The sequence below is a fragment of the Myotis daubentonii genome, chromosome 15 (genome assembly GCF_963259705.1).
Source record: "Myotis daubentonii chromosome 15, mMyoDau2.1, whole genome shotgun sequence".
Lineage (NCBI taxonomy): Eukaryota > Metazoa > Chordata > Mammalia > Chiroptera > Vespertilionidae > Myotis > Myotis daubentonii.
In genome coordinates, this window is record NC_081854.1 from 14,583,891 (window position 1) to 14,655,979 (window position 72,089).

General features: G+C 43.7%; 1 protein-coding gene across 1 annotated transcript; it reads left to right on the top strand.

The window, feature by feature from the left end:
- Nucleotides 1–13,211: 13,211 nt before the first annotated feature.
- Nucleotides 13,212–49,689, top strand: LOC132217309 (pregnancy-specific glycoprotein 22-like). The gene is made up of 7 exons (XM_059667396.1): nt 13,212–13,275; nt 14,155–14,508; nt 15,728–15,973; nt 34,158–34,331; nt 36,768–36,839; nt 47,808–48,161; nt 49,412–49,689. Exons 1-7 carry the CDS (start codon nt 13,212–13,214, stop codon nt 49,687–49,689), a joined length of 1,542 nt encoding a protein of 513 aa, XP_059523379.1.
- Nucleotides 49,690–72,089: the final 22,400 nt, after the last annotated feature.

A 72,089-nucleotide genomic window follows, 5' to 3' on the forward strand; every position in this document is an offset into this window, starting at 1 on the left:
TCCTAGAGTGCATAAACCAGATGGAGGAAAAAATCAACAACATATGCAAGAAGCAAGAAGAAACAGATGAAAAAATCAACAACTTAAGTAAGACCCAAGAAGAAATGAAGAGCGATATAGCTGCAATAAAAAACACCATTGAAAGTATCAACAGTAGAGTAGGAGTAGCGGAGGACCGAATTAGTGAATTTTCAAATGCTTTTAATCTCCTTTGCCCTAAAGCCCTCCTTATGGTTCTTCTCAACCTGGAATCTACTTTTTTGGTAAACACATAGCTTTTCTCCTCATTAAGGAAACACCAGTAACCCCATGTACCTAGATGAAGGGACATATGAATCAACCTTATGAAAAAGGAGACATTCTGCATCATTATTAAGAACTTATTAACCAGCTTATAGGGATAGATACATTAGTGACATTTATTTACAGGAGTGCTCTCAGCGCATGAAGACTTCAAAGACCATGACTTCTTTTGTCAACTGGAAAAGATATCAATGAAAGACTCCCCAACATTGTTTGAATGGACTTTATCAGGTGCCCAACCACAAATGGACATCTGCCCTGTCTCTGACACTTGCCTCCACCTATATTGAACAAAGACTTTTGAGAATGAGAGTTCACTGACAACAGAGATCGACAACTATCCCAAGACACCAACAAGGCCTATATAACTACAAATTGATTATCTTTACTTGTCTGTGAATACTAGTGATAATAATAGTTACACTTGTTCTTTGGACTTTTCTCAAACATTGTCTATATAGCCCGATTTATAATAATGACTAAAGGTGTATATGATAACTTTTGTATTATTAATAATACTTTTTTATGTTTTCTCTTTTTGAGACAGGATAGTACGAAACTAGGAAAATTCCTTGGCAAGTGGAATTAGGCAACTGAGACAGACTGCTGAACAAAAAGGCCAAACAATTTACAGCTAGATGCAGAAGGCCATCAGGGTGGAGAGCTCCGGGTGCCTAGTAATGGGCAAAACTGCCCCCTGGGAGGCCTACCCTTCCATGTTATATTGCTGATAATGAGGTTTAGACTGCCTTCCTTGGCACTGACCTGTTATTAGAGAACATGACCCTTAAAAGGGACACCTGGGAAAGCTGATCAAAATGCTGTTGAGATCTTCCCCTGAGACCTCCACTAAATCCGCACCTTTGGAAAGTAAATAAAATCGCTCAAGACAAAAAAGCCAGTGTGTGCCCTCCTCGTGGCACCCCCACCCCCCAAATCTCCTAGTTGAGTGAATTTTCTTTCTTTTAATCTCTATGAGGTCCCCATGAATCTTGCAACCAGGGGAGCAATGGGCAGTAGCAACTTGTCCGGGACTAATTCCATTGAAGTGTCCCCTAAACTCTTTTACCTGTGAGCTGACAGCAGCCCCACCTAGACTCACTTCATTCCCATGTTGCTAGAGAGCCCAAACAGTCCTGCCTATTCTCCCTCCTACTGTCTCTACCCTAAGCCTTTCCTTGTTTCTCTGTTCCAAGCTTTAAAAAACATACTTTCAAAATCACCTGAACTCATGTCGTAAAATCTTTCTTGCACCAAATCAAGAACCCACACACTGCAGGCCGGCCTTAAGCAAAATAGTTCAGGACGTGACTCCATTTCTGGTAACATTTTGAAATTTAGAAGGGATGCTATTGCAAAGGAAAGGAGTGGGTTGTGTGTGTGTGTGTTTTTTTTTTAAGAGAATTTAAAATTAAGTAGTTTTTCCTAATCAGTAGGTTTTTTGAATAAATGTTTTTATTGATTTCAGAGAGAGGAAGGGAGAGGGAGATAGAGAGAGAAGCATCAATGATGAAAGAGAATCATATATAGATTGGCTGCCTTGTGCAAGTCCCCTGCGGGGGAAGGAGCTCACTAAATAAGCATGTGACCTGACTGGAAATTGAACTGTGACCTCCTGGTTCATGGGTTGGTGCTCAACAACTCATCCACAATGGCTGGGCAAGTTGGTTATTTTTTTTTTTAAGATTAAAAGCACTTTTTTTATTGCTTAAAGTATTACAAAGGGTATTACATATGTGTCTTTTTTTTCCCTCCACCCTTGACTATCCCCTGGCCTCCCCCACCCCCCAGCATCCCATGTCCATTGGTTATGCATATACGCATGCATACAATTCCTTTGGTTGATCTCTTATACCCCTCCCTCCTGCCCCCCCAACTTTCCCCGGCCTTCCCACTTGATTTTGACAATCTCTTTGAGGCAGCTCTGTATCTATTACTGTTCAAAAGTTTATAATGGTCTCTATTATCCATGAATGAGTGAGATCATGTGGCATTTTTCCTTCATTGACTGGCTTATTTCAATTAGCATAATGCTCTCCAGTTCCATCCATGCCGTTGGAAATGGTAGGAGTTCCTTCTTTTTTAAAGCAGCATAGTATTCCATCATGTAGATGTACCACAATTTTCTAATCCATTCATCTACTAATGGGCACTTAGGCTATTTCCAGGTCTTAGCTATGGGGAATTGTGGTGCTATGAACATATGGGTGCATACATCCTTTCAGATTGGTGTTTCTGGTTTCCTGGGATATATTCCTAGAAGTGGGATCACTGGGTCAAATGGGAGTTCCATTTTTAGTTTTTTGAGGAAACACCATACTATCATCAATAGTGGCTGCACCAGTCTGCATTCCCACCAGAAGAAAAGCACTTTTATGCTTTTAAAGAAATTTAAATTTTTTATTGTTTAAAGTATTACATGAGTTTCCTTTTACTCCCATTGTCCTCCCCACCCCACCCCCTGCCAGCCGCTTCCACCCACCAGCACATGTCCTCACCACCTCTACTGTCAGTGTCCATTGGTTATGCTCATATGCATTCATAAAAGTTCTTGGGTTGATCTCTTACCCTCTCATCCACCGTCATCCCTCATCGGTTGGACAGTCTGTCGATGCTTCTATGTCTCTGGTTGTATTTTTGTTCATTAGTTTGTTGTTCATTATATTCCGCAAATGAATGAGGACATGTGATATTTATTTTTCTCTGACTGGCGTATTTCACTGAGCATAATGTTCTCCAGTTCCATCCCTGCTGTTGCAAATGGTAATAATTCCTTCTTTTTTACAGCAGTGTAGTATTCCATCATGTAGATGTACCAATGTTCTCTAATCCACTCGTCTGCTCTTGAGCACTTAGATAGTTTTCAGATCGTAGCTATTGTAAATTGTGCTGTCATGAATATAGGGGTGCATATATATCCTTTCTGATAGGTGTTTCTGTATCGTGGAATATATTCCTAGAAGTGGAATTACTGGGTCAAATGGAAGTTCCATTTTTAATTTTTTGAGGAACTCCATACTGTTTTCCACAGTGCCTGCACCAGTTTGCATTCCCACCAGCAGTGCAGGAGGGTTTCTTTTTCTCCATATCCTTGCCAACACTTGTCATTTGTTGATTTGTTGATGACAGTCATTCTGACAGTGTGAGATGGTACTTCACTGTCATTTTAATTTGCATATTTCGGATGATTAACGACTTGAGCATGTTTTCATAAGTTGGTTATTTTTGAATGACTAAAAAGCGATAAACCAAGAAGATCATGGGAAGATCTAGAAAGTTAGTACAAAAGAAATATTGAGAAAGATATTTTTCTTTTAAAAATGCTAGAACGTGATTATGGGAATAAGCTTACACTTCAACCTATCGAGGATTACTAAAGTATATTAATTAAAATAGAAGCTTATAAACAAGGCCCTCCATAATAGCTGCTGAGACATAGGAAATTTACTGATTAAACATTACTGTCTTCCTTGACTTTGGAATGTTTAGATGGTAATTGTAATTTATAGCATTGTGTTCTTAGAGTCTTGTTTTTGTATATACCTTAAGATTATAGCTTCCAATTGTAAAACTAGCAGGAATCAGATCAATAATGAATAGCACTTGAGCATTTCCAATGGGAAACATAGGGACCATAGAAAAGGGGAACCCATCTCCTGGTCAGATTATAATAATTGAAGAGTTTTATAGTTTGTCCTCAAACTATGAGTATATGTCATACTAGATGCAAAACATAGAGAATGAGACAGAGAGTAAAACTTGGATTATAGGTTAGAAATAATACAGAGATTTTTCTTTAGTGAAGTCCCATGGAACCTTCCTGCCTCCCCATAACGTGCTTTTCACTTTTAAGTAAATTCAGCCTTGATTTCCATCCAATGTTACAGTCTTGACCCATCCCCAATGGTTGGTTGTTCAGCAAGACAAATGCTTACACTAAGAGTTCCTAGGAATGAGCCTTCTTTGCATTGTGGGAGCACATTATCCAATCAAAATGTTGGTCATTAATGCAACCTTTAGATAAACTTACGACCATATTTGAAAGTGTTAACATAAACAGGCCATATGCTCAACCTGACAAGCTCGGGGAGGCCTGTGGTGGGTTTTACAAACTCAGAGACCTACAGTAACCACATAGGATGGTCTGAAATGAACATTTTCTAAACAAAAGATAGCCATGGTGTTTAGTCGTGTGTTAGGCCAATCTCCTCCCTAACAAAGGCCAATCTTCAGTTTAATGGATCCTGTCTACAATAGCATACCTATGGAATGTTTGTCTAATTTCTTTATTTCCAGACTGCCTACTGCACTGCAGAACCCTTCATTATTATTGTCATCGTGTTAATTGTTAACTGTAAACTATTCTGCACCCACCCATATAAAATTACTATGTGTCTACTTGTTTTACTTTTTATCAAATCTCAAAGATTTCCGCACTTTGTTTTCTCCCACCTTCTAATATTTCTCCAATGGATTTCATGTAACCCCTTACGCCTTCTTCTTTGATTGTAATGTATAAAATAAGAAGTAAAACTCCCATTCTCTGAAGCATTTTCTCAGTCCATTGAGTTTTGGCTTTCCAGCAATTCTCATCAGTTTGGCTCAAATGAACTCATGAAAATTATCTACAGATTTAAACACTTCTTACATTGGCAGCCAAAAATTCCTACACATTTTATGTACACTCATCTCTTCAGGAAAATTCCAGCTTCTAAGCAAGGTTTTGTCTTTATGGTGACCTGCCCTTACCTTGCATCTATCCAGAGCCCTGTCAGAGTTTCTTCATCATCACAAAAGAAAATTTAATCAACCCTTATAAATCAGAAAATTCCAAGTATTTTTGTTGCTCAGTTCTAAGAACCAGGAAATAAACCAATTATCTTTGTGTGATATCATATAGGGAAACTGAAGATATTTGAGGTGGGATCACTTGCCTAGAGTCCCACAGTCTGCATGTGGGCTCAGACATGCCATGTATTGACACATGATATTTATGTTCCACCCCTTTCCATGTTCTGTCTAATATCAGGTATACTGAAAGGTTAAATACTCCATTCTCCCACTCCTTCTGATGAGAATCTGGATGTGAATTAAACTCAGCCACTGAGATGCAATTGTGTGTAATTTTGAAGCTGGAAAGGAGATGGGCTCATTTTTTCTTTTACTGTGATGGCTGATGGGTGGCCTCTGGCATACACAGCTAATTCTTTGCCTTTGGGAGGGGGCTGTGCCAGTGTGACATTTAAACCCATCTTCCTTTGGCAACTCTTCAACTTCCATTTTCTAGCCCTTTGATAATTTTACAAGCACCGAATTCTTCGTGTGAAATACTTTTCTACACAAATGTTTATGGAATATTTATCTTAGAACCTGTCTCTCCTTACAAGTTAAACTCCATGAGCGCAGGTCCCATGTATTTCCTGCTCTCTGTGGTGTTTCAGGGCCCAGCCCTGACCACACACACCACAGATACTCAGTAAACACTCATTAAATGGATGAGTGAAGCCATATAATGGAAGCAGGTCACCATGGGTGACACTTGCAGTCAGATCATGTTCCTTATCCACACGAAGGCCTTGGTGTCAGCCTTGTAGGAGTCCACAGCCCCTTTTTACAAGGGGATGTCCCACGGCCAGGTGTTTACATCATTTATAGTCAGGAAGCTGGATATTTACCTCCTAACAGTTAGGTACCAGACCTCTCTGATTTCATTGCCAGGAAATCACAGCCCTCCCCAACCCTCATATCTTCAGGGCCTGGAAAGCAGCCCATGTTCTTCCTCTTATCACGGATCCCTGACCTTGCAGACATTATGAATTTTCCATACAAGATAGAGTTTCTACCAAGACAGGAGGGTGCTCACACCCACCTCAAGGAAATTTGGGGATGACTCCCCATCTCCAAGTTCCCTGATCTGTATACAGCTGCCTGTGGCCCTTAAGGACATCTCACCATCCCATGGTGTCCTGGGAAACATGGGGAACTTCCTCAGAAGGATGGGAAAGGAGAACCCAGGATCTGGGGTTGTTTCCATCTCAAAGGTGCCAGGGTTCCACGGGGGTCTCCTCTCCCCTAACAGAAGAACTCACAGAGTCCCCTGCTTAACACCCCCTGTGGAACTGCTCCAGAACCTGGGCCCTGTGGGGAGTCCTATAGCAGATAACAGATAGGGACACAGGGGACTGATGGAACATCCTAATGCTGTGATGGGAAACAGAGGGCATTTTGGGGATGAACCATCCAGGCCTGCACCCTCTCCCAAAAGAGCCCTTACCAGGCCCTGGCTTTGAAAACCTGGAACGGCACATCCTCCTGAAACAGCATATCCACCAGAGGGGACTGCTCCCCAGACACTGGATTCATAATATTCTGGAAAATGCCAGTCCTCTCACTGTGCTCAGCCTGCTCTGGGATGCAGTCAGGAGGCATGAGACACACAGGGACCAAGCCCTGGATGGCTGGCTCTTAGTCTAGAATCAGAGATCACCTCTCTCCAGTGCTCACACTGAGCTCCAACCATCTTGAGCCTCGGCTTCATTCCTTGTGCAGTACCTGACATTGCCTGCAGGTCTCCTTTTGCCTTCCAGGGGGCAATATTGAGAAGCAAAAACAAAACACAGGAAATCCACACTTGAATTGGGCTTTGGTTAAGGAGGTGCAGAAGGAGACCTATTTCAAATCCCTGACCAACACATTTTTCTGGCCCCTCCGTCATGTCTGTACCATCCCACCTGCTCTTTCCAGAAACTGTGAATGGAAAAGAGGCTCTACAAGAAACCTGATAATCCCAGGGGGCCACAGAGAGGCCTGACAAGCTCAGTGACGCACAGTGTTGTCTGATCACAAATGCCTCATTGGGCCGGTGATGTCAGGTAGTCATGTCCCAGACCCACAGCCTCCTTAGCAAATGTCAAACGTTACCTCAAGTGAGCCCTTTTCCTGTTCTTATGCATCATGGATAACATACCTTTGATATCACATACCTCTAGCCAATTTTCTTGGTAGACCCATTGAAGGCAGTGCCAGTGGCACCAGAATACAAGACCACAGAGCGCTCATGTTGCCTGGTTCCCTGCACAGCCTCTGTACCTGCTGGAAATGTTAACTGTCCTGAGCCTCCTAAGCAAAAATAGTATGTGTTTCTCCATTTTGCTTTTTATTTATATCTACAGATCTCCTTGCTATGCTATCCTTCACTTTCCAATAGATTTCATGCAACTTTTTTTCAACTTCTCCTTTGATTATAATGTATAAAATAAACTACAAAACTGCTGTTCTCCTCAGTTTTTGAGATCTTGCTTGCAGTCATGTGACACCAATTCAGCTGAAATACTCATAACAATCCTTCACAGTTTTGGACATTTCTGACCTTGTCAGAGACAAGGGGCAGCTGCTTTTTCAGGGATCTCTATGGTGCTCCCCTACTCATAACTGGATCCACACATGGGTAAGGCAAGGTGACCTCAAAAAAGTTCCCCAGGCAGAGGACAGAGCCTGCCAGAACAGTCAGGGAGGACATGGAGAGGGTCAACCAACAAAGAGAGGAGGGTCTTCTTGAAAACATTCCCCAAGGACCATGGAGCCCACAGCCACCTGAGCTCCCACCACAGTTCTTGCTTCACACCTTACCCTTCACACCTGGAAACTGCAGGTCCTTCTGAGATCTGTGGTGATGGGGTCGTTGTCTCTGGAAACAATGGCCAGGCTGGTGACAACCTGAGATAGAGTGAGGGTCCCCTCTGCAATCATCAACCAACTTGATGCCTTCTCTCCGCCAGTTACCTCTGCAGCCTTCCTGTTGGGAGGAAATCCCAACTTCCTAGGGGATTTGAAAACACAGAAAAGATCCGTTGCCCAGCTGTGTTTCTGTGTCACCACCAGAAATAATCCCCAGTTGGAGTCCTGTGGGGTTCTCTGTGTGGTGGTGACGGACCAAAGACCAAGATGTATCAAGGGAAAATGCTGGAGTGAGAGGGTCATCCTCTCAGGAGGCCATGTGCCTCCATCAGCCTTGTTGCAAGTGGGCTCCGCTGGGAAATATATTCCACCTCCCCTGAGAGCTTGTTAGATGCAGAGTCTCTGGTCCACCACACACCTGCTGAGTCAGAATCTGCATTTTAACAAGATGTGGAGACCCTCCCTATACACAGGAGAGGGGCAGAGCCCCCCCACCCTCACATCATAGGGTCTCATCCTGGCATCCATGTAACTGGGCAGCTGCTGAAGCAGCCTTTCAAAAATGTCACTTGTGCATCCCAATCCTTACAAAGTTTCACAGGAGATCCAATGCAGAGCCGGGGCATCCCTGTGACAATATTCCTGAGGTGGCCCTGTGCTTGGCTGCATATCTGGCGCGTTGGCCAGATGCGTCATGCTGTGCTGTCTCTTCATAAAACACATAGAGAGGAACGTACTGACATCAGACCAGGCCTTGAGATATGGTCTCATGGCCCCTTACTGGCATGCAGGCCTTCATTCTCAGAAGGCCTGGAAGTCTCATTCCAAATTTGGGAGACAAAGGACTAGAAAAAGTATAAATAAAGAGACTTTACTCCATATTGGGGGGCCCAGAATTTGAAAGACACATTTTTCTCTGGGCCTCCACAGAATTTAATAATAAAATGTAACTCTTGCAGTCAGCGCTGCAGTTCGGCCTCTGCTTCGGCAGGGTGCTGTAGCTGTAGTCAGCTGGCCAGCTTAATAAAGGCTCTTAAATTTAAATTCTGAGTCGGTGGTCTATCTCGCTGAGTGAACCCATAACATTTGGAGGCCCCAGCGAGATCCCCGGTAGGGGTGCGAGGGACCCCCTATTTAAGGCAGGAGCTCCTCCCCATTTATTGCCGGGCATGCAGTGAGATACCCCACATCACTGTGGGGAACGACTACCAAGGAGGCCTCTAGTCTCCATACCTGGTCCCAGGGAGCTGGAGGAGACTCCACCCAAAACTTTCAATTTGGAAACTGAGCCACCTGGACTCTAGAGAGCGGTAAGGAAGACCGGTCATTAATCTGGAATTGGGACGTCCCATGGAAGGACCTATATGGAGGGCTGGACGCAGCGGTACTCCTGGTCCTAACCCGCGGCCATGGCGGTAGCCAGGACCCCTGATTTGTGTGGCTTTAGGCTGCACCGGGTTTGTCTCTCTGGTGTTTGTCGTCTGGTGTTTGTTGTCTTTGTCTTTGTCAAAATAGGTCAGGGTCAGTCATCTCCGTCGACCCCCTATCAATCAAGCCCACTCAAAGTAAGTGGAAGGGGATCATGATCACCTCCCGGGAAGACATGGAGCTTCCTTAGGCAATTAGTTAGGAATTGGTTGGATTGCTTAAACTCTAAGTTAACATTTGGTAGAAGTCAAAAACTTGGACTGTCTGGTGTATGAATGTAAGTGTAAGAGTCTATATGAAGTGAAACCTAATTTGTGCTGTCTGGCTGTACACATAAGAGTATTTGTTATCTCTTTCTGTTGTTTGTTTAAAGATAGGGCAAACCCTGCTTTAAGGGGAAGAAAGTAGAGAACTTTTAATTGCTTTTCCCTAATGTATAATTTTGCTGTGTTAGGTTAAAATTTTAGAAGTCTAGGGTTAATTTAAAGGTATAAGGTTGCAACCCAAAGAAGTTTAAACAAAGGCTTAATAGGTTAAGATTAGTACATTTTCTTATATCCCATATAGGGTGAGGGAGAGGGACTGCTGGATATTTATCATGTGGTCCCGAGACCTATGACTTGCCTGCCCTTCCTGATAGATTTACAGTAGGTCTCTGTTGGGGACAGCATCCACTCTAACTGGGGGAGTAAGAGAGCTGAAAACTTCTCCAGAGCGGGTGTGAGATGGGGTAATAGTGGTAGGATTCACTAGATAGGGTGGTAGGCTCTCAGCCTGCTGAGATGGAGGAGCCCTAGGCTGGGGGACAGGGGGATAGTCAGAGAGGTCAAAAGTGGTAAAGGAGGAGAAAAATTTGAGCCTCTGGGGCTTAGAGTAGAGAAGAAAAATCTAGGAGGGAGAGCAGCTAAGGAAATGGTTAATGCAGAAAAGAGGAGGGCCTTCGGTAGGAAAGCAGACCAGAAGTTTTGTTGATTTTTTTAATTATCTGAACTATGCTGGACTAAAGGCTGAAAGCTGCTACTGAGCACAGTAAGTTTTTCTCTGCCCCGTTTTGTTCTCTAACCCTTAAAATACTAAATTAGACTAATACAATCTAAGAAATACTGGCTATTCACTTTACAGTAATAATTAAGGGATTGAGGTTTCTAAGAATAAGGAATTACTGAGTAGAAGGTCTGAGGCATAGTTATGCATTTTTAAAGGACATAGAAAGAAGGTTTAAAGGCTAATTTAGAAGTATAAAATTTAGAAAGGTTGTGTATGTGATAAGAAGGAGAAGAGAAATATTGAAAGGAAATTAATCAAATGGTACAGGCCAGTAAGCCAGAGAGAGTAAATAGTTATGCCAAAGTACATAGAGGGGACTGATAAAAGAAATACAACAGTTACTATTTTGTTATAACTCTGGAGAGTCCTTAAAAAGGACTGACAAGGAAAATCAGAAGATCTTAAGGCAGGTCAGTGGCTTTTTCTCCTTAAATAATTCCTCCAGAATTTTGCAATGCTAAATAAATCATGGCAACACATTCCTTTGAAGAAATTCAATAAAACCAGTTTCCTATAGTGGTTTTATTAATTGGAAACTTTGACTGGAGTATCATATTTTAAAGAGTCCTGTCTGAGCTCTGAAGACTTGAAGCCAATAAGAGTGCCATGGAGAAAGTCTGGATATCCTGCTTGAGAGCCCTGACAATAGCTGGCGCTGGCACTGGCGTCAGACCCATGCCCTACCATCACTGGCGGTTGGTCAGAGTAGAAGGGGAGCACAGAACCCCCATGCACTATGGGCCACGATGAGTAGGAGGGCTGCTGAGAAGGGCCTGAAGCAGGGACAATGGGCAGCAGATACTGCAGACAAGCCTGATGGCAGCTGGATGGCTTGGCTTCTTGGCCCTATGGGGCAATTAAGATTCAATAATATTATTCCAGCTAAGGTAGTTGGTTACCATTCTTGTTATGTTTATGCAAACAATCAGGCCAAATTGAATACAGCAAATAAATTAGTATTTTAATAAACAGAGGGGTAATTTTAAGGAGAAAAAAATCTATATTTCAATAGAGGTTATTAAAACTGAAATGTTCTCTTTCTCTCCCACCATACCATTTGTTATAGTTTGTCTCCACCAGGTCAAAAGCCCACCTCCTCCTGTGCCCAGGCATCATTGTCCCTCTGACAGACAGCAAGTATCCCTTGGCTCTGAGAGAAACCTCTGACCCTCCTCAGCTCAAAGCAGTTACAGAAGAAATCCAAACGCCCTTTTTCCATGAAAGAATTCAGAGCCCGGATCCTTGAGGTAATATAGTAGGCAGTTAGACAAACATGAGCAGAGCAAGGATGATGGGCCAACTGGCACGAACTCCCCAGAAGCAAGAGGGAACTAGGCTGCAGATGAAGCAGCCCGAGAGGCTGCCCTAAAACCAGCGGGGCCTTTACAGATTCTAGTGACTCTTCCAGACCCTGAACAACTCATCTCACCAGTTACTCAAGTTCTTTCAAGCTTTACAGTCTACCCAGAAAGCAGACCAGAAGCACATCCAAGATGATCTGCCTTTATCTGGGTCCTCCCTTCCAACCTGGTGACTCTGTTTAGGTAAAGAAATTTGTCACCCAAGGACTGACTTCTTCCTGGAAAGGACTACCCCCACAGCAATCAAGGTCGACAGGATCCTGACATGGCTTCATCACACACAGCTTAAGACAGCACAGGCAAAATAAAAAGTCCAGGATTCAGTAGGCCCTCATTCCAGGCCCTAATCTTATAAACAGGTCCACTGACTTTATTCGGCAAAGAATTAATTCTATAGTCCTCAGTGGTCAATATAACTCCCTCGCCAACAATAACCCAAAAGAGTCAATGATTTGACTCATGTACATAAAACCAGTGGGGAATGTGCTGGGCTGCATATCTGGTGCTTTGGCCAGATGGGTCATGCTATGCTGTCTGTTCCTAAAACACATAGATAGGAAGGTACTGACATCTGACCAGGCTTTCAGATATGGTCTCATGGCCCCTTACCAGCACGCAGGCCTTCTTTCTCAGAAGGCCTGGAAGTCTCATTCCAAATTTGGGAGACAAAGGACTAGAAAAAGTATAAATAAAGAGAGTTTACTCCATATTGGGGGGCCCAGAATTTGAAAAACAGATTTTTCTCTGGGCCTCCTCAGAATTTAATAATGAAATGTAACTCTTGCAGTCAGCGCTGCAGTTCAGCCTCTGCTCCGGCAGAGTGATGTAACTGTAGTTGCTGGCCATGGAAGTTGGCACTGCACTTCAACCTTTGCTTCGATAGGGTGCTGTAGCTGTAGTCAGCTGGCCAGCTTAATAAAGGCTCTTAAATTTAAATTCTGAGTCGCTGATCTATCTCGCTGAGTAGACCCATAACAGCCACAGACCTCTTGCTCTGAAGAGAAAAGTCAAATGTGTACTGACAGGGAGCTGTGGAAAATGACCAGGAACTGGACACCCCAGGCCAGTGCTTTCCTGGGCATGTGTCTGTGCATGTGTAAGTTTGTGTTTGTATGTGTGTGTGTTGTCAGAGGCTTCAGCAGTTTCCAGGAAACCAAAATACAGAGTAAAGGTAAATTCAAAGGGGCAACAGGGTTGGAAAAAATGAGGGGAATGTCCTGGGCCCTGACCCTGCCCTGGCCCACATGACCAGGCAGGTTATCTTTCCCTAGCAGGAGGCTCATACACAGGGAGGAGGGACAGCACATCCCACCAGTTTGGACAGAGGTGTCTGGGAGCCTTACTGGAACTCACGCTCTTCTCTCAGAGAAAGGGACGGAGCAGGCAGCAGTCCCCATGGAGTTCCCTGCAGCTTCTGCCCACAGAGAACATATCCCCTGGCTGAGGCTCCTACTGGCTGGTAAGGAGGGGACAATCCCAGGGAATGGAAGGGAGGTTGGGAGTCTGAGACTGGCCCAGATCTCCTGGGGAGGACAGCACTCTTTGAGGGAAGGAAGGGGTTCCATTTGGATCGGACTGAAAGGGCAGGTCTGCAGAGTAGTATGAGAGAGGAAGCTCAGCAACAGGAATATCTCATCATGTGGAAGTGGTGACAGGCAGGGAAACCTCAATTGCAGTTCATTTGCTAAGTTATTGATCACTGACTATTAAATTTTGACAACTGACCACAGTCATGAAAATTTATTTCAGGTGATACCAGAATCATTTTAACCAGGTGTGCTAAACATTGTCCCCACCAACAGCTACAAATATGGGAAAATACAACATCAGACGTGGACAAGCCTGGGGATACTCATTCACTCACCAACAGGTGTTTGCAGCCTATTGCAGGCACTGGGGGCACAAGATCACAAAATCCCCTGCCCTCATGCAGCTCACATTATAAGGGGAGAAAAGAGAGGGGAAAAGACCTACTTGTGACATCAGGTACCCACAAGAGCCCTGAAGGGCACAGAGCAGGGACAGGTCAAAGAGTGAAGATAGAGGGTCTTTAGAGGACATGGTCTGGGAAGGTCTTCCAAGAAGGTCACCGAGTGTCAACAGGGATCTGAGGGAAGTAAGGAGGACAGCCACACAGACAGCTGGGAAATAGAATTGAAAACAAGAAGCATAGGTTCCGAGGTGCTGAAGCCATGGTGGCCATGTTGATGACCTTGACCAAGGAGATGTACAAACGAACTCACATGTAGACTAAGGCTGAGAGATGAAGAGAAATGCCTCATCTCTCCATCCCAATACATAGATCAAAATACTGATCAAATTCTCTCTTCCCTTCTAGTCTTCCTCTTAACCTTCTGGATCCCGGCCACCTCTGCGCGATTTGCTATTGCCTCAACTAGTGCTGTAGAAGGGCAGGATGTGATTCTACATCTCCGCAATACACCTCCGAATGTTAAAGGCTTTATTTGGTACAGGGGAATAGAAACGAAGTACTATAATTTAATTGGGACTCTTGCATGGCAGTTTAGTCGATATCTAACAGGTCCCGAATACAGTGGACGAGAGAAAATAAACCTTGATGGATCCCTGATCATAAGAAACGTCACTGTGCAGGACCTAGGAATTTACGTCGTAGCAGCCGTCCTTCCAAAGTCACGAAGAGTAATAGGATTTGGACGGCTCAATGTATACCGTGAGTGCTTGCTCTCTGACCTCTAGGTGTTTGGTGGGTGAATTCTACTTCACACACAGGACTTCCAGCCCTGGACTCTCCTCCAACCCCCTCTGCATCATGTCCCAAGCTGGGTTTGGGAATTTAGTGCAGGGCACACAGAGTGGAGACAAACATCCTAAGGTCAGAGTTCCCTTCCCAGATTCCAGCCACACAATCATACACCACAGAAAGAAGGAGCAATTTGATAGGAGTGAGTAAGAAAAGGGAGACCAGTCTCAGTCCAGGTCCCTGGGCTGCTTTCCCTGATCATGTCCCTGAGACAGACCCTGAAGGGCTCTGTAAGGGCCTGGCCTGAGGGGCTCCATGGCTTGCTCACAGAGAAGCTTAGATTGGGCAGCCCTCTCCAGGCCCCTGTCACAATGTACTAAGTGCAGATGCCCTCTGGAGCCTGTGTCAGGTTGGGTTTTGACTTCTGTGAAGGGCTGAGTGAGTGCAACAGTTTCCCATGTGCCAGAGTCACAAGGCTCCTGAGCTGGTCACCAGTTGTGGCTGAACCCTTCTTCACCTTAGACTGTGTGTGGAGAGCACAACTGGACTAGCTCCCCAGATTATTATCTGACTGTTCTGGGCGACTGAGGAGAGTCTAGAGAAAGATCAGTGTCCCACGGGAGGAGCAGGTGAAAAGATGCTGCTGGCAGCAGCTCATCCACAAGAGATCAGCCCAGGGGATTCTCTCGTTAAGTCCATCAATAAAAAATGCCTCTTATTTGAGCAGTGTTCCTTCCTAATATTTATGTCAAATACTGTGAATACTTTATGATTAGTACATGGTCCGCCTGGCAGTCAAATATTCATTTTTCTTCACTGAGGGGAAAGTAAGGCATAGGGAGATACAGTTCCTAAACAGAATCACAACGACCATGAGAAATTGAACTGAGTCACTTGAGGTCTATCTGCAGCCATAGCCCCATCTTTTACTCCAATCACAGTGGCCTTATTAGATGTCTTTGGATCCCTAGATCAATCATTGGTTCACATCCTTCATGCCTAGGGATCTTCAGCTCAGAGCAGTAGATTTGGTCTGGGGAGTGATGGCAAATTTAGAATTAATTAATTTTTACTGTGGAACCAAATTAGCTCAGAACAATCTGAGTCAGGGCTGATATCTTTGAGGAAGGAGCATAGTCCCCGGTCTCAAGCCCACACTCAATCATTCTCACCTTCTATTTCTTTACAGGGCCACTAAGTGTCCCCACACTCCTAGCCAGCAACACCACAGTCACAGAGAATGAGGATTCTGTGGTCATGACTTGCCACACAGATGAGAGCTCCATCAACTGGTTATTCAATGCTATGAGTCTGCGGCTCAGGGAGAGGATGAAGCTATCTGAAGACCACAGAACCCTTACCATAGAACCTGTCATGAGAGAGGATGCTGGGAACTACCAGTGTAAAGTCTCGAACCCTGTCAGCGCCACTGAAAGTGCGCCTGTAGAGTTAGATGTCAAGTACTAGTGATCCTCCTCCACTCCCTTATGTTCTTAAAGTTAAAAAAACAAAAAAAAATGCACCTATTAGATTACTTGGGGTGGTGGAAATTGCTTAGAAGACTTGCTTTGAATCAATAAATACTAAAAAATGTGAGCTGGCATTGTCATTATTGTTGACGTAATGTAACATTCCACATTGGATGCCATCTTTGGTTGGTTCCATTTGCACCCTATCCACAAGGAGGAGATACCATGTGCTTCACAGGAGGGGCAGTTATTGTGTAATTACCCGCAGGAGTAATAGATAAGCTGACAGGAACATGAGCTCTCTCACGTTTCCAAGGAGACCTGTGGAGGGTGCCTGGACACTGGTGATGATGGGAATAGGCAAGAGAACACCTATGTGAGATGCAATGGTGACCTATTGTCTTCCCCAAAGCTACTAATGCCCTCTGGAGTGTTCTTAAGTTTATGGCAATAGACTTATTTGCATAAGTTCAGTAGCACCCTGTAGTCTTGTTGATAGAATAGAATTGGAAACATTGGTAATATAAGAGATGCTTAGGAAATGTCCTACTTCAAACTGATGCCCACAGAATTATAAAGGACCTCACCTTTTATGGAGCTATTATTGACCTATTGAAGACTCATAATCTGTTTGAGAGGAGGGCATCACCCAAAGCTAGAGAGACTGCAGGTGAAGTGTGAGGGTGAGGCTGCATAATCTCAAGAGGCTGTTAAATCTCTCATTTCAGGTTTCATAGAAAAACCTGCATCAGAGCAAAGTAGATGGTGAATGTCATTCCTCTCCACTTAGGTCACTAATCAGAAACCAGCCATGTTGGAGGATGTAGAATTCTCTTCTTCCTAGGGGACGAAGTTTGATCAAAGGGAAGGGGACTGTAGAGAGAAATGTAATGTCTACATGGAAAACTCCAGAAGCACAGCCTTCTGGGAGATCAGATGCCATCTCTGTTCAGTCTCTCAACTATTTGGCATCTATTTATAAATGTCTAGGAACTTGCACTTCTTTATAAATTGCAGGAACTGATGGCAATGCAAACTGGGACTTGGCTGAAAGGACTTAGTTGTGTTTGCCTACACTGTGCAGAAAGTAGCTGTGTTATGAACAAAAGGCCTCATTATTCCCTCAGAGTCTTTAATTTTTCTTCCCATCTAGGACTCTTATCTCTATATTTTTAGAGTATTTCCTTTATAAATAAATGTACCTGTAATTTGTAATTGCAGATTCTTTCTCTGTCCTTTTGAAATATACCTAAGTCTCCTTAAAAGCTTCTTGCCTCCCAGCTGGAGTGGCTCAGTGGTTGAGCATCAACCCAAGAACCAGGAAATCATGGTTCAATTCCCAGTCAGGGCACATTCTGGCTTTCAGGCTTGAGTCCCAGTAGGGGTGTGCAGGCAGCATCCAATCAATGATTCTCTTTAATCATTGATGTTTCTACGTCTCTCTCCTTCTTCCTTCCTTTCTCTGAAATCAATAAAAGTGTATTTTAATAAACACAACCTCTTGCCAGTGATATGATTCATAGAAAATCTGCCTAGAGGGTTTGAGTGCATTCTGTTAAAATGTAATTCTCCTGTTTTCTGTGTCTCAGTCTCTGAGGAAGTGTAGAAGCTTAACTTGGGTGGGGACATTTAAAACCAAGATGTAAAAAATCCTGCTTACCCTCACCAGTGTGGCAAAGTTGGTTGGCACTTTGTCCCAAACACCTAAAGTTTGCAGGATCAGTCCTCAGTCAAGGCATTTAGAGAAGGCAACTGATTATTTTCTCTCTCAAAACTCTCTCTCTCTCTCTCAACAATAAAAACCTATCCGTTAGCGAGGTTTAAATGTAACAAGAATGAAAATCATCCTGTCAGGAATTAATGAGTTTTATTTATCTCTTGTGTCAATCCAATTAGCAGACACAGATGCCTATGATTCCTCCTGTTTTTAAAATCTCTCTAGCCTTTTATTTTAGTGGTCTTGAGGTCAGTCTCACTGCTCTGCCTCATGGTCTTGAATAAGGGCTTTCTTGCCTCCCTAAATTTTTCTGGCTCAAGTTTTACTTTGACATCATCTACCTGTAATTAGCTGAACCTGTCATCTTACAATGTCGATCCTTACCATATTTTCAGATTTTCCCATTTCTTTCCTTATGTGGCTACAATCCTCCAAGTAAATGTTTCCCACTTTTCTTCCTCCCCTCTGATGTGGTGTTTACAGCAATAGATGGCCTGGCTTCCCAGATCTTTCCCAGGTTGCCTCTGAGTGGCCCTTGCACCAGATCTGAGAAGATGCGACCTAACCATCAAAAGTGTTCTCATTCTATATTCATTTTCACTGCACCTCCGAAGAACAATATCACAGAGAATTAAACAAATATTCAGTGATTAAAGAACAACTCCAGTAAACATGCACGTCCCTGTGATGTCAGCCACCTGCAGGCCTACACTGGACGACCCTGTTTCCAGCCCTCCATGACCCAGAGCTCAGGCCAGATAACAGGGTCCTCATTCTTTGTCTCTTTTTGTTGTTGCTTTGCAAACTCGATGTGTTTGGCCTTAGATATTCAACAAGCAGAACCTGGGAAATGAAAATAAATCTCTCCTTTGGTTCTATTTTGTTTCCTGCTCATTATGGCCTCCGGGGTATATGGTGGATTGTTTTTGGACTTGGTCAAAGTTGGATTGTGGGTAAGCAGAAGGGAGCATAGGAAGGGGTCGTGGAAGGATGGGGTTTGTTCAGAGTCAGGATGGGAAATTGTAAAGCTTGGGATGTTTGGGGGTGTGAGGCATTTTATGAGTTCAATGGCACCTAGGGCTGTAATGTCGGAAGGCTCTCTATGTCTGGGTTTAGGTTGGGCTGAGGAACATGAGGGGGCTGACCTACCTGTTGATAAAGCAGCCACTGCAGCTGGTGCATTGGTACTGGGGTGCCATTCCCCCAGAGCTTGAAGGATGTGAGGGATGAGAAATGCAGTTCAGAGGAAGAATAAGGTGTTAAAGTCTTAGATTAGTGCCCTGACATTGGGACAAGTGGGGCACCAGATGTACAGGCTGGCAGGGTAGATGGTACAGAAAACAGGGACAAGAAAGATAAGGAGACAGAATTCAGATTGGGGGTGTCCAGGGATAGGGGCTGGGGAGATGGGAGCAACATCTCATTGAGTGCAGAGTTTTATTTGAGGTGATGAAAATGTTTCAGTACTAGGTAACATAGTGACTGAACAACATTTTGTCTATACTGCTACTGAAATGTTCACTTTAAAATGATTAATATCTTGTTATAAGAATTTCACCTCATAAAAATCATTATGCTTACTGAAAGAAGCCATTCCAAAAGAAGAGCATACAAAGTAATTCCATGTATATAGCCTTCTATAAAATGCAAAATAATCAGTTAAGAAAGACAGGATGAGTGATTCCTGATGACTGTGGGATGGGTGCAGAGAGAGGGACTACAAAGGCAAATGAGAAACTTTTGCGTAGCAGGGAGTATGATTTTGCATATATGTGGTTTATCACCTGTCACTTATACCACAGTCAAGCTGTAATCAAGGCTTGATGTCATGAATTGCTTATGCAGGTTGGGAGGGAAGAACCCCTGTATTCTATTATTGTTGTTCCCATGTGGGCAGACCCTGGATGTGCAATAATGACAACAGCTGGCCTTTCTCCAGCACACACTGTGTACTGGGTCCTTCAGATCTATTAGCTCATTTAATCACCCAAATGAGTCAGCTTAATTCATTTACTTCCCTCGACTTTCCCACCTCCTGGCCTTTGCATCTGCTGTGCCATCTGCCTGGACCTCATACTCCTGCCCATCCATCAGCTCTAGGTTAGCCGGGGCCCTTCCTCTATTAGATGCCGCTCTTCAGGAAAGTCTCTCTGGTCCCTCAGTCTAGGTCAGTATCCCAGTTATGTGAGGTAATGATGCTCCATATTTAACCCTTTCAACCATGATCACATGTGTAACTTCTTTACTCATTTATCAAAGAAGACAAATCTACTGCTCACCATCTGCTGACACTGCTCTAAGTACTGGAAGTGCAGGTGTGAGAGAGAATAGACAAAATACCAGTCCTCATGGACATGGCATGCTGGTGGGGGAGTCGCCCAGTAACCCACACAGCAACAACAGTAATAAGGTGGTAGTACGTTAGAATGAAATACGGGATGAGTGGGGTGTTTTTGATTCTTTCCATTTAAAAATGTTGGAGCAGACCCAGGGATCAAGTACAAACCCAGGAACACTGGATCTCAAGCAGAGCTAATAAGTGGACTCAGGCTAGCCTTGCTCCTCCTCTCAGAAAGGTCAGATTTCACCTAGATAAAGGTGCGGTTTGTAATTCAGATTTGAGGGGGGAACGTGCAGGGAAATCTGCACCCCACAAAGTCTGAGGCCGTTGGGGTCGACGTGATCCATGAGTTTTCAAGGGACCCCAAAGGGCTTCTGGCAGAAGGGAACTCTAAAAATCAGTCCATAGCTGACTTGGGTGCAAAAAGCCAGCCTCATATTTTGCCAGTGTGCCGGCTGCTTAGTGCTGAAGAGAGGAACTGTAGAAGAGACTTTGGGAGAATTTCGAACAGAGCTGGATGGTGGAGGGTTGCGAGCTCACGCACCTACTCTGGCTCTTTTTTTCTTTCTTTTCTCCTTAAATCTTTGCTTTTGATTATTAAACCCAATACATAGGATCGTCCAATTGGGGTCATTCTCAGAGACTGCAGGGGAAAGTTGTTTTTGTGGAAACTGGGAATCAGAGCAGGAGTAACAATCAAGGAACCAGCTCTGGGGCAGTCAACTCTCCCAAACCAGTATTAAGTACGATAGGGAAAACAAAACCTAAATACTGGCTAGAGAGGACTTATAGCCTCAGAGGTCAATCCAGAAACACTGGCACCCAGGGGATGAACCACGAACTGACTCTTCTGTAAATACAAATAAAGGCAGTCTGGGAAACAAAGAAATACTGCCTGCTTTAAAATCAAGACTGTGGTTTACAACACGGAGGAACAGTGTATCACAGGGTACTTCAACACTCTCCTGAATACCTGACAGGACTGATGTGTGCCAAACAGAAAAGTATAGGAAGTGAAGGACCTTCACTACTGCACATTTTTATTTTTTTCACTTTTAACTTAAGAAACTAAATTTTTTTCGTCACCTGATTTTACCTTTTTTAATTACTACATTTTTATTTTTAACCAGTATTATTACTACTACCATTTTACCATTTTTTAAAAAGTGTCATTTTATTTTCTCTTTATTTTATTTTGGGATTAGTTTTCTACATTCTATTTTCATCTTTTCTTTAGCATCATTTTACTCTATCTCAACTTTACCATTATGCCAAAACTCTCTTCCTCAATTCCCCCCTTTTAAAAAATATATTTTACTTATGTTTTTCAGAGAGGAAGGGAGAGGGATAGAGAACTAGAACCATTGATGAAAGGGAAACATTGATCAGCTGCCTCCTGCACACACCCTAATGGGGATGCACCCGCAACCAAGGTACATGCCCTTGACTGGAATCAAACCTGGGACCCTTCAGTCTACAGGCTGAGCTCTATCCACTGAGCCAAACCGGTTAGGGAACTTTTCCCCTTTTGTTGTCCTGTTTCTCCTACCGTATTCTGCTTTAGATTGTTCCTATTCCTTCTTTTTACCCCCTGTTATAATTTCACCCTGCTTATATATCTAATTTCCAATCCCCTGCTGAAAGTCCTTATATACATCTCTCTTCTCTTTCTTCACTATCCATTTTTTTTTCTCTCTGTCATTTTGTTGTTTGCTTGATTGTTGATTGTATTGGGATTTTTTCTGCTTGTTTGTGAGATTGTTTCACTTTTTCTTTTTCTCTTTTTTTTGTTTTGATTTTTCTGTTATTTTTTGCTTCTGTTTTCCCTCGCCTTGCTTGATATTAGTTGTTTTTTGTCGTTTTCATACATCTCTAGGCACCTGCTGCTAGAAGGGAAACTGAGTGTTTACCCCTGATGTGCCTTTTAGGGTATTGATTTTGATATCCTCATTGGGAAAAATAAGGTTTAAGAAATAAGCCTTGGACCTTCCCACTAAACTGCCTAGCTCCAGGAGGAACATTCCCATTTGCTTTGGCATCTCTATGCCAGTGTTCTTGCCTTTTGAAGCCTAAAACCACAACAATCTTTCCCCTTACCTGCAGAATGACATAAGCTGCCACCACCCAATGCTTCCTTTGGTCTCCATTCTTATAGCTACAGAATATTTGTTCATACATCAGACTTTGTATATTGTCTCCTATTTAATCAGTCTGTTAATTTGATTTTTAGCACAGAGAGAAGAATTTAAAAGATGAGAGGAAGATTAACTTTTGTTCCCATAGCTGGATGTTATGATTTCTAGTTAAAGAATAAATGGAAAATAGAACCTGGCAGGTGTGATAGGAAAGAATGCAGATGCGGCCTGGAGCCTGGGAACGAGTCAGTGAAACAGGTTGCAGGAGTTATTGTGCTCAAGTTAAGAGAAAGATGTTGTCTGCTAAGCACAGGATGGATAGATGTTTTCTGATCTTAAGGTAACATAACCGACCCAACCTCAAAATGAGTTGCAGAACTTTGGGTTTCTACACAAAGGAAGACCTTTATGCCCCAATAACCAAAAACCCCAGCTTGAATGAAGCCAGGGAAAAAAAAGTCACATGAGTACTTATAACTGACCAATACTGAAAACCCATGACTCTGAACCCCACGTCATGACTTTTGCCCCTTAAAAGACCCTAAATATAAACCACCGTGAATTCTGGTTTTTGAGCATCAGTTGTACCATTCCCCTTCAATGGTATCTTTGTAACATATACTGTCTTTCCTTTCACTGCAACCTGGTGTCAGTTTACTGGCTGTCTAGGCATTAGGAGAACAGATCCCACCTCAGGGTGGACAATCATATGAATAGACTTACAGGCCTGAACCTCCAGTGCTCCTGGGATCAGAACCATTGCCTCAAGACTTGTTCTGTGAGAACAAAGAGGAGGAAAGGGGATGAAGGTAGACTCTGAAGGTGAGAGAGGGCTTAGTGAGAGAGGGGAGTGAAAGTCAAGTCTTCTCAAACTCCCTAGCACCTAATACAGGCAAATCACTGATAATATCATAATCACTTCTAGCATCACCCTGCTGGGTAGTTTTTATGTGAGCTGAAGGTTTTGTTTCTGTTTTTTCCCATCAACAACCAATTCTCCAATGAGGTGTCTTACAATTTATTTCAGTTCTGATACTAACTATCTGAAGTGGGTGCAGACCACATAGGTTCAAGGCTCAGTAACATAACTTCAGACACCATCACAAATGGGGTGCCCAGGTAACTCACATTTTGTCCTGGTTAACTTTAGATTTGGAGGTTCCCATGACCCCTCAGGCTTTATAATTATCTAAAAAATCCCACACAGTACTCAGGAAAGGACTTTACTTACTTTTACTGGTTTATTTTAAGTATACAGTCCAGGAATACCTAAATAGGAGATACTGGCAGAGCAAGGCATGGGGAAAGGTGTGAAGCTTCCATTTTTCCCCTGAGCGCTCAGACTTCCAGCATCAATGCAAAGATTTCTGAACCCCTTGTTTAGCATTTTTATTGGAAGTATCCTTATGTTGCCATAATTGATGAAGTAATTGGCCATTGGTAATTATTTCTAGCTCTTCTCTCCTCCCAAGAGGTTAAGGAGTTGGGCTGTGTGAATGAAAAAGGGGCCACATACTCAACCTCATAAGCTCAGGAAAGGACTCTGTGGCGGCCCTAAAAACTCAGAAACCTGAAGTAACCCCACAGGATGGTGTGAAAATAAAACCATCTAACTTAAAGTGAGTCATGGTAGGTAGTCAAGTGCTAGGCTCATATCTTTCCTGGCAAAGGTCAGTCTTTACCTTAACTGAGTCCATCCATTGACTTTTTGCTTCTACAATAACATACCTTTGGACTCTCAGGGTGATTTTCTTTTTTCCAAACCCCTCACAACTCCAGAGGAGAGAGCACAGACCACTCCATGTTATTGTTATCATTTGAATTGTTTACTGCTAACTATCTCATACCAACCAATATAAAAGAAGTATGTGCTGATTGGTTTTACTTTTTATCTAATCCCAGAGATTCTCTCTATGCCTTGCTGTTTTTTCTTCTACCTCTCTTATCTTTAACCACTGGATTTCATGTCACTCCTTTTCCTTCTATAGATTTCAAAGTGTGTAGCAGATGTTCTAGTGTCTAAATATAACCCTGGAAAATCATTCCATGAACCCCAGGGTCATTTCCTACTTCCTGTAGATCCTTTTTAAAGATGGTAATTGAATTTTACCCAAGTGACATCATATCAGGAATACGGATATGTGTTAGTTATTATTTGTATGTTATTCACACTAGGTTGAGGCATCCACTTGAAGGACAGCAACAGTTAAAATGGTAAATTATGATTTGGGAAAATTAACGCCTATTGGGAAATTCCTGATTTGTTATGGTGACTGTGGGACACATTACCCTGTTCAAAAAATGCAATTGTTTTCTCATATTTGGCCTATTCTACTAGTCTTTTATTGAACTTATAACTCCAGTTCTCTGGATTGGTGTAATATACAAATAACATAATTAAAACTCAACTAGGTAAATTTTCAGAAGCTTTTAATCTCCCTTGGCCTAAAGCCCTCTTTATGGTTATTCTCAACCTGGAATCTACTTTTTTGGTAAACACATAGCTTTTCTCTTCATTAAGTAAACACCAATAACCCCATGTATCTAGATGAAGGGACATATGAATCAAACTTATGAGAAAGGAGACATTCTGCATTATTATTAAGAACTTATTAACCAGCTTATAGGGACAGATAAATTAGTGGCATGTATTTACAGGAGTGCTCTCAGCACATGAAGACTTCGAAGACCGTGACTTAGTTTGCCAACTGGAAAAGACATCAATGCAAGACTCCCCAACATTGTTTGAAGGGACTTTATCAGGTGCCCAACAACAAATGGACATCTGACCTGTCTCTGACACTTGCCTCCACCTATATTGAACAAAGACTTTTGAGAATGAGAGGTCACTGACATCAGAGATCAACAGCTATCCCAAGACACTGACAAGGCCTGTATAACTACAAATTGATTTATCTAGCTGTCTGTGAATACTAGTCATAATAATAATTACACTTTTTTTGACTTTTCTTAAACATTGTCTATATAGCCCTATTTTTAATAATGACTAAAGGTGTATATGATAATTCCTGTATTATTAATAATACTTTTTTGTGTTTTCCCTTTTTGAGACAGGGTAGTAAGAAGCTAAGAAAATTCCTTGGCAAGTGAAATTAGGCAACTGAGACAGACAGCTGAACAACCTGGCCAACCAATTTACAGCCAGAAGCAGAAGGCCATCAGGGTGGAGAGCCCCGGGTGCCTAGTAATGGGCAAAACTGCCCCCAGAGAGGCCTTCCCTTCCCTGTAATATTGCTGATAATGTGGTTTAGACTGCCTTCCCTGGCACAGATCCATTATTAGAGAACATGACCCTTAAAAGGGACATCTGGGAAAGCTGATGAAAATGCTGTTGAGATCTTCCCCTGAGACCTCCATTAAATCTGCACCTTCAGAAAGTAAATAAAATTGCTCAAGAGAAAGAAGCCAGTGTGTGCCCTCCTTGTGGCACCCACACCCACCAAATCTCCTTTTTGAGTGAATTTTCTTTCTTTTAATCTCTATGAGGTCCCCATGAAACTTGCAACCAGGGGAGCAATGGGCAGCAGCAGCTTGTCTGGGACTAATTCCATTGACATAACCCCTAAACTCTTTTACCTGTGAGCTGACAGCAGCCCCATCTAGACTCACTTCATTCCCATGTTTCTAGAGAACTCAAACAGTCCTGCCTAGTGTTCCTCCTACAGGATCTACCCTAAGCCTTTCCTTGTTTCATTGTTCCATGCTTTAAAAAACATACTTTCAAAATCACCTGAACTCATGTCGTAAACCTTTCTTGCACCAAATCAAGAACCCACACACTGCAGGCCGGCCTTAAGCAAATCAGTTCAGGACCTGACTCTCTTTCTGGTAACATTTCCAAATTTAGAAGGAATGTTATTGCAAAAGAAAAGAATGGGTTGCGAGTGTGTGTGTGTGTGTGTGTGTGTGTGTGTGTGTGTGTGTGTGTGTGTGTTAAGAGAATTTAAAACTAAGTAGTTTTTCCTAATCAGTAGGTTTTTTTAAAGAAATATTTTTATTGATTTAAGAGAGAGGAAGGGAGAGGGAGATAGAGAGAGAAGCATCAATGATGAGAGAGAATCATACATAGATTGGCTGCCTTGTGCAAGTCCCCTGCGGGGGAAGGAGCCCAAAGAATAGCCATGTGCCCTGACTGGTAATTGAACTGTGACCTCCTGGTTCATGGGTTGGTGCTCTACCACTCATCCACACTGGCTGGGCAAGTTGGTTATTTTTTTTTAAGATTAAAAACACTTTTATGCTTTTAAAGAAATTTAAATTTTTTATTGTTTAAAGTATTACACGGGTTTCCTTTTACTCCCGTTGACCTCTCTCCGGCCCCTTCCAACCAGCAGGACATGCCCTCACCACTGCTACTATCAGTGTCCATTGGTAATGCTCATATGCATACATAAAAGTCCTTTGGTTGATCTCTTACCCTCTCATCCACCGTCTTCCCTCATCAGTTGGGCAGTCTGTTTGATGCTTCTATGTCTCTGGTTCTATTTTTGTTCATTAGTTTGTTGTTCATTATATTCCGCAAATGGGTGAGGTCATGTGATATTTATTTTTCTCTGACTGGCTTATTTCACTGAGCATAATGTTCTTAAGTTCCATCCCTACGGTTGCAAATGGTAAGAATTCCTTCTTTTTTACATCAGCGTAGTATTCCATCGTGTAGATGTACCAATGTTCTCTAATCCACTCGTCAGCTCTTGAGCAATTAGGTAGTTTTCAGATCTTAGCTATTGTAAATTGTGCTGTTATGAATATAGGGGTGCATATATCCTTTCTGATAGGTGTTTCTGTTTTCCTGGAATATATTCCTAGAAGTGGAATTACTGGGTCAAATGGAAGTTCCATTTTTAATTTTTTGAGGAACTCCATACTGTTTTCCACAGTGGCTGCACCAGTTTGCATTCCCACCAGCAGTGCACCAGGGTTCCTTTTTCTCCATATCCTTGCCAGCACTTGTCATTTGTTGATTTGTTGATGATAGTCATTCTGACAGTGTGAGATGGTACTTCACTGTCATTTTGATTTGCATATCTTGGATGATTAGCGACATGAGCATGTTTTCATAAGTTGGTTATTTTTGAATGGCTAAAAAGCAATAAACCAAGAAGATCATGGGAAGATCTAGAAAGTTAGTCGAAAGGAAATATTGAGAAAGATATTTTTCTTTTAAGAATGCTAGAACGTGATTAGGGAATAAGCTTACACTTCAACCTATCAAGGATTACTAAACTATATTAATTAAAATAGAAGCTTTACAAACAAGGCCCTCTATAATAGCTGCTGAGACATAGGGAATTTACTGATTAAACATTACTGTCTTCCTTGACTTTGGAATGTTTAGATGGTTATTGTAATTTATAGCATTGTATTCTTAGAGTCTTGTTTCTATTTATACCTTAAGATTATAACTTCCAATTGCAAAACGAGCAGGAATCAGATCAATAATGAATAGCACCTGAGCATTTTCAGTGGGAAACATAGTGTCCAGGGAAAATGAGAACCCATCTCCTGGTCAGATTATAATAACTGAAGAGTTGTATAGTTTGTCCTCAAACTATGAGTATATGTCATACTAGATGCAAAGCACAGAGAAATGAGACAGAGAGTAAAACTTGGATTATAGGTTAGAAATAATCCAGAGTGGTTTTCTTTAGTGAAGTCCCATGGAACCTTCCTGCCTCCCTTTTACCTGCTTTTCACTTTTAAGAAGATTAAGCCTTGGCTTCCATCCAATGTTACAGTCTTGACCGATCCCCAATGGTTGTTTGTTCAGCAAGACAAATGCTTACACTAAGACTTCCTAGGAATGAGCCTTCTTCGCCCTGTGGGATCACATTATTCAGTCAAAATGTTGGTCATTAATGCATCCTTTAGATTGACTTATGACGAAAATATTAACGTGTTGACAAACGGTCCACATACTCAACCTGACAAGCTCAGGGAGGCCTGTGGTGGGATTTACAAACTCAGAGACCTACAGTAACCACATAGGATGGTCTGAAATGAACATTTTCTAAACAAAAGCTAGCCATGGTAGGTTGTCATGTGTTAGGCCAATCTCTTCCCTAACAACGGCCAATCTTCAGTTTAATGAAGCCTCTCTACAATAGCACACCTATGGAATGTTTGTGTAATTTCTTTATTTCCAGACTGCCTACTGCACTGCAGAACCCTTCATTATTATTGTCATCGTGTTGTTAACTGTTAACTGTTCTGCACCCACCCACATAAAATGAGTATGTGTCTACTTTTTTCACTTTTTATCGAATCTAAGAGATTTCCCAACTTTGCTTTCTCCCGGCTTCTAATATTTCACCAATGGATTTCTTATAACCCGTTACGCCTTCTGCTTTGATTGTAATGTATAAAATAAGAAGTAAAACTCCCATTCTCTGAAACATTTTCTCAGTCTATTGAGTTTTGGATTTCCAGCAATTCTCATCGGTTTGGCTCAAATGAACTCATAAAAATTATCTACAGATTTAAACAATTCTTACATTGGTAGCCACAAATTCCTACAGATTTTACGTACCCTCATCTCTTCAGGGAAATTCCAGCTTCTAAGCAAGGTTTTGATTTTTATGGTGACCAGCCCTTACCTTGCATCTATCCAGGGGCCTGTCAGTATCTTCATCATCACAAAAGACACATTTATCAACCCTTATAAATCAGAAAATTCCAGGTATTTTATGTTGCTCAGTTCTAAGAACCAGGAAATACCACCAAAGATCTTTGTATGATATCACATAGGGAAACTGAAGATTTTTGAGGTGGGATCACTTCCCTAGAGTCCCCCAGCTTGCATGTGGGCTCAAACATGCCATGTATTGGCACATGGCATTTATGTTCCACCCCTTTCCATGTTCCCTCCGATATCAGGAAGACTGAAAGGTTAAATAATCCATTCTCTCACTCCTTCTGATGGAATCCAGATGTGAATTAAACTCAGCCTGAGATGAACTTGTGTGTAATGTGGAAGCTGGAAAGGAGATGGGCCTAGTATTTCTGATATTGTGATGACTGATGGGTGACATCTGGCAGTCACAGCTAATTCTTTACCTGTGGGAGGGGCTGTGCCACGTCACCTTGAAACCCAATTTCCATTGGAAACTCTTCAACCTCCATTTCTCTAGCCCTTTGATAATTTTACAAGCACCTAATTCCTTGTGTGAAAGGCTTTTCTACACAAATGTTTATGGAACATTTATCTTAGAGCCTTTCTCTCCTTACAAGTTAAACTTCATGAGTGCAGGTCCCATGTATTTCCTGCTCTCTGTGGTATTCCCATGGCTCATCCCTGACTGCACACACCACAGATACTCAGTAAACACTCATTAAATGGATGAGGCAAGCCATATAATTGAAGCCGGTCACCCTGTGTGACACTTGCTGTCAGATCATGTTCCTTATCCACACAAAGACCTTGGTGTCAGCCTGGGAGGAGGCCACAGCCTTTTTTACAAGGAGATGTTCCAGGGACAGGTGTTTCCCCCACTTAACAGTCAGGAAGAGGGACAGGAACCTCCTAACAGTGAGAGGGCAGACCACTGTGATTTCATTGCCAGGAAATCATAGCCCTCCCCACCCCTCATCCCTTCAGGGCCTGGGAAGCAGCTTATGTTCTTCCTTTTATTACAGATCCCTTACATGGCAGAAATTCTGAGTTCTCCATTCAAGATAGAGTTTCTACCAAGACCGGAGGGTGCTCACACCCACCTCAACGAAATTAGGCGATGAGTCCCCATTCCCAAGGTCCGTGGTCTGAATACAGCTGCCTGTACCCCTAAAGACATCTCAGCAGCCCTCGGTGTCCTGGGGAACAAGTGGAACTTCCTCAGCAGGATGGCAGAGGAGAACCCAGGATCTGGGGGTGCTTCCATCTAGAAGGGCAAAGGGTCCCAAGGGGTACTCCCCTCCCCTAACAGAGGAATTCACAGAGTAGCCTTGTTGACACTCCATGTGGAGCTGCTCCAGAACCTCGGCCCTGTGGGGAGGCCTAGAGCAGATGACAGACAGGGACACAGGGGACTGGATGCAACATCCTAATGCTGTGATTAGAAACAGAGGGCATTTTATGGATCAACCATCTTGGCCAGCGCCCTCTCCCAAAAGAGCCTCACCTGGCCCTGGCTTTGAAAACCTTGAACAGCACATCCTCCTGAAATAGCAAATCCACCAGAGGGGACAGCTCCCCAGACACTGGACTCATTATACTCTGGAAAAACCCAGTCCTCTCACTGGGCTCAGCCGGCCCTGGGATGCAGTCAGGAGGCATGAGAAACACAGGGACCAAGCCCCGGAAGGCTGGCTCTTAGTCTAATGATGAGAGCTCTCCGCTGTCCAGGGCTCACAGTGACCTCCTGTCTTCTGGAGCCTGGACAGCATTCCGAGTGCTGTACCTGACATTGCCTGCAGGTCTCCTTTTGCCTTCAAGGGGGCGATATTGAGACACACCTATAAAACCCAGGAAATCAACACTTGAACTGGGCTTTGCCTAAGGAGGTGTAGAAGGAGACCTATTTCCATTCCCTCACTAACAGATTTTACTGGGCCCCTCCGTCATGCCTGCGCTGTCCCTCATGCTCTTTCCAGAAACTGTGATTGAAAAAGGGGCTGTGCAAGGAACCTGATAAGCCCAGGGGGCCACATGACAGGCCTGAAAAGCTCAGTGACGCACAGTGTGGTCTGATCACAAATGCCTGACTGGGCAGGTGATGGCAGGTAGTCATGTCCCAGGCCCACATCTTCCTTAGCAAATGTCAGAATTTACCTCAAGTGAGCCCTTTCCTAGTTCTTATGCATCATGTATAACATACGTTTGATATCACATACCTCTAGCAAATTTTCTTGCTAGACCCATTGAAGAGCCTGTGGCACCGGAATACAAGAACACACAGCGCTCATGTTGCCTGGTTATCTGCACAGCCTCTGTACCTGCTGTAAATGTTAACTATCCTGGACCCTCCAAAGAAAAAAATCATATGTGTTTCTCCATTTTGCTTTTTATTTATTTCTAAAGAATTCCCTGCTATGTTTTCCCTCACTTTCCCATAGATTTCATGCGACTTTTTTCATTTTCTCCTTTGATTTTAATGTATAGAATAAGCTACAAAACTGCTGTTCTTCTCAGTATTTGAGATCTTGCTTGAAGTCATATGACATCAATTCAGCTGAAATACTCATAAAAATCCTCCACAGGTTTGGACATTTCTGACCTTGACAGGGTCTCGGAGCAGCTTCTTTTTTAGGGATCTTAATGCTGCTCCCCAACTCATAACTGGAATCATACATGTGTAAGGCGAAGTGACCTCAAAACAGTCCCCCAGGCAGAGGACAGAGCGAGGGTCAACCAACAAAGAGAGGGAGGGTCTACTTGAAAACATTCCCCAGGGACCACAGAGCCCACAGCCACCTGAGCTCTCACCACAGTCCTTGCTTCACACCTCACAATCACACCTGGAAACTGCAGATCCTTCTGAGACACGTGGTGGTGTGGTCTCTGTCCCTCAAAACAACGGCCAGGCTGGTGACAACCTGACATAGAGGGAAGGTCTTCTCTGCTGTCATCACCCAGCTTGACGCCATCTCACCCCCAGTCCCCTCTGTGGCCTTCCTGCTGGGAGGAAATCCCAACTTCCTAGGGGATTTGAAAACACAGAAAAGACCCGGTGCCCAGCTTTGTTTCTGTGTCACCACCAGAAAAAATCTCCAGTTTGAGGCCTGTGGGGCTCTCTGTGTGGTGCTTACGGACACAAGACCAAGCTGTAGCACGGGCCAATGCTGGAGTGAGAGGGTCATCCTCTCAGGAGGCCATGTGCCTCCATCAGCCTTGCTGTTGCAAGTGGGATCCACAGGCCAGTAAGATCCACCTCACCTGAGAGCTTGTTTGATGCAGAGTCTCTGGTTCACCGCACACATGCTGAGTCAGAATCTGCATTTTTTAAAAAAATATTTTATTGATTGATTTTTTTTACAGAGAGGAAGGGAGATGGATAGAGAGTTAGAAATATGGATGAGAGAGAAGCACCAATCAGCTACCTCCTGTACACTCTCCACTGGGGATGTGCCCGCAACCAAGGTACATTCATGCCCTTGACCAGAATCAAATCTGGGAACCTTGAATCCACAGGCCCATGCTCTTTCCACTAAGCCAAATTGGTTAGGGATAGAATCTGCATTTTATCAGGATATGGAGACCCTCCCTGTGCACAGGAGAGGGGCAAGGCCCCCCACCCTCACATCATAAGGTCTCATCCTGGCATCCATGTTGCTGGGCAGCTGCTGAAGCAGCCTTTCAAAAATGTCACCTGTGCATCCCAATCCTTACAAAGTTTTACAGGAGATCCAATGCGGAGCCGGGGCATCCTTGTGACAGTTTTCCTGAGGTGGCCCCAGACCTCTTGCTCTGAAGGGAAAAGACAAATGTGCACTGACAGGAAGCTGTGGAGAATGACCAGGAACTGGACGCCCCAGGCCAGTGCTTTCTGGGCACCTGTCTATGCATGTGTAAGTTTGTGTTTGTATGTGTTTGTGTTGTCAGAAGCTTCAGCAGTTTCCAGGGAATCAAAATACACAGTAAAGGTAAACAGAAAAGGGCAACAGGGTTGGAAAAAATGAGGGGATGAATAGGGAGGGTGCTGCGCCCTGACCATTCCCTGGCCCACATGACCGGGGAGGTTATCTTGTCCCAGCAGGAGGCTCAGAACTCAGGGAAGAGGGAGAGCACATCCCAGCAGTTTGGACAGAGGTGTCTGGGAGTCTTACTGGACCTCATGCTCTTCTCTCAGAGAAAGGAATGGAGAAGACAGCAGTCCCCAAAGAGTTCCTTGCACCTTCTGCCCACAGAGGACGTGTCCTGTGGCTGGGGCTCCTTCTGGCCAGTAAGGAGCGGACAATCCCTGGGAATGGAAGGGATGTTGGGAGTCCAAAACTGGCCAAGATCTCCTGGGGAGGACAACACTCTGTGAGGAAAGGAAGGGCTTCCCTTTGGACCTGAGTGAAAGGACAGGGGTGTAGAGTCAGATTTGAGAGGGGGATCAGCAAGAGGAATATCTCATCATTTGGAAGTGGTGAGGGGCAGGAAAACCTCAATTGCAGTTCATTTGCTAAGTTATTCATCCCTGAGTATTAAATTTTGACACCTGACCACAGTCATGACAATTTATTTTAGGTGATACCAGAATCATTTTAACCAGGGGTGCTAAACATTGTCCCCACCACTAGCTACAAATATGGGAAAATACAACATGGGACGTGGACAAGTCTGGGGACACTCATTCATTCACCCACAGGTGTTTGCAGCCTATTGCAGGCACTGGGGGCACAAGATCACAAAATCCCCAGCCCACCTGCAGCTCACATTATATGGGGAGAAAGGAGACAAGAAGAGATCCACTTGTGACATCAAGTACCCACAAGTGCCCTGAAGGGCACGGAGCGGGGAAAGGTCAGAGATTGAAGATAGAGGGTCTTTAGAGGACGTGGTCAGGGAAGGTCTTCCAAGAAGGCCCCCGAGTGTCAACAAGGATCTCAGGGAAGTAAGGAGGACAGCCACACAGACAGTTGGGAAATAGAATTGAAAACAAGAAGCATAGGTTCTGAGGTGCTGAAGCCATGGTAGCCATGTTGCTGACCTTGACCAAGGAGATGCACATAGGAACTCACATGAAGACTAAGGCTGTGAGATGAAGAGAAATGCCTCATCTCTCCATCCCAATACAAAGATCAAAATACTGATCAAATACTCTCTTCCCTTCTAACCTTCCTCTTAACCTTGTGGATCCCACCCACCACTGCACGATTTGCTATTGTCTTGACCATAGCTATTGAAGGGCAGGATGTGATTCTACGTCTCCACAATACGCCTACCGATGTTACAGGGTTTATGTGGTACTGGGGCGTAGATATGAAGTACCATAATTTCATTGCCTCTCTTTCAGGGTATTACAGTGTATATCTAACAGGTACCGAATACAGTGGTCGAGTGGAAATAAACCTTGATGGATCCCTGGTCATAAGAAATGTCAATGTGTGGGATCGAGGTATCTACATGGTAGTAGCCATACTTCCAAATTCACGAAAAGAAATAGGATTTGGATGGCTCAAAGTATACCGTGAGTGATTGCTCTCTGACTCTGGGTGTCAGGTGGGGTGAATTCTACTTCACACACAGCACTGCCAGCCCTGGACTCTCTTCCATCCCTCTCTTCATCGTCTCCCAAGCTGAGTTTGGGAATTTAGTGCAGGACACATGCAGTGCAGACAAACATCATAAGGTCAGAGATTCCTTCCCAGATTCCAGCCCCACAGACATTCACCACAGAGAGAAGGAGCAATTTGATGGGAGTGAGTCAGCAGATGGAGAACAGTCTCAGTCCAGGTCCCTGGGCCCCTTTCCCAGATCATGTTCCTGAGATAGAAAATGCAGGGCTCTGTAAGGACCTGGCCTGAGGGGCTCTCTGGGTTCTTCACAGAGAAACCCAGCTTGGGCAGCCACTCTACAGGCCCTTGTCACAATGTCCTGACTGCCGATTCCCTGGGGAGCCCGTGTCAGGTTGGGTTTTGCTTTCTGTGAAGGGCTGAGTGAAACCAACAGTTTCCCATGTGCGAGAGTCACAAGGCTCTTGAGGTGGTCACCAGTTGGGGCTGAGCCCTAATTCACCTGATTCTGTGTGTGGAGAGCACAACTGTACTAGCTCCCCAGATTATTACCTGAATGTTCTACGGGACTTAGGAGAGTCCACAGAAACATCAGTGCCCAAGGGAAGAGCAGGAGAAAAGATGCTCCTGGCAGTTGCTCATCCACAATGGATCAGCCTGGGGGATTCTCTCGTGAAGTTCATCAATAACAAATGCCTCTTATTTGAGCAGTTTTCCTTCCCCATATTTATGTCAAATACTGTGAATATTTTATGATTAGTACATTGTCAGCCTGGCAGTCAAATATTCATTTTTCATCACTGAGGGGACGGTGAAGCACAGGTATAAACAGATCCTAAGCAGAAACACAATAACCATGAGAAATTGATCTGAGTCACTTGAGGTCCATCTGCAGCAATAGCCCCATTTTTTCCTTGAATCCAAGTGGCCTTATTAGATGTCTTTGGAACCCTAGGTCAATAATTGGTTTATATCCTTCCTTCTTAGGGGTCTTCATCTCAGAGTGGTAGATTTGGTCTGGGGAGTGAAAGGACCCTTTTACAGGGGTCACCTAAGACCATCAGAAAACCCATATTTCCCATGGTCATAGGCACCGAGATACTGCTCCTCTATCTGTCTGAAGGTAGGTCTGCCCACATGCAGATATGCCCACATATGAGTACTGGGCGTGAGGACATCAATGAGACAAGCTCATCACATACACCTGTTACAAATACAGGTATATGTGACAGGGTTGGCGCCATAATGAACTTATGCAGACCAGCTACACATGTGTTGAGAGCAGCTTCTGTGTAGAAAGCAGTAGTATTGGATGTAAAATGACACTTCATGTATTATGATTACTGGGTAAATGTAAAATCATGTACTGTAAAATCATCAAATACAGCAAAAAAAAATCTGTACCATGGGAACTTAATCTGGATGCTGATCTTTCTTTTTATATTCAGCTGTGGTTAATGTGAATACTGCCACCTTGTGATAGTAACAGGTATGTAAAAAAAAAAAAAAGAAAGGGAATGGTAAATCATAGGAAACTTTAATGCACTGTATTGACTGAACTATGACATGTATCATCTTTTGTATTATTAAAGCTATTATTACATATTATTTTCATTAGCAAACCTTCCCATGACAATGGTTCGTGTAGAGAAGAATGTTAAGAAAATAAAATATAGTGAGGATTTTTTTACAGAATGGTTTTACCTCAATAATTGCAGCAGGAATTGAGAAACTGTGATGTGTAATTTGCTGTGAAGTTCTATCAGCTGAATCTATGAATCCGATCAAACTAAAACACCATTTTGAAAGCAAGCATCTGAGCATTTCCAGCAAGGATACCAACTATTTTAGAAGCAAAGCTGATGGACTCAAGAAAGACAGATTTGACACTGGTGGCAAGTACCACAAACAAAACATAGCAGCCTTTGAAGCTTCATATTTGGTGGCATTCAGAATCACCAGAGCTATGAAACCTCACACCATTACTGAGGATTTATTGTTGCCAGCGGCCAAAGATATTGTTCGAGTTATGATCAGAGATGAATTTGTTACGAAATTGAGTGCAATTTCCTTATCTAACGACACTGTCCGCAGAAGAATAGATGACATCTCTGTTGATATTCTAGATCAGGCAATCCAGGAAATTAAATCTGCTCCACTTCCAATATTTAGTATACAGCTTGATGAGTCTACAGACGTTGCAAACTGTTCAGTTACTTGTTTCCATGAGGTATATTAATAATGGCGACTTTAAAGATGAGTTTCTTTTTTGCAAACCTCTTGAAATGACAACTACTGCACGTGATGTATTTGACCCAGTTGGTTCATTTCTGAAAGAGCATAAAATCTCTTGGGAAAAAGTTTGTGGTGTTTGCAAAATGGTGTTCCAGCTATACTAGGATGTCGATCTGCATTTCAACATTTGGTACTGAATGAGTCACCAAAAGTCATCGGAACTCAAGGTATGATTCATTGGCAAATATTAGCAACAAAGACACTGCCACAAGAATTACAAGAAGTAATGAAAAGCGTCATAAGTTGTGTCAATTTTCTAAAGGCGAGCACTTTAAATAGTCAACTGTTTTCGCAACTGTGCAACCAGTTGGATGCGCCAAACAATGCTTTGCTATTTCAGACTGAAATGAGATGGTTTTCGAAAGGAAGTTTTTTAATCAGAAAGCAAGACCACAGTTCGAAGCACTTTTCAGTGTTTAAAGTGAACTGCAGAAAATAGCTTACTTGGTTGACATCTTTTCCATCTTGAACGGGTTAAATTTATCACTGTAAGGACCAAAAGCAACATGCCTCTACTTGTCTGAAAAGTTCCGAACACTCCAAATGAAACTTCAGCTTTGGCAAAAAAAAATTGGATGGAAATACAGTTTGCATGTTGCCTACCTTATCTGCTTTCTTTGAGGAACATGACCTTGAACCACACAAAAGTATTACGATGATAATTTCTGTGAAAGAACACTAGCACATGTTTGCAGAGGAAACATGAGTGTGGAAGGGCTCCCACAGGGCTCCTGGCAGAAGGGAACACTGTAAATAAGCCCACAATTGGACTGGATGCAAATGGGCAGCCTCAGATTCTGCCAGTCTGCTAGCTACTTGGTGCCAGGGGCCAGAGAGCGTGCACAGAGACTCCACGCAGATCTGGAAGGTGGAGCCCTGTTCACACAGCTTCCCAGGCTCTTGTTTTTACACTTCCTCTGAAATCTGTGTGTTGGATTGTTGAACCCAGTGCATGGGTTTACCCAGTTGGGGTCAGTCGCAGAGCCTGTAAGGGAAGGTTGTTTTTGGGGAGCCTGGGAAAAAGAGCAGGGAGTGATGACTGTAGAACCAGCTCTGGGCAGAGGACTTTCCCAAGCCAGTTTCAGGTACAATAGAGAACACCTTGTCAAAGAGGACTTATAGCCTCAGAGGTCATCCCGACACACTGCCACCCAGAGGCAGAGCCATGAACTGACTCTTCTGTAAATACAGATAAAGGCTGTCTGGAAAACCAATATGGCCTGCCTTAAAATCAGGACTGTGGCTTAACATGGAGTAACAGTGTATCAGAGGGCAATTCAACATTCTCCTGAATCCCTGGCGTGCCACAAAGAAGAGTAGAAGATCTGAAGCAACTTCATTACTGCACATTTTTAATTATTATTTTTTCACCTTTTAACTAAGAAACCATTTTTTTTCCTTTTTTATCACCTGATTTTACTCTTTTAATTAATACATTTTTATTTTTAACCAGTATTATTACTACTTCCATTTTACCATTTTTTATAGTGTCATTTTATTTTCTCTTTATTTTATTTTGGGACTAGTGTTCTCCATTCCATTTTCATCGTTCCTTTAGCATCATTTTTCTTTACCTCCATTTTGCCTCTGTGCTAAAACCCTCTTCCCCACTTTTCCCCTTTTGCTGTCCTGTTTCTCTTACCTTATTCCTGCTTTAGATTTTCCCTATTCTTTTTACCCCCTGTCTAAATTTCACCCTACTTATATATCCTATTTCCAATCACTTGCTCTAAATCCTTATACACCTCTCCCTTATCTTTCTTCACTATCCAAATTTTTTTGCTTCTTTTCTCTATTATTTTGTTGTTGTTTGCTTGATTGTTCAGTATATTGGTTTTTTTTTTAAGGATTGTTTGTGAGGTTGTTCTGCTTTTTCTTGTTATTTTTCTGTTTCTCACCCTCACCCCCTACCCCCCACTCCCTGGTTATTTTTCTGCTTCTGGTTTCCCTTGCCTCCCTTGATATTATTGGTTGTTAGTAGTTCGTATTCATTTCCAGGGATCCGTTGCTGGAAATTATTGGGATTAGTGGTGGTTCTATGGCGGTTTTCTCCTCATATGAATAGTCTCCTCCCCTCTTCTACTTCATTCTCTTTTCTCTCTTACTTTTTTTTCCCTTCTGTTTTCTCTTCTATCTTTTTCTCTTCTTTCTTCCTGATCCTGCAACTCTCTTAGCTTGGGTGGCCACCTTTATTTGGGGTTATTAATACTGTAAATACATTTGTGTTCAGTGCCTGGTACGTTGTGCCTTGTTGTGTTGTATTTTGTGCCTTTAAATCAACACAGCAGATCCAAGAAACAGCAGCCTCGTGATAACCACACGCTCTCTCTGAGGAACAGTTGCTGGGTGTGAAGCCTCCCTCTACCAGCCACAAGAGCCACCACAGCTGTGAACAGCACCCATCAGAGGACCTGCTAACAAAGGAGGAGCAGCTGCTACCACAAACACCCAAGGAGCATCCACAGCCCAAGGAGCCACTGCCACCCAGGGAGCAGCCACCGTAGGACTGTGAATACTAGTGATAATAATAGTTACACTTGTTCTTTGGACTTTTCTCAAACTTGTATATATAGCCCGATTTTTAATAACGACTAAAGGTGTATATGATAACTTTTGTATTAGTAATAATACTTTTTTATGTTTTCTCTTTTTGAGACAGGATAGTAAGAAACTAGGAAAATTCCTTGGCAAGTGGAATTAGGCAACTGAGACACACAGCTGAACAAACTGGCCAAGCAATTTACAAGCAGATGCAGAAGGCCACCAGGATGGAGTGCTCCGGGTGCCTAGTAATGGGCAAAACTGCCCCCAGCGAGACCTTCCCTTCCCTGTAATATTGCTGATAATGAGGTTTAGACTGCCTTCCCTGGCACTGACCTGTTATTAGAGAACATGTCCCTTAAAAGAGACACCTGGGAAAGCTGATGAAAATTCTATTGAGATCTTCCCCTGAGACCTCCGCTAAATCCGGACCTTTAGAAAGTAAATAAAATCGCTCAAGACAAAGAAGGCAGTGTGTGCCCTCCTCGTGGCACCCCCACCACCCAAATCTCCTTTTTGAGTGAATTTTCTTTCTTTTAATCACTATGTGGTCCCCATGAATCTTGCATCCAGGGGAGCAATGGGCAGCAGCAGCATGTCCGGGACTAGTTCCATCGTTGTGTCCCCTAAACTCTTTTACCTGTGAGCTGACAGCAGCCCCACCTAGACTCACTTCATTCCCATGTTGCTAGAGAGCCCAAACAGTCCTGCCTATTCTCCCTCCTACTGTCTCTACCCTAAGCCTTTCCTTGTTTCACTGTTCCAAGCTTTAAAAAACATACTTTCAAAATCACCTGAACTCAGGTTGTAAAATCTTTCTTGCACCATATCAAGAACCCACACACTGCAGGCCCGCCTTAAGCAAATCAATTCAGGACCTGGCTCCATTTCTGGTAACATTTTGAAATTTAGAAGGGATGCTATTGCAAAGGAAAGGAATGGGTTGTGTGTGTTTTTTAAAGAGAATTTAAAACTAAGTAGTTTTTCCTAATCAGTAGGTTTTTTGAATAAATATTTTTATTGATTTCAGAGAAAGGAAGGGAGAGGGAGATAGAGAGAGAAGCATAAATGATGAGAGAGAATCATACATAGATTGGCTCCCTTGTGCAAGTCCCCTGCGGGGGAAGGAGACGAAAGAATAGCCATGTGCCCTGGCTGGGAATTCAACTGTGACCTCCTGGTTCATGGGTTGGTGCTCTACCACTCATCCACACTGGCTGGGCAAGTTGGTTATTTTTTTTTTTAAGATTAAAAGCACTGTTATGTTTTTAAAGAAATTTAAATTTTTTATTGTTTAAAGTATTACATGAGTTTCCTTTTACTCCCATCACCCACCCCCCCCGGCCGCTTCCACCCACCAGCACATGCCCACACCACCTCTACTGTCAGTGTCCATTGGTTATGCTCATATGCATACATACAAGTTCTTTGGTTGATCTCTTACCCTCTCATCCACTGTCATCCATCATCGTTTGGACAGTCTGTTCGATGCTTCTATGTCTCTGGTTCTATTTTTGTTCATTAATTTGTTGTTCATTATAATCCGCAAATGAGTGAGGTCATGTGATATTTATTTTTCTCTGACTGGCTTATTTCACTGAACACAATGTTCTCAAGTTCCATCCCTGCTGTTGCAAATGGTAATAATTCCTTCTTTTTTACAGCAGCATAGTATTCCATCGTTTAGATGTACCAATGTTCTCTAATCCACTTGTCTGCTCTTGAGCACTTAGGTAGTTTTCACATCTTAGCTATTGTAAATTGTGCTGTTATGAATATAGGGGTGCATCTATATCCTTTCTAATAGGTGTTTCTGTTTTCCTGGGATATATTCCTAGAAGTGGAATTACTGGGTCAAATGGAAGTTCCATTTTTAATTCTTTGAGGAACTCCATACTGTTTTCCACAGTGGCTGCACCAGTTTGCATTCCCACCAGCAGTACACCAGGGTTTTTTTCTCCACATCCTTGCCAACTCTTGTCATTTGTTGATTTGTGGATGAGAGTCATTCTGACAGTGTGAGATGATACTTCACTGTCTTTTTAATTTGCATATCTCGGATGACTAGGGACTTGAGCATGTTTTCATAAGTTGGTTATTTTTGAATGACTAAAAAGCGATAAACCAAGAAGATCATGGGAAGATCTAGAAAGTTAGTCGAAAGAAATATTGAGTAAGATATATTTTTTTTAAGAATGCTAGAACGTGATTATGGGAATAAGCTTACACTTCAACATATCAAGGGTTACTAAACTATATTAATTAAAATAGAAGCTTTACAAACAAGGCCCTCTCTAATAGCTGCTGAGACATAGGAAATTTACTGATTAAACATTACTGTCTTCCTTGACTTTGGAATGTTTAGATGGTAATCTTTATTTATAGCATTGTGTTCCTACCATCTTGTTTTTGTATATAACTTAAGAATATAACTTCCAATTGCAAAACTAGCAGGAATCAGAACAATAATGAATGGCACTTGAGCATTTCCAATGGGAAACATAAGGACCATAGAAAATGGGAACCAATCTCCTGGTCAGATTATATTAATTGAAGAGTTTTATAGTTTGTCCTCAAACTATGAGTATATGTCATACTAGATGCAAAACACAGAGAAATGAGACAGAGAGTAAAACTTGGATTATAGGTTAGAAATAATACCGAGTGATTTTTTTTCAGTGAATTCCCATGGAACCTTCCTGCCTCCCATGTACCTGCTTTTCACTTTTAAGAAAATTCAGCCTTGACTTCCATCCGATGTTACAGTCTTGACACATCCCCAATGGTTGGTTGTTCAGAAGGACAAATGCTTGCACTAAGACTTCCTAGGAAAGAGCCTTCTTAGCCCTGTGGGAACACATTAGCCAATGAAAATATTCGTCATTAATGCATCCTTTATATTGACTTATGACGAAAATATGAACATGTTGACAAACGGGCCACATACTCAACCTGAAAAGCTCAGGGGAAGCCTGTGGTGGGATTTACAAACTCAGAGACCTACAGTAACCACATAGGATGGTCTTAAATGAACATTTTCTAAACAAAAGCTAGCCATGGTGGGTAGTCATATGTTAGGCCAATCTCTTCCCTAACAAAGGCCAATCTTCAGTTTAACGGAGCCTGTCTACAATAGCATACCTATGGAATGTTTGTCTAATTTCTTTATTTCCAGACTTCCTATTGCACTGCAGAACCCCTCATTATTATTGTCATCGTGTTGTTAACTGTTAACTATTCTGCACCCACCCATATAAAATTACCATGTGTCTACTTGTTTTACTTTTTATGAAATCTCAGAGATTTCCCCACTTTGCTTTCTCCCGCCTTCTAATATTTCACCAATGGAGTTCATGTAACCCCTTATGCCTTCTGTTTGGAGTGTAATGTATAAAATAAGAAGTAAAACTCCCACACTCTGAAGCATTTTCTCAGTCCATTGAGTTTTGGCTTTCCAGCAATTCTCATCGGTTTGGCTCAAATGAACTCATGAAAATTATCTACAGATTTAAACACTTCTTACATTGGCAGCCAAAAATTCCTACACATTTTATGTACACTCATCTCTTCAGGAAAATTCCAGCTTCTAAGCAAGGTTTTGTCTTTATGGTGACCTGCCCTTACCTTGCATCTATCCAGGCGCCTGTCAGAGTTTCTTCATCATCACAAAAGACACTTTTATCAACCCTTATAAATCAGAAAATTCCAAGTATTTTTGTTGCTAAGTTCTAAGAACCAGGAAATAACAGCAATTATCTTTGTGTGATATCACATAGTGAAACTGAAGATTTTTGAGGTTGGATCACCTGCCTAGAGTCCCACAGTCTGCATGTGGGCTCACACATGCCATGTATTGACACGTGAAATTGATGTTCCACCCCTTTCCATGTTCCCTCTGATATCAGATATACTGAAAGGTTAAATACTCCATTCCCCCACTCCCTGTGATTGAGAATCCAGATGTGAATTAAACTCAGCCTCTGAGATGCACTTGTGTGTAATTTGGAAGTTGGAAAGGAGATGGGCTCATTATTTCTGTTAATGTGATGGCTGATGGGTGGCCTCTGGCAGAAACAGCTAAGTCTTTGCCTGTGGGAGGGGGCTGTGCCAGCGTGACCTTTAAACCCAACTTCCATTGGCAACTCTTCCATTTCCATTTTTCTAGCCCTTTGATAATTTTACAAGCACCTAATTCTTTGTGTGAAAGACTTTTCTACACAAATGTTTATGGAACATTTATCTTAGAGCCTGTGTCTCCTTACAAGTTTAACTCCATGAGCGCAGGTCCCACATATTTCCTGCTCTCTATGGTGTTTCCAGGGCCCAGCCCTGTACACACACACCACAGATACTCAGTAAACAGTCATTAAGTGGATGAGGGAAGCCATATAATGGAAGCAGTTCATCATGTGTGACACTTGCAGTCAGATCATGTTCCTTTTCCACACGAAGGCCTTGGTGTCAGCCTGGGAGGAGGCCACAGCCCCTTTTTACAAGGGGATATTCCAGGGCCAGGTGTTTACACCACTTATAGTCAGGAAGCGGGATAGGAACCTCCTAACAGTAAGGGGCCAGACAACTCTGATTTCATTGCCAGGAAATCACAGCCCTCCACAACCCTCATATCTTAAGGGCATGGAAAGCAGGCCATGTTCTTCCTTTTATCACAGATCCCTGACCTTGCAGACATGAATTCTCCATACAAGATAGAGTTTCTCCCAAGACAGGAGGGTGCTTACACCTTCCTCAAGGAAATTAGGGGATGACTCCCCATTCCCAAGGTCCCTGGTCGGTATACAGCTGCCTGTGGCCCTTAAGGACATCTCACCATCCCAAGGTGTCCTGGGAAAAAGGGGAACTTCCTCAGCAGGATGGGAAAGGAGGACCCAGGATTTGGGGTTGCTTTCATCTCAAAGGAGCTGAGGGCACCACGGGGAGCTCTCCTCCCCTAACAGAGGAACTCACAGAGTCCCCTAGTTGACACTCCATGTGGAGCTGCTCTAGAACCTGGGCCCTTTGGGGAGGCCTATTGCAGATGAAAGGCAGGAACACAGGGGAATGGATGAACATCCCAATGCTGTGATGGGAAACACAGCGGGCATTTTCGCTATCAACCATCCAGGCCAGCACCCTCTCCCAAAAGAGTGCTCACCAGACCCTGGCTTTGAAAACCTGGAACAGAACATCCTCCTGAAACAGCATATCCACCAGAGGGGACAGCTCTCTTGACACTGGACTCATAATACTCTGGAAAAAGCCAGTCCTCTCCCTGGGCCCAGTCTGCCCTGGGATGCAGTCAGAAGGCATGAAACACAGAGGGACCAAGCCCCAGATGGCTGGCTCTTAGTCTAGAGGTTAGAGCTGACCTCTGTCCAGGGCTCACAGTGCGCTCCCACCTTCTGGAGCCTGGTCAGCATTCCTAGTGCAGTACCTGACATTGCCTGCAGGTCTCCTTTTGCCTTCTAGGGGCGATATTGAGAAGCACCTACAAAACACAGGAAATCCACACCTGAACTGGGCTTTGGCTAAGGAGGTGCAGAAGGAGACCTATTTCCATTCCCTGACTAAAATATTTTTCTGGTTCCCTCTGTCATGCCTTTCCTGTCCTACCTACTCTTTCCAGAAACTGTGAATGAAAAAGCAGCTGTGCAAGGAACCTGATAAACCCAGGGGGCCCCATGGCAGGCCTGACAAGCTCAGTGATGCACAGTGTTGTCTGATCACAAATGCCTAACTGGGCAGGTGATGGCAGGTAGTCATGTCCCAGGCCTACAGCTTCCTTAGAAAATGTCAGACTTTACCTTAAGTGAGCCCTTTGCCAGTTCTTATGCATCATGGATAACATACCTTTGACATCACATACCTCCAGCAAATTTTCTTTGCTAGACCCATTGAGGGCAGAGCCCGTGGCACCGGAATACAAGACCACAGAACACTCTCATGTTGCCTGGTTCCCTGTACAACCTCTGTACCTGCTATAAATGTTAACTATCCTGGACACTCCAAAGTAAAAATAATATGTGTTTCTCCATTTTGCTTTTTATTTATTTCTAGAGATGTCCCTGCTATCCTTTCCCTCACTTTCCAATGGATTTCATTCAACTTTTTCATCTTCTCCTTTGATTATAATGTAAAAAATAAGCCACAAAAATGCTATTCTTCTTAAGATTTGAGATCTTGATTGCAGTCATATGACATCAATTCAGCTGAAATACTCATAACAATCCTCCACGGGTTTGGACATTTCCGACCTTGACAGGGTCTAGGGGCAGCTGCTTTTTCAAGGATCTTTATGCTGCACACCAACTCATAACTGGAATCACACATGGGCAAGGTGATGTGTCCTCAACAAAGTTCCCCAGGCAGAGGACAGAGGCTGCCAGAACAGTCAGGGAGGACATGGAGTGGGTCAACCAACAAGGAGAGGGAGGGTCTCCTTTGTTTGGAAACATTCCCCAAGGTCCACAGAGCCCACAGCCACCTGGGCTCCCACCACAATTCTTGCTTCACACCTTACCCTTCCCACCTCGAAACTGCAGGTCCTTCTGAAACCCTTGGTGATGGGGTCTCTGTCTCTGGAAACAATGGCCAGGCTGTTGACAACCTGAGATAGAGGGAGGGTCCCCTCTGCACTCATCACCCAGCTAGACGCCTTCTCACAGCCAGTCACCTCTGTGGCCTTCCTGCTGGGAGGAAATCCCATCTTCCCAGCACATTTGAGAACAGAGGGAAGACCTAGTGCCCAGCTGGGTTTCTGTGTCACAAACAGAAATAATGCCCAGTTTGGGGCCTGTGGGGTTCTCTGTGCGGTGCTGACAGGCCCAAGGCCAAGATGCAGCAGGGTCCAATGTTGGGGTGAGAGGGTCACCCTCTCTGGGGACACATGCCTCCATTTGCCTTGCTGTTGCAAGTGGGCTCTACAGACCATTAAGGTCCACCTCCCCTGGGAGCTGGTCAGATGCAGTGTCTCTGGTCCACTGTACACCTGGCGAGTCAGAATCTGCATTTTAACAGGATGCGGAGACCCTCCCTGTGCACAGGAGAGGGGCAGGGCCCCCCATCCTCACTTCAAAGGGTCTCATCCTGGCATCCATGTAGATGGGCATCTGCTGAAGTAGCCTTTCTAAAATGTCACCTGGGCATCCTAATCCTTAAAAAGTTTTCACAGCAGATCCAATGCAGAGCCACGGTGAGATCCTTGTGACAATTTTTTGAGGTGGGCCTAGAATTCTTTTGCTGAAGGAAAATGTCAAACGTGCACTGACAGGGAGCTGTGGAGAATGACCAGGAACTGGACGCCTCAGGCCAGTGCTATTCTGGGCTCGTGTCTGTGCATGTGGAAGTTTGTGTTTGTATGTGTGTGTGTGTGTTGTGAGAGGCTTCAGCAGTTTCCACGGAACCAAAATACAGAGTAAAGGTAAACTGAAAGGGGCAACAGGGTTGGCAAAAATGAGGGGAGGGAGAGGGAGGGTCCTGGGCCCTGACCCAGCCCTGGCCCACATGACCAGGGAGGTTATCTTGCCCCAGCAGGAGGCTCAGCACACAGGAAGGAGGGACAGCACATCCCACCAGTCTGGACAGAGGTGCCTGGGAGCCTTACTGGATATCGAGCTCTTGTCTCAGAGGGAAGGACAGAGCAGGCAGCAGTCACCATGGAGTTCCCTGCAACCCCTACCCAGAGAGGACTTGTCCCCTGGCTGGGGCTCCTACTGTCTGGTAAGGAGGGGACAATCCGTGGGAATGGAAAGGAGGTTGGGAGTCGGAGACTGGCCAAGATCTCCTGGGGAGGACAGCACTCTGGGAGGGGAGGAAGGGCTTCCCTTTGGACCTGAGTGAAAGGACAGGGGTGCAGAGTAGTATGAGAGAGGGGGCTCTCAGCAGCAGGAAAATCTCATGATGTGAAAGTGGTGAGAGGGCCAGGAAAACCTCAATTGCTGTTCATTTTCTGTTATTCATCACTGAGTATTGAATTTTGACAACTGACCACAGTCATGACAATTTATTTCAGGTGATACCAGAAACATTTTAACCAGGGGTGCTAAACATTGTCACCACCACCAACTAAAAATATGGAAAAATACAACATGAGACGTGGTCAAGCCCAGAACACTCATTCATGCACCCACAGGTGTTTACAGCCTATTTCAGGCACTGGGGGCACAAGATCACAAAATCCCCTGCCCACATGCAGCTCACATTATACAGAGAGAAAAGAGATGAGAAGAGATCTATTTGTGATATCAGGTACTCACAAGTGCCCCAAAGGGAACAGAGCGGGACAGGTCAGAGAGTGAAGATAGAGGTTATTTACAGGATGTGGTCAGGGAAGGTCTTCCAAGAAGGCCCCTGAGTGTCAACAGGGATCTGAGGGCAGTGAGGAGGACAGCCACACAGACAGCTGGGAAAGAGTATTCAAAACAAAAAGTATAGGTTCCGAGGTGCTGAAGCCATGTTGGCCATGTTGCTGACCTTGACCAAGGAGATGCACACACGAACTCACACGCAAACCAAGGCTGAGAGATGAAGAGAAATGCCTCATCTCTCCATCCCAATACACAGATGAAGTACTGACCAATCTCTCTCTTCCCTTCTAGTATTCCTCTTATCCTTCTGGATCCCGCCCACCACTGCGCGATTTGAGATTGTCATGACCAGTGCTCTTGAAGGGCAAGATGTGATTCTACGTACCAAAAATAGGCCTCCAGGTGTTTCAGGCTTTGTTTGGTATAGGGGAATAGAGATGAACTACTATACTCTTATTGCATCTCTTGCATTGCATTCAAGGCGATCTCTAAGAGGGCCCGAATACAGTGGTCGAGAGACAGTAAACCTTGATGGATCCCTGACCATAAGAAAAGTCAATGTGTGGGACCTAGGAATCTACATCGTAGTAGCCGTCCTTCATAATTCACAAAAAGAAATTGGATTTGGACGGCTCAATGTATACCGTGAGTTATTGCTCTCTGACCTCTAGGTTTCGGGTGGGGTGAATTCTACTAACATACAGAACTGCCAGCTTTGGACTCTCCTCCATCCCCCTCTGCATCGTGTCCCAAGCTAGGTTTGGGCATTTAGTGCAGGACACACAGTGGAGACAAACTTCCTAAGGTCAGAGTTCCCTTCCCAGATTTCAGCCACACAGACATTCACCACAGAGGGAAGGACCAGTTTGATGGGAGTGAGTCAGCAGAGAGAGACCCTTGTCAGTCCAGGTCCCTGGGCACCTTTCCCTGAACATGTGCCTGAGATAGACCCTGCAGGAATCTTTAAGGACCTGGCCTGAGGGGCTCCCTGGGTTCATCACAGAGAATCCTAGTTTGGGCAGCCCCTCTCCAGACTCTGTCACAATGTCCTGACTCCAAAGGCCCTGGGGAGCGTGTGTCCGGTTGGGTTTTGCCTCCAGAAAAGGGCTGAGTGAGAACAACAGTTTTCCATATGCCAGATTCACAAGGCCCTGACCTGGTCTCTAGTTGGGGCTCAACACTAAGAGCCACGTCTGGGAAGAGATGGAGCCTGGTCCTTCACCTGAGGCAGTGTGAGGAGAGTACAACTAGATGAGCTTCCCAGATTCTTAGCTGGCTGTTCTGGGAGACTTAGGAGAGTCCAGAGAAAGGTCAGCATCCCAAGGGAGGAGCAGGAGAAAAGATGCTCCTGGCGGCTTCTCATCCACCAGGGATCAGCCCAGGGGATTCTCTCTTGGAGTCTGTCAATAACAGATGCCTCTTATTTGAGCAGTTTTCCTTCCCAATATTTATGTCAGATACTGTGAGTATTTTCTCATTAGTACATCGTCAGCCTGGCAGTCAAATATTCATTTTCCTTCACTGAGGAGAAAGTGAGGCACAGGGAGATACAGTCCCTAAGCAGAAACACGAAGACCATGAGAAATTGATCTGAGTCACTTGAGGTCTATCTTCAGCCATAGCCCCATCTTTTCCTCCAATCCCAGTGGCCTTATGAGATGTCTTTAGATCCCTAGATCAATCATTGGTTCATTTCCTTCCTTCTTAGGGGGTCTTCAGCTCAGAGGGGTAGATTTGGTTTGGGGAGGGATGGCAAATTTAGAATAAATTAATTTTTACTGTGGAACAAAATTACCCTCAGAACTATCAGAGTCAGGGCTAAGATCTTTGAGGAAGGTGCATGCCCCAGGTCTCAAGCTCACACTCAATCATTCTCTCTCTCTATTTCTTCACAGGGCCAGTGAGTGTGCCCATACTCCTAGCCAGCAACACCACAGTCACAGAGAATGAGGATGCTGTGGTCATGACCTGCTACACAGATGAGAGCTCCACCAACTGGTTATTCAATGCTACGCGTCTGCGGCTCAGAGAGAGAATGAAGCTGTCCCAGGACCACAGAACCCTCACCATAGACCCTGTCAGGAGAGAGGATGCTGGGAACTACCAGTGTAAAGTCTCCAACCCCGTCAGCTCCACTGAAAGTGCACCTGTAGAGTTATATGTCAAGTACTAGTGATCCTCCTCCCCTCCACTATGTTCTTAAACTAAAAATAATAAAAGTAAAAATAACGATGCACCTATTAGATTTCTTGTGGTGGTGGAAATTGCTTAGAAGACTTGCTTTGAATCAATAAATACTAAAAAATGTGAGCTGGCATTGTCATTATTGTTGGCCTAAGGTAACATTCCACATTGGACCCCATCTCTGGTTGGTCCCATTTCCACCATCTCCACAATGGAGGGGACACCATGCGCTTCACAGGAGGGGCAGTCATTGTGTGATGACTGGCAGGAGTAAGAGATAAGTTCACAGGAACATGAACTCTTTCCCATTCCAGGGAGACTTGTGGAGGGTGCCTGGACACTTGTGATGATGGGAATAGACAAGAAAACACCTATGTGAGATGCAACAGTGACTTTGACTCCCTGTTTGACTTCTCCCAAAAAATTACTAATGCCTTCTGGAGTATTCTTATGTTTATAGCAATAGACTTATTTGCATGAATTCAGTAGCACTCTGTCCTCTTTGTTGATAGAATAGAATTGCAAACGTAGGTAACGCAACCAAGTCATAGCAAATGTCCTAGTTCAAACTGATGCCCACAGAATTATAAATGACCTCATTTTTTATGGAGCTAATTTTGACCTGATGAAGACTTGTAATCTGTTTGAGAGGAGGGCATTACCCAAAGCTAGAGAGACTGCAGGTGAAGTGTGAGGGTGAGGTCGCCTAACCTCAAGGGGCTGTTAAATCTCCCATCTCAGGTTTCATAGAAAAACTTGCATCAGAGCAAGCTATAAGGTGAATGTCAGTCCTCTGCACTTAGTTCACTAAGGAGAAACCAGCCATGTTGGAGGATGGAGGATACTCTTCTTCCTTGGAGATGACATTTGATCAAAGTGAAGGTGACTGCAGAGAGAAAAGTCTCCTTGTAAAACTCTAGAAGCACAGCCTTCTGGGAGATCAGATGCCATCTCTGTTCAGTCTCTCAACTATTTTGCATCTATTTATAAATGGCTGGGAACTTGCACTTCTTGATGCAAACTGCGTGTTGGCTGAGAGGAATTAGTTCTGTTTCCCTCTGCTGTGCAGAAAGCAGTTGTGTTATGAACAAGAGTCCTAATTATTCCCTCAGAGTCTCTAACCTTTCTTCCTGACTCTAAGCCTCTTACCTCGATTATTTTTTAGAGCATTTCCTTTAGAAATGTAACTGCAATATGTAATTGCAGATTCTTTCTCTGTCCTTTTGAAATTTACCTCTAAGTCTCCTTAAAAGCTTCTTGCCGCCCAGCTGGAGTGGCTCAGTTGTTAAGCATCAAGCCAAGAACCAGGAGATCATGGTTCATTTCCCAGTCAGGGCACAGGCCTGGGTTTCAGGCTTGAAATCTTGTAGGGGTGTGCAGGAAGCAGCCAATCAATGATTCTCTTTCATAATTGATGTTTCTATGTCTCTCCCCTTCTTCCTTCCTCTCTCTGAAACCAATAAAAGCATATTTTTAAAAAACACAACTTCTTTCCAGTGATATGATTCATAGATTATCTGCCTAGAAGGTTTGGGTCCATTCTGTTAAAATTTAATTCTCCTGTTTTCTGTGTTTCAGTTGTTGAGGAAGAGTGGGAGCTTAACTTGGATGGGGACATTTAACACCAAGATGTAAAAAATCCTGCTTACCCTCACCAGTGTGGCTAAGTTGGTTGGCACTTTGTCCCAAACACCTAAAGCTTGCATGTTCAATCCTTGGTCAAGGAATTTATGGGAGGCAACTGGTTATTTTCTCTCTCACATCTCTCTCTCTCATCAATAAAAACTTATTTAAGAGTTAGGTTTAAATGTAACAATAATGAAAACCCTCCCATCAGGATTTCATGAGTTTTATTTATCTTTTGTGTCAATCCAATTAGCAAATACAGATGCCTATGATTCCTTCTCCTGTTCTTAAAATCTCCACAGCCTTTTATTTTGGGGGTGTTGAAGTCAGTCTGTTGCATGGTCTTGAATAAGGACTCTCTTGCCTCCCTAATTTGTCTGGCTCAAGTTTTATTTAGACATCATCTACTTGTAATTAGCTGAACCTGTCATCTTACAGTGTCAATCCTTACCATATTTTCAGATTTTCCCATTTCTTTCCTTATGTGGCTACAATCCTCCAAATAAATGTTTCCCACTTTTCTTCCTCTCTTCTGAAGTGGGGTTCACAACAGGAGATGGCCTGACTTCCCATATCTTTCCCAGGTTGCCTCTGAGTGGCCTTTGTACCAGATCTGAGAAGATGCGACCTAACCATCAAAAGTGTTCTCATTCTATATTCATTTTCACTGCACCTCCGAAGAACAATATCACAGAGAATTAAGCAAATATTCAGTGATAAAAGAACAACTCCATAAACATGCACGTCCTTGTGAAGTCAGCCACCTGCAGGCCCACACTGGACGATCCTGTTTCCAGCCCTACATGACCCAGACCTCAGGTCAGACATCAGGGGGTCTGCATTCATTTTCTCTTTTTGTTGTTGCTTTGCAAACTCCATGTGCCTGGCCTTAGAGCGTCAACAACCAGAACCTGGGAAATGGAAATAAATCTCTCCTCTGGATCTGTTTTGCTTCCTGCTCATTGAGGCTTCCTGGGTATTTGGTGGAACATTTTGGAGACCTGGCCAAAGTTGGATTGTGGGTAAGCAGAAGGGAGCATAGGAAGTGGTCATGGAGGGATGGGGTTTGTTCAGAGTCAGGATGGGAAATTGTAAAGCTTGGGAGGTTTGGGGGTGTGAGACATTTTATGAGTTTAATGGCACCTAGGGTTGTAAGGAGGAAGGCTCTCTATGTGTGGGTTATGGTTCGGCGAAGGATCACGAGAGGGTCTGACCTACTTGTTGAGAAAGCAGCCACTGGAGCTAGTGCAGTGGTATTGGGGTGCCATTTCCACAGAGCTAGATGGATGTGAGGGCTGAGAAACAGGGTTCAGAGGAAGAATAAGGTCTTGAAGGCTTAGATTAGTGCCCTGACATTGGGACAAGTGGGGCACCAGATGTACAGGCTGACAGGGTAGATGGTACAGAAAACAGGGGACAAGAAAGAGAAGGAGACAGAACACAGATTGGTGGTTTTGAGGGATAGGGGCTGGCGGATGGGAGTAACCTTTCATTGGGTGCAGAGTTTTAATTGGGGGATGAAAATGTTTTAGTACTAGGTAACATGGTGGCTGAACCACATGTGGCTATACTGCCAGTGAAATGTTGACTTTAAAAGGATTAATATCTGGTTATAAGAATTTCACCTCAGAAAAATCATTATGCTTACTGAAAGAAGCCGTACCAAAAGGACAGCATAGGACGTAATTCAATGTATATAACATTCTAGAAAATGCAAAATAATCTATCAAGAAAGGCAGGATGAGTGATTGCCTGATGACTGTGGGGTGGGTTGCAGAGAGAGGGACTACAAAAGCACATGAGAAACTTTTGGGTGACAGGGAGTGTGTATGTGTGTCAGCACTAACTGGATTGTACACTTTACATATGTGTAGTTTATGGCCTGTCACTTATACCACAGTCAAGCTGTAATCAAGTCTTGATGTCATGAATTGATTGTGTAGTTTTGGAGGGAAGAACTCCTTTATTCTGTTGTTGTTCTTCTCAGGTGGGCAGACCATGGATGTGAAATAATGACAACAGCTGGCCTTTCTCCAGCACAAACTGTGTACTGGGCCCTTCAGGTCTATTAGCTCATTTAATCACCCTAATGAGTCAGTTTAACTCATTTACTTTCCTCGACTTTCCCACCTCCGGGCCTTTGCACCTGCTGTGCTCTCTGCCTGGACCTCTTACTCCTGCCCCACATCAGCTCTAGCTTAGCCTGGGCTCTTGCTCTATTAGATGCCTCTCCTCAGGAAAGTCTTCCCTGGTCCCTGAGTCTAGGTCAGAATCCCAGTTATGTGAGGTAATGACACTCCATATTTCACTCTTTCAACCATTAACACAAGTGTAACTTCTTTATTCATTTATCAAAGAAGACCAACCCACTGCTCACTATCTGCTGACACTGCTCTAAGCACTGGGGGTGCAGGTGTGAGACAGAACAGACAAAACCCCAGTCCTCATGGACATGGCATGCTGGTGGGGGAGGGAGTCGCCCAGTAACCCACACAGCAACAATAGTAATAATGTGATAGTACGTTAGAGTGAAATAAGGGATATGTGGGGTGTTTTTATTTCTTTCCATTTAAAATGTTTGGACAGCCAAAAGGAGGCAAGCTGGTTGGAACAGACAGAGCTGGATATGAGAGAAGATGGAGTCATAGAGGGCGGGGCCATAGCCAGAAGTCTGGCTTCCCTCGGAGTGACCTGCGGAGCCTCTGGATGGCTGAGAGCTGCAGTGGGCGTGAGTGATCTGTCTTTAGTGATGGCATCCAAAATTTTGCCTCTCTGAAGTTCCTATTTTGGGATATTGATTTCAAGCTTTTAAGAAACAAAACTCAGAAAGAACTTTTGACCCCCCCCCCACACACACACACACATTTCTGCCATAGATTCAGACAGAAAAACTTGCTCAGGAAAGGAATCAGTATGTTCACTTTAGCCTACATTTCTCAGCACCAGTGTGGCTGCTGGGTGGAGGGCAGGGAGCCCAGTGAGGAGGCAAGTGCAGTCATCCAGATGTTAGGTGACGGTGGTCAGACAAGTGTGGGGGGAAGGGGTCAGTTCTGTATTTGTTGAAAGCATGGAATTAAGAGGATTTTCTGAAAGATTGGATGTGGGGAGTGGGAAACAGTGAAATAGAATCAGGAAAATTCTTGAGAAGCACATTGAGGTCAGGAGTTTGGCGGGGATCAAGGATCTTAGGGCATCTTGAAGTGCCTTTCAGATATTAGCTGTGAAATAAATAGTTGGACCTCAGCAATAATGTCCAGTTTGTCCCTCTCATCCACTCTCATGCCCGTAGGGCCCTGGATAGTGACTGGTAGGTACATAGTAGGAGTCCATTACACATCTCCAGATCGACAAATCACATCCTAAATGCAGAGATGTTATAAAGTTAGCATTATTGCAGGGACCAATATGAACCCATTTGCCTTTGTAAGTCACATCAGGACCTTTCTCCAGCATTCATGCTGTACGAATTTTGGAACTAAATTAAGTTAAACATGAAAGTGCATGGGTGATATTGAAACCTAGCTGGCAACCCTCTGCGAGGTTCCTGCCCCCAATTCCTCAACAATAGAGATGTAACTGGAGTCCTTCAGGCAGGCAAGAAGCTCACATACTAGTCGAAATTAGGGACATGTACAAACACAACAAAGGAACAGTTTAAGCAGTGAGTAGTGATGGCATAAACACTAATGTGAAACGTGATTCAGGGTCTCTGGAAACTTAGTTCTTCCTTAACAGATATGGATGATGTGAGTGTGTCAAGTTGCTCTCCAGGAATGAAGACATATTTTACTAGCAGATTCCAATGTATCTTTTAGTTTTTTTCCAATGAGAAGTCTAAAGTGGACACATATGGACTGAAAGAGCAATGTTTCAGTATTTTTATATTTTGTTTTGTTTTGGTGAAGTGTTAGGTACTCAATGAGTAGGTAACTAGGATTGAGCTTTTAGTTAGACTTTTAAACCTTACTAAGAGTCGTGGCTCTGCTGTTTAGGGAAGCCGAGTGTTTACCCCAGATATGCCTTTTAGGGTATTAATGGAAAAGAAAAGGTTTAAGAAATAAGTCTTGGACCTTCCCACTAAACTGCTTAGAATGTGTTTAGATGGAGGACCAGCTCCAGGAGGGACATTCTCATTTGCTTTGGCATCTCCATGCCAATGTTCCTGCCTTTTGAAACCTCAAACCGCAACCCCCTTCCCCCCTTAGCTTCAGAATGACATACAAGCCTCCACTACCCAATGCTTCCTTTGGTCTCTATTCTTATAGCCCCAGAATATTCATTCTTATAACAGACTTTGTACATTGTCTCCTGTTAATCTGTCTGTTCATTTGACTTTTAGCCCAGATAGAAGAATTATAATATGAGAGGAAGAATACCCTTTGTTCCCATAGCTGCATGTTATGATTTCTAGTTAAAGAATAAATAGAAAATAGAACCTGCATGTCTGATAGGAAAGAATGCAGATGCAGCCTGGAGCATGGAAACTAGTCAGTGAAACAGGTAGCAGGAGATATCTTGCTCAAGATAAGAGAAAGAGGTTGTCTGCTAAGCACAAGATGGATAGATGTTTTCTGCTCTTAGGGTAACATCTCCGACTCAACCCCAAAATGGCTTGCAGAACATTGGGTTTTCTGCACGAAGGAAGACTTCTAGGCCCCAATAACCAAAGACCCCAGCCGGGATGGTGCCAGGGAGAAATAAGTCACATTATGAGTACTTATAACTAACCAATCCTCAAAGCCCATGACTCAGAACCTCAAGTCATGATTTTTCCCTCTTAAAAGACCCTAAATATAAACCACTGAACATTCTGGTCTTTGAGCATAAGCTGCCTCATTCCCCTTCATTGGTACCTTTGAAATATATGCTTTCTTTCCTTTCACTGCAACCTGGTGTCAGTTTACTGGCTGTCTAGGCATTAGGAGAACAGACCCCACCTCAGGGTGGACAACAATATGAATAGACTTACAGGCCTGTTCCTCCACTGCTCCTGGGATCAAAACACTGCCTCAGGCCTTGTTCTGTGAGAACAGAGAGGAGTAAATGGGGTGAAGGTGGACTGTGAAGGTGATAGAAGGCTTAGTGGGAGAAGAGAGTGAAAGTAAAGTCTTCTCAAACTCCCTGAGCACCTAATACAGGCAGGTCACTGACAGTATCATAATCATTTCTAGCATCACCCTGCCGGGTAGTTTTTATATGAGTTTAAGGATTTGTTTTTGTTTTGTTCCCATCAACAACCAATTCTCCAATGGGGTGTCCTACAATTCATTTCAGTTCTGACACTAACTACCTGAAGTGGTTGTAGACCCCATAGGTTCAAGGCTGAGTAACATAAACTGCACCTCTTCAGATGCCATCACAAATGGGGTGCGCAAGTAACTCATTTTTGTCTGGTTAACTCCAAATTTGGAGGTTCCAAGTTTCAGATTATAATTATCTAAAAAAAATCTCACAGAACTCAGGAAAGGACTTTACTTACTGTTACAGGTTTATTGTAAAGTATACAATTCTGAGACGCTCAGATGAAGGCATGGGGGAGGTGTGAAACTTCCATATTTCCCCTGAGCTCCCAGCCTTCCAGCATTAACCCAAAGATTTCTGAACCCCATGTTTAGGGTTTTTATTGGAAGTATCCTTATGTTGGCATAATTGATTAAATAATTGGCCATTTGTAATTATCTCTAGCTCCTCTCTCCTCCCAAGAGGTTAAAGGTTTGGGCTGTGTGAATGAAAAAGGGGCTATATACTCAACCTGATGAGCTCAGGAAAGGCCTGTGTGGGGGCCTTACATACTTAGAAACCTGAAGTAACCCCATAGGATGGTCTGAAAATAAAACTTTCTAAGTTAAAGTGAGTCATGGTGGGTAGTCATGTGTTAGGTTGTTATCTTTCCTGACAAAGGTAAGATTTTCCCTTAACTGAGTCCATCCATTGACTTTTTACATCTACAATAACATACCTTTGGAATATCAGGGTAATTTTCTTTTTTCCAAACCCCTCACAACTTCAGAGCAGAGACCACAAAACCCTTCATTGTTATTTTTATCATGTTAATTGTTTACTGCTAAGTATTCCTGTACAACCAATACAAAAGAAATATGTGTCTATTACCTTTTATGGAATCCCAGAGACTCTCCATATGCCTTGCTGTGTTTTCTATCACCTCTCTAATGTACGACCAATGGATTTCATGTCACTCCTTACGTTTTCTCTCTTTATGGTAATTTATAAAATAAGGTGCAAAACTGCCATTCTCTGGAGCATTTTCTCAATCCCTTCAGATTTTGTTTCCAGATAATTGTTATCAGTTTTGCCTTAAAAACCCAGAATAATAATTCTCCACAGGTTTAAACATTTCTTATGTTGACAATTACTTGGGGTAGTGTGTCAGAATTTCAGAGTAGCCCTCCAAGGACTCAGACCTGTGCTACGTAACAGCAGTGGTCCATTGTACCACATGGCTCCTCTAGGTGAGCTTGAGTCAGTTTTTCTTGCAATTCCTGACCTTCCAGTTTTAAGCAAAGAGGCCTACATTTATCTGAGGGTTTTTAAAAGTCCTTTAAAAATTTATCTGATGTGTGATCAAGGATTAAAGGTTGAAAGAACCCAAACAAAATATAACAGTTGACAACCCAGGGCAAGAGAAAAATGGGTGGTTAATTTTATTTTTTTAATATGTTCTTATTGATTTTAGAGAGAGGTAAAGGGAGAGGGAAAGATAGAAACATCAATGCATCCACATGGATTGGCTACTTCTTGCATGCTATGCCCCCTGCTGGGGATCGAGTCTGAAACCTGGGCATGTGCCCTGACTGAGAATCCAACCGGGACTCTTTGTACATGGCTCAACACTCAATCACTGAGCCTCACTGTGGGGTGGTGATTGGTTTTTAATTTTGACTTTCAATTGGAATTGATTTGTGAGAGTCAGAACAAAAAAAATTTTTAAAAATATATTTTATTGAATTTTTACAGAGAGGAAGGGAGAGCGATAGAGAGTCAGAAACATCGATGAGAGAGAAACATCAATCAGCTGCCTCCAGCACACTCCCCACTAGGTACATGCATAAAACCAAGGTACATGCTCTTGACCAGAATCAAATCTGGGACCCGTTAGTCCACAGGCCAATGCTTGAGCCAAACTGGTTAGGCCAGAACAAAACATTTTGCCTGATAAATGACAGCCTGAAGTCATTCAGTTCCAAAGATGAGGGGTACTTCCTTTCTCCAGCTTGAATCTAGTATTCTTTTATTTTAAACTATATTTTATTGATTTTTTTTACAGAGTGGAAGGGAGAGAGATAGAGTTAGAAACATAGATGAGAGAGCAACATCGATCAGCTGCCCCCTGCACACCTCCTACTGGGGATGTGCCCGCATCCAAGGTACATGCCCTTGACTGGAATCGAACCTGGGACCTTTCAGTCTGCAGGCCGACGCTCTATCCACTGAGCCAAACTGGATAAGGCTCTAGTATTCTTAAGTGAATCAGGGTAGGGGAGGCCAGGGGATTGTCAAGGGCGGGGGGAAAAAAAGGGGACATATGTAATACTCTTTGTAATACTTTAAGCAATAAAAAAAATAAATTAAAAAAAAAAGAATCTCTGTGTAGGTGTCAGAGGGAATCCTTCATGATGTGCAGTAATTCCGTAGGGAATTGCAACTCAGCTGTAATTAAAGCATTGACTCGTATTAGGATGCACACCTAAAGGTCGGTTACCCAGTGCTCTGAGTCCTATGGCTGTATTAGGTTGTGAGGGAGAGAAACTGAGACACATAAAAAGGTTTATGTGACTTGGAAGGTTACAGCCCCTTATAGCTCATCCCATAAGCAGCATGCTTTAACCCATAACACAATATCTCTAGACATTTGATCAGACTGCATTTATCCAAAGAAAATTAAAATCAATCATACATACAAGGTTGAAAATTTCCAGACCTCGGCCCCCATTAATACTCTACAAATATACAGGTAATAGGAAGTCTTTAATCACAAGTATTATAGATACAAGAAGATTTAACTGAAAGTGGTATCAACTTATGATGGCCAAAATGGAACCTTTTGGATTCTTAATTGATATTTTGCATGCGGAAGTAAAAAAAATTGTATCTAAAATTAAACTGAATGGAAGGGAAGCTTATCTTTACTGGAAAGGAGAAGCTTTTATTTATTTATTCATTTTAAAATATATTATTATTTATTTCAAAGAGGAAAGGAGGGAGAGAAAGAGAGAGGGAGAGAGAGAGAGAGAGAGCCAGAAATATCAATGATGAGAAAGAATCCTCAGTTGGTTGCCTCTTGCATGCCCCACACTGGGGATCTAGCCTGCAACCTGGGCATGTGTCCTTGAGCAGAATCAAACCTGGGACCCTTCAGTCCGCAGGCCAATGCTCTATCCACTGAGCCAAACCAGTGAGGGCGGAAATGAGAACCTTTTAGAAGGAGCATGGATAAATGCTCTTTTTGTAAAGAAGTTAATAGCAAATTTAGAGACTGTCTCTAAACTAAAGACGGCTTCTGAAGCTAATAAATGCCAATACCCCATTTCTGTCTCTTCTACAGCTCCTCCACAATATCCTTTGCTCTCTGAGTTTCAGAGTCTGGATTTTCTCTCTCCTTTTTTTCTTTTTTGGTTCTATCTCCACTGTATTGCTTCCACTACCACTCCCTACAAAATAAGAGAAAATGAGAATAGAAAGTCAGACAAGATAATCCAGGAATTTTATCACCTGCCTTCAGAGTAAATCCATCCTCAGATGATAGGGAACCAATGAGTATATACACTGAGTGGACAGATTATTATGACCACCCCATCAGTACTTCGTTGGGCCACCTTTTGCCTTCAATACTGTGGTGATTCTTCTTGGCATTGACTCCACGAGATGTTGAAAGACGATGCGAGGAATCTGACACCATGCCTGATGAATAGCACTGTCCAGATCTGTGAGATTTGATGGTTGTGGAACCAGCTGCTTGATGTCTCTTTTAACTTTGTCCCACAAATGCTCAATTGGACTGAGAACTGGTGATTGTGGGGGCCACCTAAGCAAGGTAAAGTCTTCCACATGTTCTTGAAACCACTCCTGCACAATACGAGCACCGTGGCATGGCGCATTGTCTTGTTGGAAGAACCCATCTTCATTGGGATACGCCACCAACATGATAGGATGAACTTGATCAGCAATGATACTTATATATGTTGTGCTATTCAGACATTGTTCCACATGAATTAAAGGGTTGAAATCATGCCAGAAAAACATACCCCAAATCATAACACTGCCCCCACCAGCTTGAAGGTTTGTACTTATGCATGGGGGGGGTGCATGCTTTCATGCTATTTCTGTGAAATTCTCACTCTGCCATCTGCATGATGCAAATGGAAACATGATTCATCAGACCACATGACTTTTTTTCCAATGCTAGACTGTCCAGTCTTTGTGTCCCTGTGCGAGTTGGAGACGTTTTATCTTAGTAACTGCAGATAGCAAAGGTGTTCGAACAGGCCTTTGGCTTCCATATCCCATATGATGCAGTGTATGGCTAATTTGCCTACAAACGTCAGGTGGTCATAATAATCTGGTCACTCAATATATATATATATATATATATATATATATATATATATATATATATATATATATATATATATATATATATATATATATATATATATCTGGACTGGACCAGAATTAAGAAACCTACCTAAAGATTTTCTCAGTTTTATTTGGGACCATGATGGGTTTGAAAGTAATTTAATTCAACTGTCAGAACATGTGATCCTGACTATTCTGACCTATTTCAATGAATATACCCACTGGTTTCTGGGAGCAAAGCACCAGAATTACTAAGGAAGTTTCACCAGGAAACTTTTGTAGCACAGTCTGTTCAACATAAGAAGGGTTATAGAAAACCAAAGTGGGATTTAGAAAGAGAAGAGAAACAGAAGCAAGCATGTGCCTGCTCTGAAATCTATGAGAGGGTGTTTCTCCTTCTCCTTACTAATAGTTTAGGAGAAGTTGAAATTAGCATAAAAGGGGAACTTATTAAGGCCCTTGCAGATACTGTGGATACTTTATCTATTTTAAACCATCCCCAACTAAGTTGCCTTCATCTTTGAAGCAAAGCTTCTGTGCAAATGGTAGAGATATCTAACCAACTAATGACTGTTTTTAAATCAGAACCCGTTCATTTCCAGCTCTGGAGTGTTATGAGGCAACATATACTTTTAGTGGTCATACCAGTTCCAATTCACCTGGTGGGGAGAGATTTTCTTGAAACTCACATATCATTTTTCCTGAATGGGTGAAATGTATTTAGAACTAAATAAACCAATTATAAACCAAGTGGGTAGATGATTATAAAGGAACTTCTTCAAGGAGCTAAACATTTGTTGTAGGACATTCCAATGCAACTTTGAGCCCTTTCTAGTATGGACATTGGCAAGGTTAAGTCAGCCACTCCCATTAAAATAACTATTGATAATACCTTGCCTTTTCCAAATATTCACCAATATCATTTAAGACTTGATGTGCCAGCTGCATTTAAGCACATTATACAATATTACCTCAAAGGGGGCTTTATAATTCATGTAATTCTTTTATCCTTCCAGTGAAGAATCCAAAGGCAAAAATGTAGAGATTTGTACAGGATCTCAGAGCTTTAAATAAGATAGTTATTCCCAGACATCCTTGGTTACAGATCTACATATCTCATTATCAGCTATGCCTATGGATTGCCAATATTTTACAGTGATAGATTTATAGAGTGACTTTTCAGCATTCCAGCAGAAAATGACAGTCAATATATCTTTGCTTTCACCTGAAAAGATCCACAATTTATTTGGACTGAAATGCCACAGGGATATACAGAGAGTCCCATCTATTTCTCCAAGATATTAAAAGTTGATATTATGTTAAATTTCCTAGAAATTGCCCTCTCATCCAATATGTGGCTGACTTACTTTTATTCTCTAGGCTATTACTAAACTCCCCAAAAGACACAATTTACCCATTATAACAGCTAGCTATAAAAGGACATAAAGTCTCAAAGGACAAGTTTTTATTTTGCTTTGCTCAAGTAAATTACCTTTCCATGTCTTATATAAAGACTAGAGGCCCAAAGCATGAAATTTGTGCACAGTTAGGGTTCCTAGGCCTGGCTGGCGATCAGGGCCAATCTGCATGGCGACCAGAGGGGTGATCGGAGGGTCCCCGCTGGCACCCACCCACCTTGGCTGGCCTGAGGCCAGCAGGCTGGGGGCAGCTCTTGCATTGAGCATCAGCCCCCTGGTGGTCATCGCACATCATAGCGACCAGTTATTTTGCCGTTCGGTAAATTTGCATATTAGGCTTTTATGATATGGGATGGGCTAATGATTAACTCTGAAAGAATCAGAGGGCTTCTATCATTTCCTCTTCCAAAACCAAGAAAGTAGCTTAGAGGATTGGATATTGTTTCAATTGTGACTGGACATTGTTTCAATTGGGTTTCAAGTTTTTCATTAATGCCCCAGAGTCTATATGTCCTTTTGAAGTCAAATTGACCTGTTCTAACTCAGTGGAACTGAGAAGGAAAATAAGCTATAAAATCTTTAAAGAATTATCTGAAGCTCATGCTCTGGGACACCTTAAGTATAAATTTTCTAACTTTTTATACATGAAAATAAACAAAATATTTAGGAAATTTTAGCTAAAAAACAGATTATCATATACTTGTAGAATATTATAGTCAGCAGTTAGACTCAATAGCCAAAGGGCTCCCTCCCTGCATGAAAGTCATCTCTGCTGAAGACAGGTATGCAAACTAACAAAAGGTATTTATGGGCTCTCCTTTGTTTATGTTCCTCATTCTGTGGAATCTTCACTGAATTCTCATCATACTCAACATTTATATCAGTCAACTGGCTCTTATTAAAATGTCTTTAAATCAATGTAAAGGTCTTAACCCCACAACTATGCTACATTTTTTTGTAGAATGAAGACATCCACAATTGCATTTTGTCCACTGACCAGCTTCTTGATTCTAGGAATGGTTTATAGGAAAGTCCTTGCTAATGCTGACTTAATTTGGTCTACAGATGGACATGTGATAGATAATCAGGTATGTTACCCAGCTGAATATGCAACAACTTCCATGATGGACACAATTGAAAGTTTTTATTTACCTGAATAAGATATGCCCAACAAGCTTAATTAATTGTTCTAATTTGGGCTTCTCAATTGACCAAAAAATAAAATAGCCAATATTTGAACTAATAGTAACTATGCCCTTGGTATAGCTCACAACTCTAGAATGCCATGGAAGTAGTGAGGGTTCTTAACTTTCTCATGGCAATGCATAAGTAATAGAAAATAGGCTGTAGACTTATTGGATGTCAAAGAAATCAAAACAATTGGCAATTATAAAAATTCCAGAGCATTCTAAAGCTGCCACCTTTAAAGCAAAAGGAAACCACTTAGCTGGTGCTGCAGATTGACAGGCAGCATTAAAAAGCCAAATTATTTAGGCTTCAGAATGCTCCTTGCTTCCTATTAAACCAATAAAATCATGTTGAGTCAAGAAGCCAACCTCTGCCCAAAATTACATACTATATGATTCAACTTTTGGAAATTCTGGAAAATGCAAACTCATCTATAATGACAGAAAGCAATGAGAGTTTCCTTAACACGGGGAATGAAGGTGGAAGAAGGACAGAATGAAGAGACACAAGAGGGCTTGAGGAGTCTTTAAGAGTGTGGGACAGAGGAGAGAAAATGGCGACTGAGTAAGCAGACATCTCATCCACCTCGTCCTGGGTCCAGACTTGAGTAACAACCAAATTGGAAAACATCCACCTGAAATTAACGAATTAGTCACAGCTCAGGAGACAATTTACCAGGAATGGCAGAGGACACCTGGAGAATGGTAGGATCAAGGATGTGGGCTTGAGAGGGACACCTGACCAGTGGGCCAAGAGGGCCAGGAGAAAGGTGCATTGCACCAAAGTTGCATCCCTTGGTGACAGGCATAACATACAACTGTGGAAAGGAAATGCCACAGGGCTGCTGGCACCGGGGAATCTGGACCTAAGACCACAGCCCCAAAAGGCTGCACTGTGAAAGGCAGCAGAAAAGGCTGCCTGAGCAGCACAGTGGTTGGGGGAGAGAAACCCACAATTTCATGGTTGTTTTGGTTTTGTTTTGTCCTTGATTTTATTTGCTAAACCCAGAACACAGGAATTTTCAATTTCCAACACTCACCCAAGGCCTCAGCACAGGGAGAGAGGCACAGACTTGAGGTGCCTGAGGAGAGCCTGGGGAGGAAAGCAGGGCAGGGAGGGAGTCTTGGCCAGGAATCCTGCATTGGAGTGTTCTCAAGCTTCCCAACCTAAGTGGACATTTATCTCCAGAAGATCTAGCCCCTCCCTGTAGCCTCAAGGCAGGCAATACAGTCTGCCATACCCTGCCTGCATTTTGAGCTATAAAAAGGAAACAAAGGCAGAGGCCAAGTCTGAATAGATCCCTCCGTAACTGGATCGGAAGAGGGGCTGGTCCACCCCGCTATTCTGGGAACCAGACTGATAAAAACTCCAGGTTGCTAGCCAACCCCATTGGTCTCTGACCAACCAAGGCCAGAGTAATATTTTGGGCCACCAAGGAGGAGTAGCTCTAGGTCAGAAAAAACACACAACAACACTCATCTTACTCCCTGAAAGCGGAACAGCACCAACCCCACCTAAAGCCCTGTCAGAAACAGAGTCCTGAGTGATTAAGACTTTTTGTGCACAGATTTCAAGATTCCCAAGGGCCCACCAGGGAGCCAGCCAGTCCCATGCAAAAGCAAAGAGTCCTTCATTTCGAACTAGTTCGGCTCCCCGACCACAATCACCGATGCAACGGTAAGCCCAGTGGCCGAGAGCGCGAGGCCTGATGGGATTGTGGGTTTTATAGTAAGGGCAGGGGAGGGGACTGTGGGCCTCGCCGTTTGGCCAGGCGCGAGTCAGGTCTTGTTACACAGAATGTGGTCATCTCTATGGTGCGCACGTCCCTTGATAGTCATTGGTTAGTTTAAGAAATCCCGGGTGTGGCCAGCAGGGGCCTGGGCTTCCGGGAAGAAGGTACTCTCCTGAGCACATGGCGGCTGCCCCAAAAATGGAGGACCCAGGGCAAGATGGAGGGCGCAGTCCTAGCTCCCCTCCAGGGGCCAGTCTGGGTGCCGGGGGTCCAGCAGATCGACCAGTTCCAGCCCCGACAGGAAGTCCACATCCTCCGTCTTGTCCCCAGGGGCACCGGCGATCGCCTCCTCCTCCATCTCCTTGGGCGAGGGCATGCGCCCCGCCCTGCCGCCACCACTGCCGCCTGGGTCCAGTCCGGGGGCGGTGGGCGGGTGGCGGCCTGCGCCGGGCTCCCGCCGTGGCTGGGGAGTCGGTGCCCGAGGCCGCCAGCAGCGTGGTCAGGCTGTGCCTCATGGGGCCTGGCGGCCGGCCCACGTAGGCCCCGCGATGACTCGCCCTTTCAACTGACAGCTGGAAGACAGGCAATGAGGGCAGTTTGGCTCCATCAGCTTCCAGCCAAGGCCTGTGGAGACAGACACAAGTCGATGTCCTGTGGATCACCTGGAGCAGGGGTCCTCAAACTTTTTAAACAGGGGGCCAGTTCACTGTCCCTCAGACAGTTGGAGGGCCGGACTATAGTTTTTAAAAAATACCTAGTCGGCTGCGAAGCAACAGGCAGTGGCGGCAGAAACACCTGGCGGGCAGGATAAATGTTTTCAGCGGGCCGCATGTGGCCCGCGGGCCTTAGTTTGAGGACCCCTGACTGGAGCTTCAAGCAGGGGGCTAAAAGCCGAAAGAAAGTGTTTGACAGCGGCCAGCACCTAAGTACCTAACAGGAATCCCAGAATTAGCAGACAGAACAGAAGAGTGAGGTCCTAAATGAGCTCCCATGAGGCATTAAAACTCAGCTGAAGCAAATGACACTTCATTTTTTTATTTTTTGAGTTTCACTATTATTTTTTATTTTTCACTTTATCTTATTTTACTTTTTTTTGCACCGTTGTCTTCCTCATTTCTGTTTTTATCCTCCTGTTTTTCTTCTCTTATCCCCATTTTAGTTTTTCTCTTTCTTTCACCCTTTTAAAAATGGATCTTCTTTATCTGCTTTATTGATGTGTTACTATTCTAGTCTCTGTTGATTTATTCAAATATCTAATTTCCTTTTTCCTGCTCCTACTCCATTTCCCCTTCTCTTTCCTTTCTCTTCACTACTCAGTTTTTTTCTCTCTTCTCTTGCTCTTTGCTTTTACTAATTTTTAACTTGTTTCACTTGCTATATATAGGCCTATCTACTCTCTCTGAGGAGGAAACTGGTCTTGCAAGGTGTGTCAGGCCATAAAAACTGTGAACAATGCACTGCCCTGGGGGGAGGGAAGGTCATTAATGCTGGCCCCAGGACAGATCATCAACACCTGGGGGCTTTCCTGTAAGCTCATGAAAGGGCAGAACCATATCTGCAAGACAAAGACCCCAGAAGGTTATAAAAAGGAAAGCCGCTGCATGTTACTGCACTCTGATTTGGAAATTATTCCCGCAGTTCACTAGTGTTAATAAACAGCGTCCCTCCCTTTCTCTTGGAAGCCTGCTTGGTATTTTGTTGCTCTTCTGTATCATATGGTTTCTTTAACCGGGAAGCTAACCGCCTTTGGCTCTTGCCTCTGGTGAGTGGACGCGATGTGGGGCCCGGGGTTGCAGGACAGGCCTCCAGAAGGTGCACACTGCTGATTTTAGCAGAATTGAACTGGGAGGGGGGGAACTCCAGCACTCCCGGACCTCAGCCCAGGACCCAGCCAGCATCTGGAGAAAGTGGGCGGACACCTCTGGACCTGTAGACAGAAACTGTAAGGCAGGGGCCCCAGTCAGGCCCACTCCAAGTGAGTGGAAGGGGGAGCTTGATCACCTCCCTGGAAGTCATAGGACTTCGTCAGGTAAATCAGGTATCATGACTTTGGAGGTGAGTGAATTCAGATTCTATTAAGGAATTATGGGTTCACTCTTCTGTTTGTTTGTGTGTGGGACTAGCCGATTTGCTACCAAGAAGGTGGGCTGGACACAACCGTAACTCCTCTGATAGGTTCTCACCAAGACGTCGGTTGAGAATTCTGGTCTTGGGCGTGGGTGCCGGGAGTGCCCCCATGCCCATCTGGGGAATTGGGCATTATCTGCTCAGCTGCAGTCTGAGCTCCATTAAACATGGGAGTCCTATTCTGAGAGAGTGTGGATACGGATGTTTGCTGATTAACTGGTCTGTATGAAAGCGAAAGCTATTTTGATTTTCTGTTTGCTCATCTAGTTAAAACCTTTGATTTGCTGAAGGCTGAACCTGTGATGGTCTGCAAAAGTCGCAAGCAGCATTGTTGAGTTAGTTTTCTCAGAGATGTTTGCTCTCTATCATGGAAGGAATCAGCCCAATTAGTAAAAATTTCTGTCTATGTTTGTGTACTAGGGACTTGCCCTGTATCTGGAGGAATGGCTTCTAGATGGTATTCACCGTCTCTGGGACTTCTGGGAGGGAAGTCAAAACTTGGACTGGCTAAGGGTTCGAGTCTGACCTGTCTTTAAAAAAAAAAAGGTATGAGAGAAGTGTTGCTAGGCAGTTTTCTACTGCCTCTGTTCAGGGACTTGTTCTGTATCTCTGCACTATTGAAACTGATTTGGTGGTATTCTGTGGTGTAAATGTGGTGCGTGCCAGTGTAAAATTGTGTTTTTTTTTTATGTTTGTTTGTTTCTGTTTTGTTTTTTTAAAAAACCCTTCTAAACCTCTCCCATGTTTCCATGGTGATTCAAAGTTTTTAATGGGGAATGTTATCTGTCTTTATTGTTTAAATATGTGTCTTTGTTGTTTGTTTAAAATAGTTTAGCTAGTGAAATTTCTGTTTGTGTCTCTTAAAAAAATATGAATGTATTGCTATCTGAGGAATGTTAAATATTTACATGTCACCTAAAAATTAAGGCTAAGAGTTCTAACTAACTGGAAAGTATGGCTTTGGTGAAATGGAAGAAGGTAAAAAGAAATGTTGAAAGAAAGTTGACTGGATGACAGGCCAGTAAGCTGGGACAAGTAGAATAGGGAAACTGAGCAGAAATTCTGTCTTCCTAAATCCTTAAATCCTGTCTTCCCTAAATCAAGAACATTGGAGACATCTTGTAAATCCTGTCGTCCCTAAACCAAGGACACTTGGGAGTAAATGATTTGCATTTGCCTCCCTAAACAGAGGTTAAATAATTTATGTCAATCTGATCAGTGTCATTTGCTGTCCATACCCAAGGACAAATGAGGATAGAAAATAAGCCTTATTTTGATTAGTTCTTTTATTCAGGTATTTTTTAAAGAGGAGGCAACCGAGTCCCTCCCTGCAACATGGGTAATAGCTCCTCCTCAAATTCGACTATCTTAGAATGTATGTTAAGGGATTTTAAAAAGGGGTTTGTTGAGGACTATAGAGTAAAACTAGTCCCCTGGGAGTTAGAAAGGATTAGGATGGCCACCAGAGGGCACATTGGATGTCCCTACGATCAGGAATGTTCACAGAATTATCACAGGAGACCCAGGTCACCCAGATCAGTTCCCTTATATAGACAGCTGGTTAGAAATTTCTCAAACCTTGTCGCCTTGGGTCTGTTTCTGCGTGTGTAAGAAGGGACAGAGTAAGGTTTTAGTAGCAGGAGTGAAGAGGCAGGCAGGGCAGGAGCAAGCCAGAAGAAGCTGGCAAGGCCATCCAAAAAACCCAGCCGCTATCTGCCAGAGCCACCTGAGGTAGACCTCATCAGACTGGCAACAGCTGACTCCAACTAGGACAGACTGAGCTCTTTCCAACTGGGCCACCATGAGCCTATGGTCGAAATGAAAATAGGAGGCCGGACTGTGAACTTTATGGTTGATACAGGGGCAGAGCACTCGGTAGTTACTCAGAAGGTAGCTCCCCTCTCAGGACAGGAAGTCACCATTATTGGAGCTACCAGGGGCCACAGCTGCAGACCCTTCTGCTGTCCCCACCGATGTCACTTAGGCGGCCACCAGGTGGTTTATGAATTTCTGTATTTGCCAGATTGCCTGGTCCCTCTAACGGGCAGAGTCCTTTTAGCCAAAATGGGAGCAGAAACCACTTTTGCTCCAGATGGCTCAGCACAGCTTTGCCTAGGTGAGGAGACCTCCCCAATGATCTGTCCCTAGCAGTGCCGAGGGAGGAAGAATGGAGACTTTATACCCACCAGAGTAAAGGCCTCACCATTAGAACCTGAATTAGAGAAAGAGTTCCAGCTGGTCTGGGCAGAAGGGAATCCTCCAGGCCTGGCTAAGGACCACGCCCCGGTACTGATTGACTTAAAGCCTGGGGCACAGCCTGTTAAAATCCACCAATATCCAATTCCAAGGGACGCATGCCTAGGAATCCGGGTCCACTTAGACCGGCTGCTTCAGTGGGGACTTGTTAAACGATGTAGTTCTCCATGGAACACACCTCTCTTGCCTGTGAAAAAACCTGTGACTAATGACTACCACCCCGTACAGCATCTACAGGCTGTTAATGAGGCTGTTATAACCCTGCATTCAGCACTGCCAAACCCCTACACTCTTCTGGGACTCATCCCATCAGAGGCAGAATGGTTTACATGCCTAGATCTGAAAGATGCCTTTTTCTGTCTTCGATTAGTGCCTTCCAGTCAGTCTCTCTTCACTTTCGAATGGGAAAACCCAAATACAGGGGCCAAGGAGCAGTTCACGTGGACCAGACTGCCACAAGGGTTCAAGAACTCCCCTACTCTTTTTAGTGGAACACTAGCATCTGATCTAAGTTCCCAGGACAGGACTTGGGGTGAGTTCTACTCCAGTATGTAGATGACCTCCTACTGGCCAGCTCCACACGAGCTCAGTGCTGGGAGGGAACATGAGCCCTTCTGAGACTGTTAACTGAAACAGGTTACAGAGTGTCCAGGAAAAAAAAGAGCACAGATTTGTCAGAAAGAAGTCAAGTATCTAGGATTCCGAATCACCCAAGGGAAACGAAGGCTAGGGACTGAAAGGAAGCAGGCAGTATGTGCCATCCCAGTCCCTAGTACCTGGCAGCAGATTCAGGACTTCCTGGGAGCAGCACAGTTCTGACGAATTTGGATCCCAGGGTTTTCAGACCGAGCTAAACCTCTCTATGAAGCTTTAAAAGGAGAAGAGAAGGCACCCATCAACTGGGGTCCCGAACAGGAGAAAGCCTTCATCACCATAAAGGCAAAGCTCACTGAGGCCTGGCACTAGGGCTACCAGATGTGACATGTGACAGGAGACTAATCTTTTTGTTCATGAGAACAGCGGGGTAGCCCTAGGAGTTCTAACCCAGGAGTTTGGACTCTGTCAAAGACCAGTAGCCTATCTCTCCAAACACATTGACTCAGTTGCCTCCGGATTGCCCCCGTGCCTCAGGGCCCTTGCAGCCACGGCATTATTAGTCAAGGAAGCCAATAAGCTTGCCTTGGGACAAAACTGAAATGTAAAAGTACCTCATGCTGTTGTCACCCTGATGGAAGCCAGGGGGCAGCACTGGCTGACTCATGCTCCAATGACTCAGTGTCAGAAGGAAACCAGCCTGCTGACGCCGCAGTCAAGCTGGCTGCTAAAGAACAAACAGCCCGGCACGGATCATGTTGGTTCCCGAAATACCTGAACCTCCAAAATACACTCCTCAGGAAGAGAAATGGACCCAGCATGAAGGGGGCAATGGAACAAAGGAAGGCTGGTAGATACTCCCAGATTATATATGTCCCAGAACAGTTAGCCCATAAGGTAGTCCTTCAGCAGCATGAACTTACCCACTTAGGGAAGACTGCCCTAGAAGCTTTGTTAGGCAGGTACTACCTAATTGCCTGTCTACTCTCCTTGTGTGCCTCAGTCTTTCAGTGTTGCCTTCTCTGTGCTCAGAACAATGCTAAACAGGGTCCTGTGGGACCGATAGGAGTCTGGTGCTGTGGGCAAGCTCCTTTTGAGGACTTAGAAGTAGATTTTACAGAAATAGGGCCTAGCAGAGGGAATAAATACCTGCTACTCTTTGTTTGCACCTTTTCAGGTTGGGTTGAGGCATATCCCACTCGCACTGAAAAGGTGAGAGAAGTCAAAGAGGCATTGCTGAAGGAAATAATTCCACGGTATGGAATGCCTCTGACCATAGGGTCTGATAATGGCCCAGCCTTTGTAGCAGAAATAGTACAACAGGTAGCTAAGTCTTTAGGAATTAAATGGAACCTACAGACAGCTTACAGGCCTCAGAGTTCAGGGAAAGTAGAACACATGAATCAGACCATAAAGCAGACTATGGCTAAGCTATGCCAAGAGACAACCTTACCCTACACAGATATTTTGCCTCTTGTATTCTTGCAGGTATGCTGTACCCCAAGGGCCAGGGTAGGTTTCTCTCCCTTTGAAAGTCTATATTCAAAGACTATGAAACCCCTCCCTTAATTCGGCCAAAGGGAGATTTGGGAGAAACTTAGAAATCCAGAAACAACTACCAGGACTTGGAAAAACTGTCTTTGAGGTCCACAGGTGGGTTACTGACCAACTACCCATCTCTCTAGGAACAGCTGTACATCCTTATAAACCTGGAGACCAGGTTTGGGTAAAGGATTGGAAAAAGGAGCCCCTCAAGCCTACCTGGAAGAGACCCTATCCAGTCATATTAATCACCCCCACAGCTCTTAAGGTTGCAGGATTAAACACCTGGATCCATTACTCCCGGGTGAAGGC

Bases quoted from the DNA above. Each gene is read 5' to 3' on its own strand.
- LOC132217309 (XM_059667396.1), top strand. From the start codon at position 13,212: ATGGAGTTCCCTGCAGCTTCTGCCCACAGAGAACATATCCCCTGGCTG. The intron at 13,276-14,154 runs GTAAGGAGGGGA...CTTCCCTTCTAG, and splicing joins GCTGAGGCTCCTACTGGCTG to TCTTCCTCTTAACCTTCTGG. The intron at 48,162-49,411 runs GTGAGTTATTGC...ATTTCTTCACAG, and splicing joins TGGACGGCTCAATGTATACC to GGCCAGTGAGTGTGCCCATA.